Genomic DNA, 72089 nt, shown 5'->3' with positions numbered 1-72089 from the left:
ATAGGGATGCAGCACTGTGCTAGGCTCTGAGGATTCAGCCACGAACAGATGGATGAAATCTCTTTGCTCATGTTCCTCACCACCCCTCCAATTCCCACTTCTGGCTAATAGAACACTTTCTCACACTCCATCCGTGTCCCTTTTATGCTTTGTCTTGTATTTAGCATGGGTGTCTATCTCCCTCATTAAGCATTAGCTCCCTGAGGACACAGACCAGGTCTCATTCACACTGCACATTCCTTCCTTTCCTGTGCCCACCCCACTTCATCCAGAAACACAGAGCCTTTTCCACAGGAGGCCCTGTACAAACGTGTGGCAAGAAGAGAAACTGACGGGTTGGCCGGTGGTCTAAGTAGCAAAGGCCGGCCCACTGGAGACAAGCCTTGCTCATCGATGCCGGGTCCAGGGCACGCGGGAGATGATCTCTACTGCAGCAGAAAGTAACCAGGGCCTCTGTTCCCAGCCGGAGCTGCAGTTCTCAATCCAGCTGCTCATCTTTTAAATCGCACTTCTGGTCACAGCAGTTGGAAAAACAACTCCACGTGCACATATCCAGCTGACATACCTCCTAGACTGTCAAAATGGAAGGAAAGCGTACTTGCACAAGCATTTTCCATATATAGGTGAATGGATGGAAGACATGGCACAATGCTTCAAAGGCATACCACCTCTCTCTCTAAGAAGATAGCTGGCACTATTCACCATAGCCCAGACATGGAAACACCTAAATGTCCTCGACAGATGAATGGATAATGAAGATGTGGTACATATGTACAATGGAATACTACTCAGCCATAAAAAAGAAGGAAATAATGCCATTTGCAGCAACATGGATGCAACTAGAGATTATCATACTAAGGGAAGTTAAGTCAGAAAGAGAAAGACAAATACCATACGGTATTACTTATATGTGGAATCTAAAATATGACGCAAATGAACCTATCTCTAAAAGAGAAACAGACTCACAGACATAGAGAACAGACTTATGGTTGCCAAGGGGGAGGGGGGGTGTGGGAGGGATGGACTGGGAGTTTGGGGTTAGCAGATGCAAACTATTACATATAGAATGGATAAACAACAAGGTCTACTGTATAGCACAGGGAAGTATATTCAATATCCTGAGATGAACCATAATGGAAAAGAATATAAAAAAGAATGTATGCATAACTGAATCACTTTGCTGTACAGCAGAAATTAACACAACACTGTAAATCAACTATACTTCAATTAAAAAAAAAAAAAAAGAAGAAGACAGCCAGCTACCCTAGCTACCTTGGCCATCTCTTCCAGCAATCCCTGCTATGCTCACCTCCAGAGCAGCTTCTGAGCACAACCACCTACCTCCTAACTAACTCACAACACGCTGGTGCCACCACCTTTGCATCCTGGGTCCAGGTAGGAGACACAAAACACCAAAGGATGGACAAGGGCAGCCCAGTTGTCTGTGTACTTGAGTACGGTTTACATGTGCCCAGTCAAGCAACTTTAAGGATATCCTCTTCAATACAATAAATGACTCCTTTGCAATGAGAGGGTGGGATCTGCAAAGCACTGGACCACACTGCCATGATCATCTCATGGTGGAAGACCTGAAAGAGTGGCTCAACTTAAACAGAAATTTTATTTCTTTTTAAACTGGAAAACAAGGTTCCAAAATTTGCTGACTTCTTCTGTAATGAGTGCCTATCAGGAGAATGCCGATTAATGACTATTTTTTAAACAAACAAATAAATATTTAATCTGTCCCTTTAAGGTAAAGTGACATTTTAAAAATGGGTAAGAAAGCCTTTACTTTTTGAAAGAGACTTATGTCACGGAAAGAGCATTTCAAAAACCGGTATTTGGAAATCATTTCCACCATTACATGATGATATTACCAAATTTGACGGAAAGACGTTGTCTCTAAAACCTTGTACCTGTGAACACCCATAAGACAGGATACACCAACTTGTTTTCAAATCTCTCAATGAAGTGAACGAAATACAGTATTTCAGGAGTCTTAAATCCATTTAAATTATAAGTTGAACCCATAATAACATCTTTATAGAGAGGACTCTTTCAAAACACCGTGACTTGAACCAGACCTTCAAACTGCCCTATTGCAAAATATGACCCATGATATTCTGAAATAATAAAATATACTCAATTGCATGGTTCTTACTAAAAAAGAATCATTCTCAATAATACGTTTCATTTAATTCCTCAGAAACATCAATCCATCTCTTATATGTGCCAGGCGCTGTTCCATGCTCTGGAAATACAGCAGGGAACACAGACAAAAACCCCTGCCCTCATGGAGCTCACATTCCAGCGGGGAGAGAGAGAGAAAATCTATGAAGTAACAGAAGTGCACAGTTATGTTAAACGGTGATGGTGCTATGGAGAAAAAACATTGCAGGGAAGAGACGCAGGAAGTGCTAGCAAGCGTGTGTGGGTAGGCAGGGCACTGAGAAGGTGGTATCTGAGCACAGACCCAAAGGAAGCGAGAGTCAGCTACGGGGCTCCCTGGGGAAAAGTATGCCAAACAGAGGGAACAGGAGGTGTAAAGGCCCTAACACAGGAAATGCCTGGTTTATCTGAGGAACAGCATGGAGGCCAGTGTGGCTGGAGCAGAGTGAAAGAAGGGAAGAGTAGTAGGAGGGAAGGACACAGAAACCAAGTGGGGCCAGACTAGGTAGGCCTGCAATCCCAATAAGGCAGCCACTAGGCACATGAGGCTGCGGAGCACATGAAATGTAGCTGGTCCAAACTGACATGTGCTATGGGTGTGACGTAGTACAAAAAGAACAACGAAATACACATCAAAAATGAAAACAGTTTTGACATACTGGGTTAGATTATTAAAATTAATTTCACCTACTTCCTTTTCCTTTTAAATTTAGCTACCAGAAATTGTTAAATTACACATGTGGCGCTCCTGTGTAATTCATTATATTTCTATTGGACAGTGTTCATAAGCTGCAGGGTCTTTGCAGACCACTCCAACCATGGCTTTCACTGAGTGCCGAAAGAAGCCACAGCAGGGTTTTGAGCGTGGCAGGCATCCCCTTATGTCTCGTGGGATCCTTCTGACTACTGTGAGGACTACAGCCTGTAAGGGGCAAAGGAGAAGCAGGTGAGAGATGATGGTGGCTTGGACCGTGGTGATGGCAGTGGAAGCAGTTCTGACTGGTCATAGTCTACGTATATTTTGCAGGTAGAGTCAACAAGATTTTCTGATGGACTGAATGAAGGACATAAAAGAGAGAAGTGAAGCATGACCATAGGCATTTTGGATGAGTAACGGGAAGGCTGGCATTCTCATAACCAAGATGGGAGACTGCAGGAAGAATATACTTGCATGGAAAAATCAGAAGTTCAGTTTGGGGCATGTTAAGTATGAAATGTCTATTAACATTCAAGTTGAAATGTTAAGTAGGCAGATAGACACATAGGACTGTACTTCAGGACCTTGAGCTGAGCTTGAGAAAAACAATTGGGGGTCATCAGCATGTAGATTTTTTTTTAACTTTTCATTATGGAAAATTTCAAACATAAACAAAACTAGAGAGAACAGCAGAATAAACCCCCAGGTACCCACCACCCAGCTTCAACCAATATCAACTCATGGTCAGTCTTGTTTATCTCGTGGGATTACTCTGAAGTAAATTCTAGACAACATCCATACAGGTGGTACGTAAAGTCATGAGTTGGGAGAGGATCACGAAGAGAAAGAAGATGGACAGCAGGTGCCCCAGGCCTTCTAACATTTAGAAGTCAGGGAGACGAGATGCTGAGAAGGGACGGCCAATGAGACGGGTGGAAAACCAGAAATATATGCCCTGGAAGTCAAGTGAAGAAAGAGCTTCAAGAAAAAGGATATGACCAGCTGTGTCAATATTGCTGAAGCTACTTCGATGAAGACCAGGAAGGGGCCACTAGACTTAGTAACATGGAGGTCACCGCTGGCCTTGGCAAGACCGCTGCTGTCCAGAGTGGTTGGGACTAGCTTGACTGGAGGGATCTGACAGAGGAAGTGAAGGGAGCAAGGACTGGAAACTCTTTGGGGCAGAGAAACAGGCAGTAGCTAGAAGAGGTGAGGTCAAAGAAGGCCTTTTTTAAGATGAGAAAAACAGCAGCATATGGAAATGATCCAGGAGAGAGGGGGGAAATGGTGATGCAAGAAGGAGAGGGAGGTGCTGGAGCGACGTCCTGAATACGTCTCAGGGTGAAATTTAGTGCAAAGAAGAGGGGCTCCCACAGGACCGTAAGTAGTTCAGACAGAAATACAATATATCCAGCCATTTTTAACTTTCTGTGTCTTATAATGTATATAATGTATTAGCACAGCGATGCTGTATACATACAGGCGCGCACACACACGCGCAAGGAAACTTGTTCAAAAGTTTTAGCCAACACCGGTGCATAATCAAAATAATTAAAGATTACTTAATTACAAGAAAATAAAAACATAACACCAAACTCTAAACTATGTAACCTTCAGTAACAGGACATGTATATCATGGCATATTCATATATTCTGTATTATTATTTTAACTATAGAATAAAAGGCCTAGGAAAGGTGAAAGAATACTAGTCTTTGTATCTGGGAATATACTCATTTTTATTAACTAAGATTTTTTGTTAAAAGGCTCAGACACTATAATCCAGGAACTGCAATATAGCTGCATTTGAACTGGAAAAATACAATAAGAATCATGGACCACTCTCAAAATCAAGTCACAGTGTCCAAATAAGTCTGATTATTTATTCACAGAGAAATGCAAATCAGTGAAATGTCTTATTAACAAGACAGGCCTGAATTGTACCATTAGATTCCGCTACTGAGGTGGCACAGTCACCCAATACTGTACTGCTTGGCAAAAAAACAGCAGGTCGAGAAATCAGGCCTAATTAGGCAGGTAGCCTAATCATTATGGGCAAAAGCCCCAAAGCAACCGGAAGTCCACAAAGACACAGAAACATCCGACCTGCTCAAAGAACATACCAGCACCATGGCATGCGCTGAGCTCTTTAACAGTTCTGAGCACCTTCCAGATGTTTTTACTCAACCCCTGTACAATCCGCCAGTTAAGCAAGCTCTCCACGTGAACTCGCCTAGTTATAAAGGCTCAAGCCCAAGAGTGTCACATGGACACACGCAAAGTCAGTTGGTGACACTGCTAGAATCCATGGGCATGGCTATGAAACAGGGACCTGCCACAGAAACCACACTTGGCTTCTCCATCAGTACTGGGGACACCACTTATCAACCACATGAAAGGACAGCATGAGAACATGAATACCAAGCCCTAGGACGTGGCAAATGTGTCAGCACAGAAGTGATGGTCATGGTCACCCAACTTGGCTGGGATGAACATGGGGTGGGGGACAACAAGCAGACCCACAACAGCTCTCACGTGGTCAGACTGTAAGCTCCTTGAGAGCAGGGCCCAGCCTGTCTTTTCACAGCAGTATGCCCAGTGCCTGGTACAGTGCCTGACACACAGGAGGCTCCCGAGAAATATTTATTGAAGGAAGGTAAAAACTAGTTACATTAAACCACAAAGATGAGGAATAATGAAGAATGCTCAAAAATCACCAAATGGTTCAACAAAACTCAGGAAAGCTTTTGATGGCAGCTGACTGGAGATAGAGCAGGAGCAGCTAAGTAAATCTAAAAGGCAGAATTGCAAAGCATCATTCTTTTCAGAATGAGCATAATCTTTATTAACAGAGACGTTGAGATCAATCATGAACTAAATGAAACATGTGGATATTGTTTGGAGGCTGATTCAAACAAAACCAACTATTTTAAAAAAAATGGCAACAAGCAAGGGAAACGTAACTGAATGGATGATTGGTGACATTAAGAATAACGGTGCTTTTGCAGGGGGTGATACTACTACTGGGGTTATGTTTTTTAAAATGTATTACGTTTTTAGAGATTCATCATGGAATATTTATGGATGAAATATGATGTCTGGGATCTGCTGTAAAATAATCCAAGAAGGGAGTAAGGAATAAGGTCGATGAATGTACAAATGAAACAAAAGGGGCCATGTGTTGATTACAAGATAAAACTGAGTGACGGGAACACTGAAGTTTCTTATACTCTCTCTACCGTCATAGATATGTGAAAATTTCCATACTAAGAATTTTAGAAAGGAGAATAACCATAATCTCATACTTCAGTTAATTTCCTTGTGTCTGCCCCAGTGTGGGGAAATGTGGTATTCTGGGTCATACCTGGACATGGTCATTTCGGAGGAGACCTGCAGGACAGAGCTGACAGTCACTGTCATCATCTTCACCTGGGACTCACCTGCTTCAGCTCTGCTTCCACCCTGGGCCTGAGACGCCTCCAGGCTTCCTCTCATGCTGGTTTCTACTCTCCCGACTCAATCTTACCTTCCCTGCCACTGGCTGGTTCTTCTTTCTTCCCCAGCCCCTGGCTTTATCCAGTGATGTGGGGCTGGTTACCCACCTCCTTGTACCAGGTCATTCTCCTCCTTTCTCACCGTCCTAAGGCCAATGGTATCTCTCATTCCCACACGGTCAACCCGTCTACATCCTTTCTCCTTAACAGCACTCGCATAACCAGTCCGTCCAGGTATGTCCATCCTTGCCCACATTTGTCACACACGCTGCCGTGAGCTCCTCTCTTGCTCCACTTACCTCCTCAGATCCCTCCTGCACATTTCCAGGACACACACCAAACAGGGATGGGTCAGCCAATTAAACGTGTGTGTGCCTGCCATGTGCCGAGCACAGGACCCCACACCGGGGCCACAGCAGTGAACACGACACACACAGGATGTGCTCACCTGAAGCTTATGATCTAGCACAGGTTCTATTAAAATTGGTTCAACTGCCCATACACCTTCCAGACCACACTGTGAATCCTTTCTTTACCTCTGTATCCTCCAAGCTTCACACAATGCCCAACCCAGAACAGATCCTTAATAAATCTGTAGTAAATGAATGTTTCTCCAAGTCAGTGCACTTGTCTAAACATTCGTGTAAACCCGTGTAGTCTGGGGCCACCCTAAACTGAAAGGTATTTAGAAAGGATTTCTGATGAAGACCTTTTTACTTTTTTCTTTGATGAGAACAGTCAGAGGCCCGGCCTCTGGGGAAAATATGTGTAGGGGAGGTCAGAAGTAAGGCTCCTAGAGCCAGGCTTACCATTACCAGCTAAAAGCAGATCTGGGTGTGCTTAGCTTCTGTCTCCTTTGCTATTCTGGGTCGTCTGCTCCCTCCTCTCACTGCCAGCCTCCTCCCTTCCAGCTGCAATGGGAATAAACCTCAGTTACCAACCCCCTGCCCCCCTCCTGCACGGCTCTGAGCACGCGGTTTCCTCTTGCTACCAAAGTGTCTCACTTCCTACCTCAGCCCTGAGCAGAAGTGACCCAACTGCTCTGCTGCTACTGTTTTATAAAAGCAAGAACTTGAAATTCATCCTGTTCCTAGACAGGAGCTTCACCGAGACTCCAGCATGAGGCCCACGTCAAAAAAGGTGGAGACCAGGACACAAGGGGACTCTGTAAGGTTGGCTGCAAGAATCCTGAGTACTGATTCCGGCCTCAAGCCAACACAGACACACACCCCACAAACCCCAGGCTTATTCCGACAGTGGATGAGTGCCAAGTTCAGGCAGACAAACCAGGCTGGGTTGCAGGCTCTCTCTGCAGATGCATCTCCAGGGCCTTGGAACTAAAGGGCATAGTGAGGCCAGAAGTGACAAGGCAGAGGTATCAAGGGAAATATGCTGCAGGACTTGGCAGAACCAATGAGCCTCTCCTTCTCCTCACCAGACACTGGGTTTGGGTTGGTCCATTCTCCTCTGCATAGGCCTGGGAAATGAGAGGAAGGGTAGCTTGTCACACCAAGGCCACAAGCCTTCCCTGATGAGGAATGTAGGTCTCCAGGCTCAAAGAAGTATATGCATGAGGGACGGGGGGGGACAAGCACCCTCCAGGCTTCAGGAAAACAGATGAAAATGAAAGGGGTTTCCCAGATCCAGGACGACTATCTTTGGGCTGACTCTAAGAATCTACAATCTCAATTGCCACATCATCCTGTCATGGGATCACAAAGGAAGGACCAAGGCAGAATCTTCAAGAACCCTACGAATCCGGCCATAGTAAGCATCCCCAGTGGTGATCCAAGCACTTTTCTGGTGGTCTAGGACAGAGATTAGCAATTTTTTTCTTGAAGGGCAAGACAGTAAAGACTTTAGCCTTGTAGTCATACAGTCTCTGTTGCAACTACCCAACTATACCAATGTAGCATGAAAGCAGCCATAGACGTAAACAGTGGGCATGTCTGTGTTCCAATAAAACTTTATTTACAAAAGCAGGCATCAATCAGCCCATGGGCTGTAGTTTGCCAACTCCTGGCCACTGGGAAAACCAGCTCTTCTAGCATTCCCAAGCTCCCAAGAGGAACAGGGGTCACCCTCTACTTGGAGGGCTCCCGCCCACTCTGGAGACAGGGGCCTGCTCTAGGGACCAGGCCTCCATTCCTCCTACTCCCTCCCACAAGACTCCAAAGAAATCTGGGCTGCTGGTTTCAAAAGCCTCGCCTGCATCAGAAACCTGGGCAAAAGCGGAAAAAACTTTGGAAATCATATCTGAAGGCTTTAGAGCTGGAAGAAACTAGACCCTAAGGCCTGGAAAAGGAAGTGACTTGCCCAAGATCAGGTAGTTGGCAAAGGCCTCCTGACTCTGTCCAGTGCTCTTATTCCTCTAGAGTGATGACTGGAAAGGAACCAGAACAAACAGCCTTGCTGGTGGAGGCTAAGGACCTATAGCACATCCCAGGGCCTCTCAGTAATTTATAAGTGAATGGTATAGCAAAGGTCAAGGAGAGAGCTTGGAGAGGTAAGTGTATATATCTATCTTTCCAGGACATATCCTCCTGGACATAGGTACTAGCGAGAAGAAAACTTAAACAGAAACCTGAACTTCAAAATGGGGTGCGGTTTGGTAGAAGACGTGGGCGTGCATTAGCAGAAACTGGTCCAGCAGTCTAGGCGGGCGCTGGGATAGTAAACAAGTACAAGGCATACAGCCTCACCCAATTCTAGGCCGATGCCCCAGGCCCTGGGATCTCTCTCTACACTACCTTCTCAACAACCTCATACCTTCAAGGCTTCATAATACAATGTCCTCCAAACCTCTTCCCAGAACTGACTTCCATCGCAAATTTTATTTGCCTGAGCATAACCATTTCCATCCAGACACTCTGCCACTGTCTTGGGCAATGTGTCTAAAAGCAAATCAAACATGACTCCCCCAAATAAGTATGAACCCTGATTTTTCTATTTCTGTCAATCATTAAGGCTCAAAACGTCAGTGCCTTCTCTTCCCCATGTCCTGTCCCCAAGCCAAAGGGGCTCTCTGAACTACCTCTTCCTCCGCATTCTCATATGCTCCACCCTAATCCATCACCTCCAGTCTGGAATATTGCCAACCTCCTGCCTGGAGTCCCAGATTCTAGGCTTGTAACAATGCCAGCTGATCTTCCCCCATATACCCATCCTCTTCTCATCTACCATGATCTCTTCAAGGTCAAAGCCCAGTCCTACTTACTTGTGTCTTCCCAGCTCCCAGAACCTTACCTAACATGGTAGGCACCCAAAAAGTGCTGAATGAATGAGTTCTAACTTTCCTCAGGACCCACGACCACACCAGAAACCTCAGGGCCTTCCTATTTCCTACCACCACTGCAAGCCCAGACTGCCAGGTTCTGCAGGCCTTCCATCATCTCACCCACCCTTCCCACCCCAGGTCCTACCATCCCAGAAACAAGCTCCATCCAGCTAATCAATGCCTGACCCTCCTCGTGTGCCAGTCATTCCTGTATCCACATCTCTGCCCACGCTCTGCTCACCCTGCCCTGCAATGACGTCCATGCCCGTCCCCCTCCATCCAGTCCAACTCCTACGCAACTGCCAATTACTGAGCTCTGGGAGAGAAAGGGGATGCAGGAAGGCGGAAGATGACAAAAAATGGGGAAGGGGGGTGCCTGATATGAACACGCTGGGGTCTCTGATCCCTAGAGCCATCACCCTCCCAATAGGTTGCAGACAATTAGAGAAGGAAGAGGCGGGAGGAGGAGCCAGATTTTTCCACTGAACGAAAGGCATGATTTTCATCACTGCTTCTGTTGCCCTGGTAACCAGGGACAGCCCAGTGGAGAGTACAGTAAAAGAACACCATGTTTATCCTTGCTGTCTGATCCACTTCCCTGTACACCCTTCCCTGACCATCCTCTAGCCCTTAGGCCTGCTCCAAATTTCTTAGAATGCCACCGTCATCCCATCCTTCTAGACACTCTTGCCCAAAACCTCAAAGGCAGAGTTAATTTCTCACTCTCTTTATCCAACCCTATGTACCATGTATTCTTCCACTGGAACATTCTGGGGGTCATCTCACCACACCCATCTGCCACGCCAGGGGACCTCAAGAACAAAAGACTGGCCTCAGAGCACAAGAATGGCATCCACTCCACCAGAAGGTGTACTGGGCAAGAACATGAGGAAGGCTGCCCAGCCAACCCCTCTTTCTCAGCCCCAGACAGCTGGGGTAGAGTGGGCCCCTGCTCTCCCATTTCCCCCTCCTGCAGTCGGGATCAGGAGAAGGTGCCAGGTTGAAGATGACGGCGTAGAAGCGTCCACAGATCCTGACTTCCGCATGGACACAGTGTCTGTGTGACCTGAGAGTGGAGACACAGCACTCGCCCTGGGAGATTATATAAGCGTTATATAACATGGTGGCACCAATGAGCACATAGACGCAGTTGTCGAGTGCCAGGGACAGGCCGAGAGAACCAAACCCAAGGGGCCGGAGGTACAGCCCTCTCGCCACCAATGCCAAAGCAACGCCAGCCAGGCCCTGGCTGCCCCAGCCCTGTCTCTACCTGCTCCTTCCACCCCAGAGGACACAGAGGGAGACTTGCCTGGCTCTGCATTCTTCTTCCCACGCTGGGCAGCAGGGAGGGGCCGCAGCACCATCACCACCCTGGCCCAAGGCAGCCTCTGTCCAGCTGCCCTTCTCACAGGGGAGCAGCAAGGGGGCCAAGGGCAGGGGAGGGGTGTGGGCCAGCAGCCCCCTCCTCTCTGTCCTTGCACCAGAATGTGTTTGTTTGGGGAACCAGTGCTGCAGCGGCTCCAGGATTGGCTGGGCCAGCCTTCCCTCTGCTCTGTCATTTGCCGTTCCTCTAAAAAACAAAACAAACCGAAAGGGAAAGAAAAAAAAAAATTAAGCACATTTGGCAAATGCCGAATCCCACATTTTGGTCTATGGCTACGAACAAAGCTGGAAGGAGGGGGTCCTAAGGACATCACCCTCTTTCCCTACCGCTCCCCCCTCCCACCGTATCCTGGCCAACCCAGCACCTATGAACTTAGTCTGCAGGCCTGGAGACTCCCTTTCACCTCCGGACACCGCCCCTCCACCCCCCAGGCCTTCTCCCAGCCCCAATCTCTGCAACTGTCTCTGCTGCTGAAGCTTCTGCAATTCGACGGCAGCCCCCACCCCCAACCTCTGCAGAGCGCTCAATGCAAGCGGCTCCCAGATATGCACGAGAGAGCCAGGCGGCAGGCCTGGGGCAGTTCAACAAACTCCCCCACCCGCACCTCCACACCCACTTTATTAATTTGGCGGCGGGGGGGGGGCTGAACAGAGACATTGCCCAGTGGCATCTCCGGCTGCGCCTGCCTCGCCCGAGCTAAGCCTCTGGCCTTCCCGCCTCCTCCTCCACGCGCACCTCCGCGCCCCCTGAAGAAGGGGGGAGAAAGAAATACGCATTAATATCACAAGCCTCCGCGCACCACCGCTCGCCCCCTCAACCACCTGTCTCTGCGCTCTCCTCCCCCACTGCCTTCCTCAACTCTGGGCACCCCCTCTGCAGCAGAGGGGCACCACGCCCACTGCGGAGCTGAGAAACGGAAGGTGAGGAGCGGGCAGGGGCTCCTCCCGGGCCGGGCCCAGGGGGCTGCTCATCCACCTCCCCCGCCCTGCTGGCCCCGGCCCCAGAGCCCAGGGACCGGCCCGGGCTGCTCCCGGCCCGGATCCGCTCCCACCCACGCGGCGAGGGCAGCTGCGCGGGAAGGCCGCGCCGCAGCGGGGGTGGGGGACGACCCGAGCCCGGCGGGCCCGGGGCATCGTCCCCAGGGGACCCACCCCTGCATGGGGCTCTCGGAGACTTCCCGCAGGCCCGGCCGCGGCGCCCCCCCACACACACACACACCCGCCCGGGGCCCCGCTCTTACCTCCGGCGTCCGCATCCCTCCCAGGGGACCGCACAACCTCCTCGGCGCCCCCTGACCGCCCCGCGGGAGGCGCGAGATGCGCAGCCGCTGCGGACTCCGGCTCTGCCGTGGCCGCTTCCCGGGTGTGTGAGCTCAGCCCGCCCGCGCGCCCGCGCTTCCCACGCTCGGCGCCCGGCGCCGCGCCACCCAGCGGCCGCGGCCGGCACCGCACGCTGACGTCCGGGAAGATCTGCCGCAGCACCGCCGACTGGTTTGGAAATTCCCAGAATTTGACCGTGGGTTTGCAGTGGGGCGGGGGACCCCGCAGGCCGTTCTGACCTCCGGCCTTAGGGCGGAAAGGCTCCCACCCACTCCATCTCTGAAGGAGATTCCAGAGTCTTTGCATAAGTCCCTGAGTTTCCCCTCTGCTTCTCTGACCTTGCCTCCCCTATTTCTCTCAGGGCAGTGGAGACTGGTGAGGGTGGTGACTACTCATAAAATGGAGGTGGGGGGATCAGGGGTGGGCAAAGGGAGGGAAGCCCTGTGAGCTAGCATTTCAGTGTCTCCTTGGGCCTGTCTAGAGATCCGAGGTGTGCACCGGACAGTTCTTGAAAGAGATAAAAAAATAAAAAATAAAAAAAAACGACAGATGCCTCAACCCACCTGTAAATTCTAATTCGGGAGATCTGGAGTACTGTTTTTTAACATTTTCTCAGCTCTAGATCCTTCAGAGAATTGAAAGAGAGCTGGGCCCCTCTCCAGAAAAGTGCACATTCATGCATAAACATAATTTTGCACGGTCAGGGAATTCTCAGACTTCTCAAAGCTCCGTGGACCCCAGCTTAAGGACTCCCTCTCTGCCATACCCAAGATAGCAAGAGATGGAGCTGGTGATTCCCTGTGCCCGCTGCCATCTTTGCTCCTGCTGTTTCTTCCTTCAGGAATACCTACTCCTACCGCAGTCCCACATTTATGCCTATAGAAATTCCACCTCTCCTTTAAGACCAGCTTGAATACCACTTCCTCCCTGGTTTTCCCATTCAGAAGTGACCTCGTTCTTCTGAGAGCATGTTCTTTATGTCATTTATGGCTATTAACACTATTCATGTGGACCTGTAGTTATTTTTGTTGTTGGTTGTCTTATCGCTGCTTCTAGATTATAAACTCTTTTAAGAAGAGTTTCCGCTCTGCAACTACGAAGGTGGCTTACGTGGTACGCCCTTGACAAATAGCTCTTAAATAATCAAAGGGAAGCTGGGATGAGGGAACAGGAGGCCCACTGGAGACCCAGGAAGATGCATGCCTTTGCTCCAGAGGAACCGGAGCCCCTCATACTAGATGCTTCACCATCAACATACATCCACACCTTGGCACCTGGCAAGCAGAATTCTCAAGTTGGCAGGATCATTTCATCCATTTCTTCTCCTCTGGGCAAGACAAACATAATTTAGAGGTCCCTAGGTGAAATTGGGTTACAAGCTCATACAGGATACCCCTGACAAATAGCAGATATTCTACCCCAAGTGTCCCCTTGTTGAATAAGGGACATCACCACCCACCAGTTGCACATGCCAGAAACAAGCTAGTGTTATCCTTGACTCCTCCCCCTCCCTTCCTTTCCTCCATACACATTCCCCATCAATCACCATGTCCTAAATCTATTTCAGAGATCGCCCTTCTCTCCATCCCCATGGCCCCATCCCAAGCTCAGACCACCATTATTTCTTGCTTGAATTTCTGCATCTGTCTCCATCCTAGCTGGCCTACCTGCCTCCAGTCTCACCAGGCTCTGATCCAGTCTCCACATCCCAGCCAGAAGGATCTTCCAAAAATATCAACCACTTCTCTGCTGAAAATGTGTAGGCAGCTCTGCATTTACTAAGAATGAGGTCCCAACTCCTTCACCCAGCTCTCTCAGCCTCCAAGCTCTGGCCCTCAGCTTACCCTCTGGCCTCCTCTCTTGCCACTTCCCTCTCACCCTTTGTGCTTCACTTGTACCAAACAACAAGCTCTTTCCCACCGTGAGGTGAGAAACCCCTTCCCTGATTTGTGAGGCTATACCCTACTCATTCTTCTGGTTTCCCTTCTGTCTCTGTCTCCACGTATGTCACCTTGCCCTTCCCCAGCTGTTGCATTCATCACAGAGTTTGTTCCTCACTTAGATGATGTCCACTTACCCCGCCACACTAGGAGCGCTGCAGTAGTATCCTCAGTGCCAGGCACGATACCTGATAGGAACACAAATGTTTACTGCTTACCAGAGGAATGACAGCTTTGAACATGACACACACAGGGACTCTGGGACAGATACTGTGGTGCTGCAGGATCTGAAAGTCAGACGTGCTGGGGCCAGGCCCACTGCTTGTGAATAATAGTACCACTCACTGTTCTCTAGTGAATTCCAATCTTTCGGGGTCTTCGATTTCCTCAACTGAAAAATGGGGATAATAATACTCAGGGTGCTCTGAGGGTTGCCAGGGTGCTCTGAGGGTTGCCAGAGGTATATGGTATATGCGGAAGCACTTTGTAATTTTGAAGTTCTCTCTATATAATAATAGTATTAACTTCGCTTAATCTTCACAATAACATTTTGAGGAAGGTGGCTGACATTTCCTATTTTGCATATGAGGAAACTGAAGGTGGACAATGGAAGCAATTTGCCTAAGGTCACCTAGCTAGTTACCGGGGAACAGAAGCTTGTCACTGGGTTCCAAGCCCAGGCTCTGTCCATCACATTACCACTGCCCCTCCATTCCATCCCCAAGAGGGAACGTTTGTACATGTTGACATCCAGAGGCTCGTGCAGCTCACAAATGTCACCACTTACTATTTCTGAAGGGGTTTTTTTTGGGGGGGAGGGGGGATAGCAGGGTGGGGGGTGGAATGTTATGGGTTGTTGGTAGAAAGTAGATTATATAACAACAGGTGTCCGGCAGGGGAATTGGGTTCAGGAGCAGTTGACCTTGGAGCTGACCCTATACTCCCCATCTCTGCCCCTTCTCCCACCCTAGAAGGGTGGCCTCAGCTGACATTTCCCTTTTACCACATAGTCGGACCCCTGCAGGCCCCATAGTTCCCAGAAGCTGGAGATCTTCTCTTGCCTCCATATTTCCAATTCTGTCTGTCAGCATATATTTACTGAGCTCATTTAAATGTTTTGTCACTACCTGTGGAGTCCTAGCCAAATGATTTACCCTCTCTGAGCCACAGTTTCCCTATTTTGTAAAATGGGATTGCTAGTGGTCTGTTACACAGCTGTTGTGAGGATTGTAATAACAAGGTAACCTAACCGCTGCTGGTGGGCTGAAGCTGGTGAAGACTCTGTGTCTGCTCATCTTCATTCGAGGGCACCAGAGTGTGTGTTTGGTAATCAGGGTGGGGAGGACAGAGGCCAGCGGAGGGGTTGGAAAAGAGAGGAAAGGAGTATGAAGGCCACAGTCCTCCCAGGAACACGGAGAGAGCTGTGGGGCTTGGAGTCTATTTGAACTGCTCAAGAATGACTTGTGAGTTTCTGGGCCCTATGAGTTTGCATGACACAGTCAGCCACAGCGATGAGAGGCTTTTCCCAGCTCTTGGTGGGAAGGAGGCATGGACCACTGAGAGCCAGACCAGGAGGAGAAGAGCAGAGAAGCCATTCTTTGGTGACCACAGCTGTGAAGGCTCGTATAAGGCTCCTTTTTTTGGGAATTCCCAGAAATAACTCGAGGGCACTATAAGAATGTCGACGAAGTCATCAAACATGATGTTACAGACATAAAGAATGGAGGTGGTGCCTGGCACATAGTAGGGACTCCATGTGTGTAGGTTCCCTAAGAAGTACACACGTCAGCATCAGGGCATAGTCTCCGTGCTCCAGAGTCTTCTGATAACGCTGCGTTTGCCCTAAGCATGTTTGTTTCTCACTGTATCCAGTGCCCCAGGGAACACGCAGTGGATCTGCCCTTCACAGATCCGTGTGTGTGGTTATGGGGGTTTTTCTCTTTAAAGATTAAATTATTTTTTTCCCCTTTCTGTTCAACAAAGACAACAGCCTTTTGGTTTTTGATAAACGTTCCCTTCCTACTAGCAGGTGGATTTGCCCCGGGCACTAAGCGCTGTGCTTTTAAAACACACACATGCCCAGCTGTTTGAATCTGCTATGCCCTCCAGTCTTTCTTACTTCTCTTATCTCCTGCCCCCTGGGGGCTTGAGTTTTCTCTGCCTTGCAGGCTGATAACGTGTGGAAGGAGGAGAACAGTTTTAATTAACAGACTAATTAAGTGGTACAAGCCTTTAAATGCTGATTATAGGAAAGTCGTTCCCCACCCCCAAGTGATTGATTTATTTATTGCTCTTGTGCTGCATTATGGCAAAATAGTCAGCTTCTAATTATTTGTCGGTTGGTTCAACAGTTCTTTTCCTTCTCTCCCTTTTCTCATTTCCCCTTGCTAATGGTGGGCACAGGTAGAATGGGAGACCTCAAACCAGGTGATAAGCAGCTCTGAACTTATATCTATAAGTGTTGGGACGCTGGTGCCACCCTCATCTTGACAGTGAGAGCTAGAATGGGAGTGGGAGGTAGGAGGAAAAAGAAGGCAAGAAAATCCTAGCCATACTTGTAGGTTTACCTCCCCATGACCCCTCCCTCATGACCCCTCCCCCTCATAGGCCATAACTCACACACATGTCAGTTGCATTCAAAAACAGTGCAGTATGGAGTTTTAGAGAATGCTCTGAAGTCCAACTGCCTGGGTTCAAACCTTGGCTCTCCCACTGGCTGGCTATGTGGTCTAGGCAAGTCGCTTAACCTCACTGTGTCTCAGCCTCCTCGTTTATAAAGTGGGAAGATAATCGTTCCTCCCTAGGATTGTCACAAGGATTAAAGGAAACAAGCCGGGTAAAGCACTTAGCCCACTACCTAGCGCATGCTAAGCCCGCATACGTGAGCTATGATCACCACTCCTGCTGCCTGAAATTATTCAAATTACCTGCTACACAGAAGGAATTTGATGTTTGTAGAGTAAATGAATGACTATATCATAATTTTCAAATAGATTGTGAGTCCTTGAAGTTCAAAAGGGTGAAGAAAAGAGGAAATTGTCCATTAAATCGTAATAAGAAGTTACCTTTAGTTTAGAGTGCTGATCACAGGTTGGGCTCTGAGCTAATTGCTTTCTGTACGTTCTCTCATTTAATCCTTATGTAACCTGATTTTTACCAGCCTTCTTAGAACATGTTTTCTTTAAACAGCCCGAGTCCCCGTACCAAATTCTGTGGGATGTCCCTGTTCTCCCCAAGATTTCCAAGGATTCTTGGGGGATGGGCTGACATTTTCATGTTCCCTTTTTCTTATGAATTCCTGCTCCAGCTGAATTCAAGGTCATTTTCCTGCCTCGTGACAGTGCATCCTCTCGTCCTATTATTCTCATAGCAAGTTAAACTCTTTCCTTCCTTCTGTCCTTAAAGCTCCCAGAACACAAGGTCATTTTGTGTGGAAGACTTTTACTGAAGGTAAAAGGCAAGATAGGACAGTTATAGCACCACTTAGAGCAAGCAATAGCTGGGAATCACCACAGTAAAGCTCCTCACCTCCCCCGCCCACCCTGCCACCCTGCCCTCCCTCCTGGCTGTTTTGCTACCCAGAACTCTGCCTGCAGCCATTTTTCCTTCCTGAGAGCCCTCTCCTCCATTTCTCTACTGTTCCCCACCTTTCCCTGAAAATATCAGCTTTCTATAACTTTATCACATGAAGAAATTTAGCTCTTTGAACAAATGTCTCCAATCTGGGCTATTTTCAATCTGGGGTCAAAGGAGGAGCTAAGGGGATGGGTGTGTATAGAGTTGCTCAGCTGGTTTTCTCAGCCGCAAAAGTTTACCCCAGCGTTCTCCCCAACAAATGAGCCGAGCGCCTCTGAGGCGAATCCTGCCTCACTTAGAATGAAGAAATACGGCAGTAATATTTTTACATAAAAATGTTTTCTTCCTGTTAAACTTGTGGTCGTGCTATGAGGTAGATATGATTAAACCCCATTTTTTTTTTTTTCCAGATGAGAAGCCTAGGAATGAAAGAGGTTAAAAAAAAAAAAAAAAGACCACTCAAAGTCACATACCTTGGATCAGGGCTGGACTCCCAGGTCAGGCCTATCTGATTCTAAAGCCAGGGAGGTGGACCACGACACCGTGTGGTCACTTAATGGAGCTCAAGCCGGTCTGAAGTGGTTCTACTCCTAGGGCAAAGCTTTCTCAAGAAATCTTTCTGTGAGGGAGGCCCTGTGGGTCATGGGAAGGTGAATTGATTGACTGGAGGCCAAAGACATGAAAACAGATTTAGAGCTAGAAATAGCTACATATCTATAGGTTCATGTACGAGACCCAAGAGGAGTTGCTGCTATTAATCACCGCCAAATGATTACTATGATTGCTTCAATTTGTTGATGCTGCAGTTGCTGAATTTTGCTGTGCTTTATTCAACCTTGGGTAGGGGCTCTCACTCCAGGAAGATAAGGGAGATTTTCTTTTGCTTGTGGAGTGCTGACTTCATATGTAAAACATCATGTTGGTAGCCCATTCTTGTCTGAGAAGTCTGGCCAGTAGCTGAGGCTCTTACAAAGAGTTCAATAAATAGCTTTGAAATGAATGAAAGAATGGCTCTTCACTAACTTTAATTTGTCAGTTCTCTTCCCAAGGCAGAAGGGGTGAGTTAGGCAGAACCAGAGGAAGGAACATCCCTCCCAGCTCGGCAGCAGGCTGGGACACCAAAATTGTAACGTTGCAGGAACATCGCTGGAAGTGGGGTGAGGTTACAAAATGGATTGATCGGAACTCTTCCCAGAAAGAGTAATGAATGTAGTTAGAATTCTCTAACAAGCCACTGCAGTGGGGGGCGTACAGATTTTACCACATAGGAGCAATGTGACCCTGGCTTTCTCATCCCCAAAATGGGGATTTGGTGTTTATCACAAGGGATTTTCCCCCCAATTAAGTGTGATAATGGAAAAATTCTAGCTTTTATCCTTACTTATTCTTCAGTCTATTATAATCTGGTTTCTACCCTCCCACACTCCACTGACTGCTTTCACCAAGGTTACCAATCATCCCTTTGTTGAAAATTCCATTTCTCTACCACTTGGTAGCATTTGACACTGTATAACAGACCTTCCTCCATGAAATAGTCTCTTCCCTGGTTCCTTATGATGCCAGTCTCAAAGTTTTCATGTCTCCTTGACCACCCTTCTAAGCCTCCATTTGAGACATCTGTATCAGTTACCTGTTGCTACATAACAAATCACCCCCAAATTTAGCAGCTTAAAACAGCATTGATTATCTTACAGAGCTTCTTAGGGTCAGGAATTTGGGAGCAGTTTTGCTGAGTTGTTCTGGCTCAGGATTTCTCATGAGATTGCAGTCTCATTCATTCATTCTTTCATTCATGAAGATTCTCTTCCAACTTCTTCCAAGCTGCCTCCCATGGCTATGGGCAGGAAGTTTCAGTTCTTCACACACAGACCTCTGTGCAGGGCTGCTCGTGACATGGAGATGGCTTCCCCAGAGTGAGTGATCCAAGAAGAATAAGCACATGTGGCCAAGGTCTCAGGAGTGTCATACCATCACTTGTCACACAGACCAATACTAGTACAATGTCGGGGAGGACCACACACCAGTATGAAGATGAGGAGGCAGCACTGGGGGCCATCCTGGAGGCTGTCTACCATGGCAGCCCTCTTGGCTGACCCTAAAAAGTCAGTGCTCCCCAGGGTTCTATCCTCACACCCCCCTCTTCTCAGTCTCCACACACACCCTTGACACCATGGTGCTCTCCTTCAATTACTATCTAGATTTTAAAGTAACCTAAGTCTGCATCTCTAGCCAAGTTCCCTCTCAGAAACTTCAGCTTGTACACTACCTATTGGATCCCAAAGGCACTTCTGAGTCCACAGATCCATACTGAACTCATCCTTGCCCCACGAGCCTGTTTCTCCTCCTGTGTTTCCATCTTGAGGATGACAACACGGTCCACTCTGTTGCCAAAAGAGAAACAGAAAATCATTCTTCACTGCCCTTTCCCCTATCTCTCATATCCAATTGCTGCATTCTTTGTTTTTCATTATTTTCCCCATCTTTTTGCTTTGAAAAATGTCAAACCTCTAGAAAAGTTAAGAGTAAAATGATCCCCTATTTACTAGATTACTTCATATAGGTTCACAATTGTTAATATTTCATGCCACATTTGCTTTCTCTCCCCTCCTCCTCTCTCCATAGATACATATTTTTTCATAATAATATTAAGATGCTATTTGCCCTATCACTCTTATTCTCTCACAGATGTGCTGTGTGTGTGTGTGTGTGTGTGTAAAGTTTCCACGTAAATGCGGTGGATTTGAAAGTAAGTTGCAGGGAAAAGAATCTGAAAAAGAGTGTATATATGTATATGTATAACTAAATCACTTTGCTGTACAACTGAAACTAACACATCTTTATAAATCAACTATATGCCAATAAAAATTAAAAATTAAACTAAAAAAAATAAATTGTAGATAATAAAAGAAAGTTGCAGATATTATGACACTTCATCCCTAAAGAGTTCTGCGTGCATCTCCTAAGAATAAGGACATTCATTTCCCTACATAACCACGATGCCAATATTACACCTAAGATTACATCCTCCCATTCTGTCTGCAGTTTAGCCACTTTCCTTCAGGCCACATGTTTCCCTTATCTCCACTAGTGCAGTCACCTCCTAACTAGTTCCTCCTTTGATCCATGCCCCATACTTCTGCCAAAGTGACCTTTCTAAAATGCAAATCTGATTGAGTCACTTCCCTTCTTCAGACTTGTCAATAGTTCCACATTACCTTCAAAATAAAGAATAGACCTCACATGGCATATAAAGCTTTCATCATCTAGATTCATTTAGAGCAGTACTGCCCAGTAGAAATATGAGTTACATAAGTAACTTTAAATTTACATTTTAAAAGTAGCCACATTTTAAAAAGTTAAAAAAAAACAGGTGAAATGAATTTTAAAAATGCATTTTATTTAATCCAATATATTCAAAATCTTATCATAGCAACATAAACCCAATATAAAAAATTATTAATGAGATGTCTTACTTTTTTTTCTAAGTCCTCAAAATCCGGCCTCTATTTCATACCTTGATTCAGATGCTAAATTTTCAAGGGTTAAAGTGAAAAGTATTCCTACAAAAATAACAAGATTATATTTAACCAAAGAAAACTATATTGTTCCAGTCTTAAAATTTGAATTAATTAAAATTAAATAAAGTGGAAAGTTCTGTTCCTCATTCACACTGGCCACATCTCAAGTGCTCAGTAGTCACATAGGCTAGTGGCTCCTGAAAGAGTGAATTCTAAAGCAGCAGTGTGGTCCAGGATCTCCTGGGGTTCCCCAAGACATTCCCGAGGGGTAACTAAGGTCAAAATTATTTTCATAATAATATTAAATGTTATTTGCCCTCTTTCGCTTTCATTCTCCCGCAAGTGTAGTACAGTGGAGCGTTCCAGAGGCCACAAGACATGTAATATGACAACAGATTGAATAAAGAAACATATGAGAGCATCAGCAGTTTTCTATTAAGCCAGATATTGAAGAAATTTACCAAAATGTGAAACAATGCCTCACTTCTCCCTAATTGTTTTTGTTTTGGAAAATATAATTATTTTTCATTAAAATGGGTGACTTATACACTCACTTAAAGAGGTAATTATTATTTTTAAATGAGTTAATGAATAATTTGAAATGGTCTCAGTTTTACTTTCTGATACAGTAATTATTGACAGATATAATTCTCAAAATCAAAAGTCTTTGAAATTCTACATTACACCTCTCGATGGTGTAAGAGCGCTTTGAGAACAACTGGTCTTGAGCAGGCCTAACTCTCCAGCCTCATGGCTAGTGATTTCCTCTCCTCCCTCCTGTTTCTTGCACGAATGTCCAGTTCCAGACAAGATGAAGCAGACACACTTCTCCTTATTCCTCTGGCTAAATACTTCTAAAAACACTGAACATCATATATAAAATAAAAATCTGAAAGGTAAAGAGAAGAAGGTTAGGGACCTCAGGACTCAAGGAGTGACATGTCATCAAGGTAGTATCAGCAGAGACCTGGTGGGGGGATGCTGAACTTCCACTCTGGTCCAGCACTAATGAGGCACCCACCACTCCACAAGTGTCAACAGTTGAATGGGGATCCTGGACTTCTACCCCCACCTGGTGGTAACCAGGAGGTACCCCCGCCCAGTGCAGTATGAAAGGGGCCCTGCTGAAACAGATCCAGAGTTTCATAACACAATACCCGAAGTGTCCAGGACACAATTTAAAATCATCTGTAGTGCCAAGAACCAGGAAAATCTCAAATTGAATGAGAAAAAATAATTAGCAGATTCCAACACTGAGATGACAGAGATGTTGGAATTATCTGACAAGGATTTAAAAACAACCATTATAAACATGCTTCAATGAGCAATCATAATATGCTTAAAATAAAGGAACAAATAGAAAGTCTCAGTATAGAAATAAAAGATACAAAGAAGAATCATATCCTTTGCTTGGGCCTTAAAAGAACCACTCACATTTCTGGAATGACCAGTCTCACTTTGTGCCTGGGCCAAGGTGCCTACCTCTCCCTGGAACTTCCATATCTCCTCTTCTCCTTTTTAAATCCTGCTTGTCCCTCAGGGTCAGCTGAGTTGTCACCTCCTCTGGGTAGCCTTGCATGACTTCCATGCCCTTCCTCCTCAAGGCTCCCTACACCACAGCACTCACACTCAACGCTAATTATTCTGTCATCTGTCCCTCCACACCCACCCAATGTAAAGGCTTGACAGAGGGACTGTGTCTTATCCCAGGCCTGGCATAATACCTGGCTTAAAATAAGCACTCAAAAAAATTTTGTTGAATAAATGAATAAATCAATGAATAAATGGAAACTCTGCAGTGGCCCTCTCTCTTCTATTGCATAAATCTAAACTCTGTGGTCTGGCATTAAACACCTTACACAAACTGTGATACATATCTTTTTGGTACCCTCATTCCCTCCATATATCCTACTTTTCTGCCACACTGGAAAACATAGTGTTTTGAAAGTACTTTTTACATATCTGTATCCCTATCTCCACATACACATATGTATGTACTTCTGTCAGCCTCAAATATCCTCACCCATTTTTTTTTTTTTAATTTATTTTTTGGCTGCGTTGGTCTTCGTTGCTGTGCACGGGCTTTCTCTAGTTGCGGCGAGCGGGAGCTGCTCTTCGTTGTGGTGCGCGGACTTCTCATCGCGGTGGCTTCTCTTGTTGCGGAGCACGGGCTCTAGGCGCGTGGGCTTCAGTAGTTGTGGCACGTGGGCTCAGTAGTTGTGGCTTGCGGGCTTAGTTGCTCTGCAGCATGTGGGATCTTCCCAGACCAGGGCTTGAACCTGTGTCCCATGCATTGGCAGGCAGATCCTTAACCACTGCGCCACCAGGGAAGTCCTCCTCACCCATTTTTGCCATCAAATTCTTATCCATTTTTATAACCCTAGTCAGATATCACATCTCCATGACCCAGCCCCTGATCTCCCCTGCTAGAAGGGGTCCTGCCCACCTCTGGATATTCGGCACCTCATTTAGTCTCTTTTTGTGTTATTTCTCACTTTCTGCCTTGCATTTGTTTTTGTTGGTTTGTTTGTTTGTTTGTTTGAATGCACTTGTAGTATTCTCCCCAAGATTTAAAAATCTGTGGGTTTGGGACTTCCCTGGCAATCCAGTGATTAAGACTCTCCTCTTCCACTGAGGTGTGGGTTTGATCCCTGGTGGGGAACTAGGATCCCGTGTGCAGCACAGCCAAAAAAAAAAAAAATCTGTGGGTTCAAGTGAACTCATATTTTGTTCATCTTTGCCTCTGCCACTGAGCCCTTAGCACAGTCCCCTGTTATTCTCTGAGTTTCCATTTCTTTTTCTGAGATCATGGTACCTACTTCATAGGATTTAACTTAATTTTTGATACAGCATCTCAATTTTGATACAGTCAGTACTCAATAAGTGTTAGCCATTATGATGATGATGATGATGATGATGATGATGATGATGATGATAATTTGAAGGAATAAATGATGGAGCAAGTCCTATTGGCTCTACCTTGAAAACATCTTTTGTATTCCACTTCATCTCCCCACTTCCACTATTATCGCCCTGCTCCCAGCCATGACCATTCCTCTTGATACCATCACTATAGTCTACTTGGTCTCCCTGCTTCCCCTCTCTTGCCTGTCTACCTCTATTCTCTACTTAGCAGCCAGCACAATCCCTTTAAATAAATCAGACCATCTTACTTCTCTGCTCAAAATGCTCCAGTGATTTTCCCCATCTGGTAATAAAGCCCAAACTCCTGAGGCCTCAAAGGCCTGATGCGATCTGGCCTGTCACCACTCTTCCCCTCACTCCCTCTGACGCAGCCTCAGCCGCCTTCTCGTCCTCCTTCACCTACAGCTTCTTGCACTTGCCAGAGTTTGCATCACAGGCGCCTGCACTTGCCCTTCCCTCTGCATGGCCTGATCTCTCCCCCACTTCATTCTAGTGAACTGTGTTCTCAATTCTTACCTCCTGGAGGGTAACAACCACATGTAGATACCAACTGTTACTCTCAATCTATTTTATGCTTTCCATAGCTCTTAATACAACCTGAAAACATATGGATAGATTTGCTTAGATAAATGTGTTTGTTTCTCCTGCACTGGAATTGTAAGCTCCCTGAGGATTTGTTCACTGCTCTGTCCCCAGCCTCTAGAATGGTATCTGGCACATGGTAAGTGTTCAGAAGACTTGCTAAATGATTGAATGCTGGCTGTGGGCTTCTTGGGTGAGGGCTGTAGGGATAGAAGCAGCATCCCGTTGCATTAAATTGCTCAACTGCTACTGGGTTTACGTGAAGAGGAAAGGCAGGATTGCTCCACTTAGAGGAGATGATGGGGGAGGGGGTGGGGGCAGACCTTTCACAGACAGGAGCACAGTAGCATAACCCCATGGAAGTGGAATTTCCTAATCAAAAAACACTTGCCTGTTTGCTCTGTTTTCTGTAACTTTTGCTAAATACTTTATACATTTTTAATGCTAAAAAGCTGTGTCTCCTCTAGCATTCCTCACTCCGGTATGAATGTGTTTACTCCACATAGTATATCCTTCCAACCTCTGGCTGCCTAGGTCAGTAAATAAAATCAATGTACTATAATTTATAAGTAACACTGTTGAAACTCTGATCTCTATGGAGGCTGTAATCTGCCCTTCCCACCCTGTCCCCACTCCCAGCCCACCCCCGTAGCAGCATTTGTGTGTATTCGTGCCGGAAAATTAAATGTTTAAAAGGTTTAAATTTTAAAGGTGTTTGCTATATATAACTGTTCTGCATTATTATAAAGCATTTTCAGGAAAAAAAAAAGGGCCACTCTGTCACCGACCTTTTTATCCAGGCTTAGGGGACCCTCCTCTTTATCCATTAAATGAAAATCTAGCAGAAGATACATCTAGGTATGCTTTTCCATAATGAACTATGTAATAGTCCAGGGTCAATTCTCCAGGGCTGACTTCAGGCACAGCAGAGTGAACTAAGGTCACGGGACCTGCTTGGCTGCCCAGGCCTGGGAGAGCACCCATTGATGAAATGCTCCAGAGGTGAAGCCCCAGACCTATCCTGACACTGTCCTCTCCAGCTTCAGGACATCCAACTGGAGGAAGCCTGAGGTCCCAGCAGAAGAGTGGGAAAAGCTTTGGATTCAGGACACCTGAATTCTAAATGATTTGGGCCAGGGCCTTAGTTTGTCTTTAACTGTACCATAGGGAGTCGAGTTAAAAGTATCTTTCAAGTATCCTCCAGCAGCGACTGTCTGTATTTAAATGAGCTTCAGGTGTGGGACTGTCTGGATTAGGCTGCTTAAGGGCAGGGCAGTAGTGGAGAGAAACCCAACATGGAGGCAGTTGAACTGAAGCTGAGCGGTAGGAGCCCAGCATGGCCAGCAGGTGGAGCCATTGCCACACCAGGATGCTCAAACCAAAGGTGGGAAAGTTTGATTTTCTAGAAAGCAATGAGTCCTTCAGGGCAAGCTGTCCAGCATCAAAAAGAACCAGTCGCCACCCCACCCTACCCCCTAAAGACACACACACACACACACACACACACACACACACACACACACACACACACACACACACACACACACACAACCCTCGCTTCCTCCCAAAGCCTACACACTCTGACAAACTCGGGGCAATATACTATTACAGGTTGCTGGGCCTGAGGCTGAAGGCGTTTCAAAGACCCAGCTGCCTTTTCTCCTCCTCCCTTGTTTCCTGGGAGTCTGTACCCTGTACCACCAGCCTGACCTGGCCAGACTCTCCTCCCGTCCCTCTCACGGCCGGATGTGTGACCAGACAGAGGCCAACCTGACTTCTCCTTCTGATTACCATCTTCCCTTTCTCCAACCCGCAGCCATCACCTTCTAGGGAAACCTCAAGATTTCCTCCCTTTGCCTCCCCTGAGTCCTGGGGAGGAACCTCTGGTTAGAGCAGTTGGAGAAAAGAAAGGGGGAAATGGGTGTAGGGCTGCTGAGGGAAAAGGTCTGGTTTTGGCCAGATAAGAATCGAAGGATCCTTTGTTTGGCCCCAACTGCTGCCACCACTGTTGACACACTTAGGAGTGTTTCCTGAAGCTCCTGATTGTCCAACAGCTCTCCCTCCCCCACTTCCTATGGTAGGGGCTGGGGGTGGGGCGTCTGGGCTCTGGGGGTAGGGGGGCTTACAGATGGTTTTGCAGTTAGGCTGCTGTCTTAATGCAGAGGTGGAAAGCATCCCATCCAGGAGTTGGCAGCCAGATCTCTAGAGAGAAGTTCCCATACTGTCCTTCACTGTTCTGCCCCCAGCTGGGGATGGGGATAGTGTGACTATAATAGAGGGTGCACAGGCCCTGGCTCCTTCTCTTTGTTTGGCATCTTTTGCATATGGCGATCAAAATGTGCCTCTATCTCAGAAAGGTGTTCATGAAGGGTACAGCTCCTAAGTCCTCAGCACCCTCCATCCTGAAGGCCCCGCTGCATTCTGCCTGCTTTTCTTTCCACGACTAGAAACATCAGCTTCCCTGAGAGCATCCCTGTCTCCCCCCAGAGAGGGGAGTAGTTAGTAGGCTTAGACAACAAGCAGCATCCTGGTTGGTACCTGTGTCCCCTGAGCTGGTCCCACCTCTTCCCTGGCTAGCCCCTCCCTACCGGGTCCCTGCGTAATCTGGCCAGGTCTCATGGGGAGACCGCTGCTCTGGTCTTCAGGCACACTCGGCTGGGACAGAACCACAGAACAGATATGTTTCAGTATCACTTTAATTACAGTATTTACACACACCATTTTTTATTCAGGAAAAAAAAAAAATCCACCCCATCTTCCTATCTCTGGAAAGTTCTATTTCCAACCGTCATTGAAACCAGGATCCCTTTTCACCCCTCTGGAATAAAACAGAAACAAAAACAGGACCTGGGTCACTCACAGAAAAGGTGGCTGGTGGTGAGGGTCCTCTGGAGATGTGCTGGGGCCCTGACCACATGGTTTGCAGAGCAGTAAAAGGATTAAGGGTTGGGAAGGCAGAAACAGAAAGGAAGTCTGCTGGGAGGCTGAGGCCACAGCTCAACCCAGGAGTCAGGGAGAGGAGGGAGGAAGCCGTTGAGACAGAGGTTAAGGTCAGAACCTAGCCTCAGTGCAAGAGTCTTCCTCAGAAGCACACAGGTCAAGAGGCACGGCTCAGAGATCTGGTCCCACGGTCCTGTCCACTCTGAGCCACAGGGAGAAACAGCACCCCAAGCAGAAGCTCTGCGTGGCCCCGCAGAGATGAGGGCCAAGCTATGTGCCCTCACCCATTTGTGCCCATGTGTGTGCCCATTTATGAACATGTGTGTCCATGCACCCCAAACACACAGACACAGGACATTGTTCTAAAACTTGGGGGGGGGGCGGGGCCTGTGGAGCTCAGGGAACTTGGAGAGCAAGAGGGGAGCTGGTGACGGAATCCACAGTGCCTTAGAGGGGGAATGAGGGAGATGGTTTAAGACAACATGATTTTCTGTCTATATCATTACAAAGGAGCAGGTGAAAGGGGTTGCTTTTGGTTTCCCTAAAGAAGAGAAAGAAAATATAACGAAGAAAGAGTAAAAGGCAAAGTCTCCTGGGAGGAAATTACAGCCCAGAAAAGCCTGTGCTTTCCCCTGGGAGTTCCTATAATGAGGCAGAGAGGAGGGGGAGGGAAGGGGACCCTGTGTGGAAACTGCAAGACCATCAACCCCCCGAGGGAGTTTCTCTGCACCTTGGCTTTCCCTATCACGCCTTTACGCAGAGCAGCCCAGAAGCTGGGTGCAGGGAGCTGAATGTGGAAAGGGCGGGAGCTACCTGTCTCTCCCCAAGGTGGCGAGAACCCCTTGGCCTGGAACAGGGCAGGGTCCCAGGACCGGCCTCCGAGGGGGTGTGCAGTGGGAAAGGGTGGAGAGTGAGGGAGGCTCCTCCAGCAGGGAGACAGCACGTGCTCAGGTGCAGGGAGGGGCTCCTTCCCCGGACTTTGCCCAGTCCCGCCCCGCCCGCTCGCCCCCGTCACAGTTCGGTATCAGCCACCACGTGTTGTCTCGCTGAATGGCCGTTTCTGGAGGTGGCCTGGCCGGTGCCGTTCTCCTGAGCCCCTTGATTCACACTGGCCTTTCCCTGAGCCTCAGGGGAGGCCCCAGGGCCTGAGCTATAGCCCTGGCCTCCACCGTTCTCCGTGTAATAAGGGTCTTCGCCCTAGATGGTGTATAAATAAAGGAGCATTATCTCGTAAGCAGGGCAGCAGGAAGGGGGATGGGAGGAAGAGGAAGGAAGTAGGAGGGGAAGATGGAGGTTGCAGCTGCATGTGCAGACTCCTGTCTTCCTGAAGAGCGATCAGGGTTCCAGCTCCTAGAGGAGAAAGGACAGAGGAGAGGCACCACACTGTGCCACGGCAGTTCAAGAGCCAGCTCCCGCCAGAAACTAGGCAGTCCCCAGGGTGCAATAACCTCCCCAGAGGAATTAAAGGGCCAGAGGCCAAAAGTCAAACCCTGGCCTTGTCCTCTCTCATGCAGAACACGTCAAGAGTACATTTTCCTTCCATGTGTCCCCTTATGAGCCACTTGGTGCCCGTGGGCTTTTAACATGCTTGCAAATAAGTGGCTGATTTAGCAGCCTGTTCTGGTTTGTACCCAGCTAAACTATCCCAGGGAAAATAATAAATAGATGACACGAACCACCTGCTACCACAGGGACCAGGGCCCCAGTCAGTGCCCCCTCCCCAATCTGCTATATATTGTTTTGACTTGTCCATGGATACAGTAATGTGCATACACGCATATTCCCGTGTGAGGGCACAGAAGTGCCTTTTCTGGTATTTCTCCTCCCCCACCATGACATTCATGGACCTCCCCAGGAGACCTAGCTTCCCATTTTCTTTGCCCTGGACCCTAGAACTGACCAGCCTTTCTCCTGTGGGGCTCCAACTGCGGCGGTTCATCAGGAAATAGCCCGTGGTGCCCAAGACAGCCAGCAGGATCCCCGAGGTGACCAGTGCAATCAAGGTCTTTCGGGAATAGCTCTGGTGGCTCCCGACATCTTGTTCAGTGAAGCCTTGGATGCCCAGCTTGAAGAGAAGAGACAGAAAAGAGAGCCTGTCATTTGTGGAACATGGGTTCTAGACAAGGGGCCCAGTCCATGCTAGACCCTGTATGTGACTCAACAGTGAATAAACCCAAGAAGACATGGACCTCAGGGATTTTCTAAACAGGACTTAAGACTGGAATCTCTTAATTAGGCTGCACTGTAAAATTTTGTTTCAAACATAGAAGGGAAAGGACTATTGGAGAAGGGTGGAGAGGTAGGAAGGGCAGGTCTGGAGAAGATAATTACTTTCTCCCCTGCTCCAGTGAATTCCCCTGAGACCCCTCATCTCAGAGAGCTTACCTCTTTCAGGTCAGACTGGTGCTTTTTCAGAAGTTGGAGCTTGCTGGAAAGTTCTAGAATTAGAAACAGAGGTTGTTGGATCTAGAAGCTGGAACAGCTCATTCTGTACTATTCTAGAAGATGCTCTGATGGTGAGGGTATATCTCAGGAGGGTCTTTCCCAAAGTCAGCATAGCCCTGCTCCCTAGCACCTGTGCTCTCTGAGTGAAGATGCCTGATTTCTACCCAGGATTCCTCTAACCTCAGCCCCTCTCCCTCCCTAGACTTCAAGACAGATGTGCCCCTTACCTGTTCTGTTGGCCAAGACCAGCAGCAGGCAGTGAGGCCTCACCTCAGACTGGGCCAGGAGCAAGGAGCACACCCCCACCCTGGCCTCAGCCTGCTCCTTCCCACATAGGACTCGGGTCAGTTCCTCTCCATTGTCCTTCTTAAACTCCTCCTGGGACGACAGAGAAAAATGGTGAGAAGGAGATGAGGTTACTAGTATACTCTGAACTGCATCCGGAGTCTCAGGCAATAATTCTGATTAAAGTCACACTATTACCCTGAAAACAAGAAGAATCCTTTTTTTCTAAAATTCCAACTGAAGAAAGAAATCTTGCAAACTTCTTATGTGCAAAAACACAATAAGATAAAAACTCCAAAATCTTCCAGGACCAAAAGGTGATCTTAGGTGGCACTGCAAGATGCCAGAGAATGAATTTAGGAAACATCATCTTACTGAAGGATTGCCCATGTAAACATATACTATTCAAATTAAATTCAAAAGAAATTACCAATAACAGAAAATATTAATAATGCAATACTAATGAAGAGAAAATCCTCTGTTTCAAGGTTACAATAGCCCCAAATATTGAAGGAAAAGCTAAGGGAGGTGAGGAATAGAGAACAAATTTATGACTATAGACGCAATGGGATCCTGGGTCCCTTCCCTCTTACTCTCCAAGGGGTCTCACAAAGAGCACGGCTCAAACTCAAGTGGTGTTCTTGTCTAGTCTTCCATTCCCCTTTCCCATTAGAAACATGGAACCCAGTTTTACATGAGGGTGACAGATTGCTCCAGGTTGCTGACATAGGACTCAGGCACTCAGACTCAGAAGACAAACTCTGATTATTCTTCAACAGTTGAGTCCCAGCAAAGGGATGAATTGGAATCACTGACTGTGTCCCTCCAGCACCCTGTGCTCAGACCTCCAGGATTTATTCCAATAGCCTTCTAAAGGGAGTGGCCTCCCCTGCACAGAAAAGGAATTAAAACCAAGACTTTCTCCTCTGTCCAGATGGCAGATGGCAGGGGAGGAAATGCCTGAACGGCTCTGACAGCTTTCCTGTTAGGGGAAAACTGCTGGGGCGTGTGAGGGGCATCAGAACTGAGCCTCCGTGGAGAAGAAAGCTTCCTGTTTGTGGAGCAGGACTGTTCCTTAGGGCAAGGCCAGAGGGCCCTCCCAGCTTGGAAAGCAGCCTGGGTATTTTCCTACTGCTATGGCCCAAGGCAGGAAAACCCAGGCTCCTTTGCTCCTGCACAAGACAAGGTCAAGATTGGCCTCACGTCCAGCTTTCTCCTGCCAGCTGGAATTCAAGGCTTTGGGGAGGCCAGAGAGCAGGGCTACCTAACCTCCAGATCACAGAGAGAAGAATCCAACGGTAGCCTCAGAAGGTCCCCAAGAGCCAAGGTTACAGAGAAATGAATTCTCAGGCCACGGCTGCTTCCCCCTCAGGAAAAGGATAGATGATGCAGGTGTCCAAGGAAGTCCTTGGATAGAGGCTCTTCACAACAGCATTTGCTGTGGGGAGTCTGGGCACCACATTTGATGTGATCAGCAGTCTTCTTCCTCTCTGGACTCATGTCCCTTTGGAGAGCCTTGCCTTGCCTCTCCGTGAGCACCTCACCCTCCCCAGCACCGCGCCTTCTGGATGAGGAGGAGGGAAACTCCTGCCTGGATGATTCTGGGCTTCTGAAGTGTCTCTGGTTGAAACGTGTCTTGTTACTGAGAGAGGCAGAGGGACAGGGCTCCTGCATAATCTAAACAAGCCGAACAAGGCGGCACCTCCTCAGTCAGCTGAGTCCTAGGAAGCTATTCCTCAACCAGATTCAGCTGTTCTGACAGTGATCAGGATCCGAATATGAGACACTGTGTGAAACCCTCTGCGCGTGTGTCAGGTATGGGGGCGGGGGGTCGGGGGGGACAGGTGTGGCAATGAATTCCACATGGTCAGAGCTCTCACTGTATATGCATGGCCATGAAGATAAACGATGCTTCCTATGTCTCAGGCCCTACTTTAAGTTCTTTATGCATGGTGACTCATTTAGGCCTCACACAACCCTACGAGATGGATACTATTATTCTCCCCATTTTATAGATGAAGAAACTGAGGCACAAAGAGACTAAGAGGTAACAGAGCTAGTTACATGGTAAGAACCCTAAGAAAGGCACAGACAACTGCTATGGACATTCAAAGGCGGGTGAGCATACATCTGGTGTGGGGTTATCAGAAGCATCCTGAAATAGGTCTTGAAGAATGGGTAGCATGTATGCAGGAGAAGCTGGCAGGAAAGGGCCTTGGGAGTGGGGGTAGCACTACGAGGAAGCCCAGGAGTGTGTGAGCCTGCGACCTTCACAACCCTGGTTGCAATGAAGAACATGGCTTTCCCCCTTGGATTCCCATCCTTCAAGACTCAATTCCATCTCACCTCCTCAGTGAAGCCAGTCCTATCTTCCATTAGACTGGGTATCAGCCCCTGTTCTGCTGTTAACTAGATTCTTTGCAAGTCATGCAACTCATCTGAGTGTCAGGCTCCTCAGCTGAAGACTCAGTAGGGGTGGTGACTGAAGAGCTGCTGTATGAAGAGTGCCTGGCAAGGTGCTTGGAACAAAATGGGCACTGGATAAATGGCAGCTGTTACTATTACTATTAATAATAGCAATACCTCATAGACTATACTGTCCACACTTCGATGTTTAATCACATTCTGCCTTACTGCTACTGTCATTTCTCTGTGACTAGACTATAAGACTTCTTAGTGGGGGGAGTGGGTGTACATTACATAATTTTGAACCCGGACTGCACGAAGCATAACACTAAACAAACAAGAACTCAGTGAATTGTTGTTCGTCTTAACATCCCAAGTGGTTTGGCTTCTACACACGGTCCCTCCACCCCTTGTTTAGTTTCTTGGACTCAATTCAAGGGAATTGAGTGGCCAGCCTCCCTCCCACTCTGGAATCCAACAGCATCAGTGAATTGTGTTTGGGCCTGGAGAGGAGCAGGTGGATCCTGAACAAAGCACAATGCTCCTCCGGATGCTTGAAATAAACATCCTCCCCCAAGGGAGGCTGTGGGCAGACATCATGGGAGAGTGGGCAGGAGGAAGCCACAGCCTCACCATTTTGCTCATGAGAATCAGATTGGTGGACCCCTAACTACATCTGCTTGCACATGTTACTTTGTAAAAATAATAATCATAATAAAACCACCTAACCTTTCTAGAGTAGCATTCTCAAACTTTGCAAAGACTCTTAACATGTTAAAGAAGCACATTAAGTATTGGAGCTGGGAGAGAGAGGGACAGGTATTTTTCTAAATGAACGTTAAGATATTTCCCAATGTTAAGATTCTAGGCTAAATCGCCTCTCTCTCTGTCCCTCCCACCCTCTCTTTCAATAAATTTATTGACTGTGGTGTGAGTTTGACAATGCAGCTAAAACACCTATTTTCATATAGAGACTGGAGTAATTAAAGGACCTGTTACAAGTCACACAAGTGGGCAGCTGACCAAAAGTTAGGCTGTCCCAGATCTCAGGCTCTTTCCAGAAGACACACTGTCTTCATCAGTCCTCCGTCTGTAAGTTATTTTTTCTGCATGGAAACTGACCTTTAGTGTTGGGGCAGAGGGCAAGGAAGGCGAGAGCTGGAGATATTATCTGGAGGCCGGAGGCAGCCTGCCTCCAATGAAGTAAATGTGACAGAACAAGGGTGATGTGAGCTAGCGGAGAAAATACAACTTCTGCATATAAACATATGTGTTTCTGAAGAAAGGTAGTTCTGAAAAACAAACTGGAGGGCAAAGGACTTGAATAGAGATTTCTCCAAAGAAGATATACAAATGGTTAGTGAGCACATGAAAGGATGCTCAACATCATTAATGGTTAGGAAATGCCAATCAAACACACGTCATGCCCATTAAGATGGCTACTATCAAAAAAGCAGAAAATAACAAGTATTGGTGAGCATGTGGAGAAACTGGAACTCATGTGCCCTGTTGCTGGGAAAATAAAATGGTGTAGCTATTGTGGAAAACAGTATGGTGATTCCTCAATATTTTAAAAATAGAGCTACCATATGATTCAGCAATTCCATTTCTGGGTATATACCCAAAAGAAATTAAATAAGAGTGTTGAAGAGCTATTTGAACAGAGCAGCATTATTAACAATAATAATGTTATTGCTCATAGCAGCATTATTACCAATAGCCAAAAGGTGGAAGCAACCCAAGTGTCCATAGGTGAATGAATGGATAAACAAAATGGGGTATGAACATACAATGGAATATTACTCAGCCTTTAAAAAGAAGAAAATTCTGACACATGCTACCACATGGATGAACCTTGAGGACATTAGGCTAAGTGATATAAGGCAGTCACAAAAAGATAAATACTATATGATTTTACTCATATAAGGTACCTAGAGCAGTCAAATTCATAGAGACAGAAAGTAGAATCATGGTTTCCAGGGGCTGGGAGCAGGGGGGAATGGGGAGTTGTTTAATGGGTGGAGAGTTTCAGTTCTGGAAGATGAAAAGAGTTCTGAAGATTGATTGTACAACAATGTGAATGTACTTAACACTACTGAACTGTACACTTAAAATGGTAAATTTTTATATTATGTGTATTTTACCACCATTAAAACGATTCCTTGGTAGATTCCCCTGGACCAATAGCTATAGCATAAGAGAATAAAGTAATCTCACAGTTTGGAAATTATGTGGGAAACCACAACCACAAAAACTAAATTAACCTGATATTGCAGTGGAGAGAATGAAAGTCAGGTATAGGGTGGCACGTTCTGCTAATGAAGATTCTGAGATGTGTTAACAGGTGCTTGACAAGAGTGTGGGATTACCTTCCCCCCCTCTGGCTGAAATAGGTGATTTCTGCCTAGAGGTGACGGATGAGGAGCAAAAGGAGAGTAGTTGGGATAGAAATGTCTACAGAATGCATGTACAGAAGACAGGCCTAAATAATCCCCATAGCAAGAGCTAACAGGTTGGATACTCACTATGTACCAGTGCAAAATGAGTGTCTGGATAGCTGAGAACAATGCATGCATACTTCTGTTATGGGAATATACTAGATGGAAGAGCATGACAACATTACATAAGTACTCAAGGATGTGATGCTAGAGGAACCCATGTCTTTCATGATTCTCATTAGGCCTGAGTTTCCCTCGATTAGAACCAGTGTGGTAAGGCTCTCTGACACCAAAGGTACAAATGCAACCTAAGGAAAATTAGAAGACACTACACCACTTTGGAACAGATTGATTATCAGACAAGCATCCAGTAGGACTCAAGGAAAAGGAATCTGGGACACAATCAGGAGCTGTGGCCAAAAATTCTGGAACAAGGATTGCTGACTGAGGAAAATTACCTTTGGAGGCAATGCTCCTTGGGGGCTGGGGAAGAGGAACCCTCAGGAAGACAGGGGTATCAACAGTGGTGGAAGAAAAAGGAAAACAATAGCACTACACAGGTGCTGCCATAGAGTTGATTCATCATGGGCAGTGCAGAAGCCTTCTTTAGGATATTGGAGGAATTGCTATCTTTTCACATCCCTACTTGCAGATCCTCTCCAAATTGAGTAGAGTGCAGACCTTAGCTGTGGCACAGAATAGAGTAGACAGTAAAGACCTCAGAGAGAAAGAGACTGCAGCACAGAAAGAGGAGTTATTTCTGGAGTAGCACTAAGTTTCTGGCACTTGTCTTGTACAATGACCCTCGTTAAATGTGAACTTTGAAGAGCAGCGGACAGACATTTAGAATGAATCCTCTGCAGTTAGCTCTAAATCATTCGTACAAAGAATTAGCATTCTGGCACAGACCACTGTGATGCACAAGAAAATAAGTGCTCAACCAAGATGATAAAAAAAGAAAGAGAGAGAGAAGATGGTCATTTTTCTTGGCTATAATTAGCAAAGTGTTGGGCAAAAAATTTTTTTAAATGACTAGAGTTGAAAATCAGCGTCAGAAACACACAGAATGTTACTTGTACGTTGTATATTCATGCTTAACTATTTTGCAGATTGCACTTAGTTATTCCATTGTGTGAACCTATGTCTTCAAAATTTGTGTTGTTTTTTAAAATTGTAAGTTAAATAATTTTCTTAGGTATTATTTTAAAAGACCTGTGAGTCACAATGACCCAACTGATAATCATGAATACGATACCAATAGTCAGAGTGGACAAAATAAGTAACTTAATGCCCTCCGCAGACTACGGTATTTGCTCAGGCTCTTTCCAATCTATGAATGTCACACATCATATATATGGTTCCCTTAAATGGATTCCCACCTTGTAAGAAAACGTTTTTTTTTTTTTCTATGAGTAAATACCATTCTTCCTGTCATCTTATCCTTCATCCAGGAAATTGTTACTGTCAGGAAATTGGGTTTACTAAAACAAAGCAAGGAGGTCTGCTATCATCATTAAAAATTAACATCATGCTGTACAGTTTACCAATGCAATAAGACATGAAACTGAAAGAAGAGGCATAACTACTAAAAAGAAGGAGAAAAGCAACATATTATGAGAAATAACACAATAGCTTATGTTAAAAATGAAAAATAATCAGCTAAAAAGCTCCTGGAATTAATAAACAAGTTAAAGAAAATGACTAGACCCAAGATATTAAAAACTCAATGAACTTTCCAATATACCAGAAAAATCAATTGGAATATATCATGGAAAATCTATATTATAAATAAACCTTAAGAAATCCATAAAACCTAAGGAAAAAACATTTTAAAAACTAAAAAAAGAAGATACTGAACAATACCAAAGAAAACCAGAAAAAAATAGAGGGATTTTAGAGCAGTTCCAATTAAAATTTTAATGGTTTTGTGGTTTTTTTTTGAATCTTGAATAGGTGTTTCTAAAGTTTTTCTAAAAGAATAGATGAAAAATGCCTTACATTTTTATAGTGTAATAAGCAAAAACCTGCTTGGCTGGATATTAAAAGTGCTGTAATATAAAAGTATAATAATTTAAAACAGGCAAAAAAAAAAAAAAGACAAACTAAACAAATAAAATCTCTCTGAAGAATATGCCCTAGGATATATAAAAACTTAATACAAACTAAAGGAAGCATTCCAATCAATAAAGGAGAGGATCATGCAAGAAATAATGCTAGGGGAAATGGTTATATGGAGAATGCAGCATTTACAGCAAAAAAATTCTTTGTATATTAAAGAGTTATATGAAAATAATAATAAATAAATTGATATTTTAGGTGACTAGTTTATATTTCATGAAGAACTTTCTTAATATAAAAGCAAACTTAAATCTGACTATATATATATGTGTGTGTATATATATATATATATATACACACACATATATATATATAAAATGTACGATAGAGGAGGGAAAACGTAAATTTAAATAAAATTGGCTTTGCCTTCTTTGTCCACCAGATGGGGCCTCTCATTCCTTAAATCCAAAGCTCAGTATTCAAAGTAGCCTGTCCATGTTAAACTCCCCCCACCCCCTCCCAAGTCAGTTAGTTCAAGACTTGCCTTCAGGACATTCAGAAGGAATTTTGGGAAGAGAGGGGCGGGTAAGGAATTGGGGGCTTTGACTTACACAGCTGGAGGTCTCATTTAGCTCCAGGCAGATACCTTGGGTCAATTTCACTTCTTTGACTCTGGAACATTTTATTTCTCCCTGTATTAAAACAAAAACGAAGTAAATAAGCCAGCATCTTTGCCCCTCATTTCTTCCCCACCTCTTTTCTGGTTTGATTTCTGTGAGATACTTTTTAAAGAGGCTTTAAAGAAAGGAAATTTAAACATTTTGTTAGGAGACTAGAAATTTATGTCATGTTCTTCTTTTACCTCACTTCCTAACCCGTCAGATAATCAAAACTTTTGTTACTAGCCTGGGCTTGCAGGCAAGCAGCTATTTGTGACCTTGGTAAACATTAGCTTGGATGGCGCAGAAATGGAAGAGGGGAGGATCTTTTCCCCTTTGAGCTGTTTTCCCTCCAGTGAATTACACACTTGCAGGGAAACAGATCATGAGGTGGCCAGGCAGATCCTGGTGACACTCATTTTCCTCCTGGTCCCTTAGGACTTTCTATTCTGGCTCCTTTAAAAACAGAAATCAGGCAGGTCCCCCATGCCTGCCCACAGGCTCCATGCCCTCACATTTTCTACTCTTCCTGCTGAAAGCTGTTGATAGCCACAGGCCCCAAGGCTGAGAAAGGCAGGTTGAGCTCAACATCCCTGGTCTGCCTAGTTCCTCACTGCCTCTCTACTCCTGGCATACCACCAAACCCTCTTGCATACAGGAAATGGTATTTGCCTTAAACATTTTGGGAAAAGCAGCGCCATTAAGTAGAAGATGGTTTCCAAATATGTCCAAAGGCGAGTGGTACCCTAGTCAAAGATTAGACCAAGAGGTACTGGAAAGAACCACAGAGAATTAGATGGATTTCTGAGAATCCTCTTTACTCTTTACTTCCTAGAAATATAGTACCCACGGCACAGATCAGCCTTGCTACCCAACTCTACCCCTCTCCTCCCTTTTCTATCCCTTCCAGCAATATTTATGCTGCACATTTTTCATGCTAACTCCTATATGACCCAAATTCATTGGTTGGGATAAGCAGAGGTTAAGGGGAAGAGAGAGCTTGCATACATATGAAGTGAGGGGGCAATCTGTCATTTTTGGCCTGATTCACCCACCTTGATGGTACTTGGGATAGGAGAAAATGAGGTATAGGGGTTAGTAGGAGATGTCACAGGGCTGGTACTATTGTATGGGGAATCTGAAATATTTCCAGGTAACATGCTGGGCTGCAAGGTCATCTCTGAAGTTGTAAAGTTGATGGGGGTAGAAGACACTGTGGTGGCTAAAGAGGTCTGTGACTGGACAGAAGAGTTCATGGTTCCAGGGACTGGGGTGATTCCAGAGGTAGATGTGAAATTGACTGTAGGCTCTGGAATTGACCAAAACAGAAGTGTGAATATATGCACATTGGCATAAACACACACACACACATACACAAACACATCTCAGTTCATTGACATAGGCACGGACTTCAACCCAGAAAAGGGAATTTGGGGAGTTAAGAGTTACTTCATGTCTTAACCCTTACCAACTCATTTCCAGCCAGCTGTTGGAACCATAGCTATAATCATAGAATGTATTAGAGATGCCCTCAGGACTCTGAAACTGAACTGGAAACTGGTCCACCCTAGAGATGTCAAAGACCCCCAATTTGAGCCTGTACCCAGTCTGCTTCACTTAGAAGAGATCAGAGATCTCTACAGAGTCCTCATCAGATCCTTATTTTATCACTAAGCTGAACTCAAACAGTACAAGGAGCATTACAAATCAGGATCAGCAGCCAAGGTGCTGACTTGAGAAAGCTGTCACTACAGGAAGAACTGTCTAGTACTTACTTCAGGGTACCCTAAGCACGATACTCAAGCCACTATTAAAAGTGGCTTGTATGTTTCCATCTGTGGTGGGAAATAGAGGGTGGGGGTATTTGCAAATATCCTAATGCTTTACCCAAGTGCCAGCAGCATCCTTCTGGGGCCTGAGACAAACACTCTTTACCTGAGATGGCTGCTGTGCTCCCATTGCTGTCCTGAGAGACAGCGTAGAGGCTGATGTTTCCAAAAGTACTTGATACTGTGCTTTCCTGGTTGGGTATAGTTGTAGGGACAGTTGAAGATATTCCTGGGGTAGATGACTTTGTGGCAGTAGTAGTCAAGCTCTCTGTATTTGTGAACCCAGAGGCTACAGAGAAACAAAGAAGAAATATCAGAACCCAAATCATCCTGGAGCCTCATGGCATCACCTGATTCAATTTCTTGACTTTAGGTAGAATCCATCTAAAACATCCCCTGCCACCCCTGGCAACAGAGCAGAACAAGGATATCCTCCTGGACATGTGACTAATTTCTCATTAGATTTTTCCTAAGGAAAGAGAGAAGGAAAAGTTTGCATGCACCAAGCATCTAGTATAGTATTATTTATAGGAGGGAAAAGTTGCAAGCAACTAAATGAATTACAATAGGATAGATGTTATACGCACTTAACATACCATAATCATTGCAAATAAAAAAATGCAAAAACTATAGCAGCATGAGAATATGAGGCAATGCTCATAACATGCTAAGTAAAATATTAAAATTTCAAATTACACCTGAATAAATATTGCCAAGATCTAAAATGTGGGAAAAGATGTGCCTCTATTTCCTTTTTAATGTATCCTTCTCTTCAGCCAATGTATTAACTCTTGGAATAATCACCAGATTGACACTGTCTCTATGTAATCCTTTAAAAATATTCTATCATCCCTAGATTCCCCCATTCCCCAAATCCTTTCATTCTTTCCTTTTATTGAGGAACTGCAGCTAGCAACCCCAAGATTTCTTTCGGGAAGCTCCGACCTAGGAATCTAGCTGATGGACTAGAGAGCATAAGGCTTGGTTTCTCAACAAACGTCCTGGGAACAGAGAGCTTAGTCCTGGCTCTGTCAATAACTCGGTAATTTAATGTGTGTGTGTCTCAGTTTACTAATTTTTAAAGTGAGGGTCTTTCCTTACAGGGATTATTGGGAAAATCAATGAGATAACAAATGTTACGTTGCTATAGTATAACGTTCCTGGAACTAATTATTCTCTGAAAATTTTCCTGCAAGTTCTTACCCTTCCATGTTTCCTGTGGTACCCAGCAGTACCACCCTTAGACCCAGGAAGGAGAAGCTACCTGTCTGGACCCTGCACTTTAGAGCCTACACTCTGTTCCTCTTCCTGCCCTCCCTGTCCCCAAGCTACGAGGAATCCATGGGGCCAACAGAGGTGTACCCTCTCTTCTGGATCACGTGTTGGGACCAGAAGTCCTAGAACTTCTTGCCCCAATGGATCTTTGCTCACTTGAGGACCTGCATGGGCCTCTTCTCTCAGTCCATCCCTCCAAGGGTGAACTGCAGCACCAGGGTGTGTGCCTCCAAGGCCCAAGGGTGGCCAATGGGTGGCTGTTTGCAGGGAGAAGGGTTAGAGCTTAAGATCTAACCCCACCTTGTAGGTGGGGTGTCCCTTGCCTTCATGCAAGATCCCTTACAGTATGGACCAGAGCCATGAGTAAGAAGAAGAGAAGAGGGTAGGCAAGGGCCGAGGACCACCTCTTCCTGCTAAGCCACATTGTGGCATTGAACTCCGAGGCTCTGAGAGTCCTAAATTCAAATCTGGCCTTCCAGGTGGCCATGAAGGTAAGTTTTTCAAGGTAAGAGGATAGAAGATATTTTATTTACCATATGGTTGGCCTGATTTATAACTTTGAAGTATTTAAACATATAATATGTGGGCCTCCATTGTATTCTTAGCTTGAGCCCTGTAAATATTAGGGGTAGACTTGGTATTCAGAGCTCATACCCGGCAGTAGCATCCTCAAGGAAAGGCAACTGAGGGTCCCAGGCCACCCTAAAGCTTGTCTCTAACTTTTCTGATTGAAATCTAGGCCTGTATTTTACAGAAGTTTCTGGGTAATTAGCAGCGCAAAATGACACCTCTTCTTTTCCTCAGCATCAAGGTGGAAGTTAGGCATTAGTTTCAAGGCAATGAACCTGAGGCCAAAAGTTTCCCCTAAAGGTGGTGGCAAGTCTCACTCTCCCTCATCTGCCTCTCTTTCCAGCCTGCTGCAGGTAGGCTGATACTCATGGTGAGTACAAAACTCATATCTCAAAATTATAGGGCAAGTGAGCAGGAGGAACAAGTGATATTACTATCTCCGTTTTAGAGATAAGAACCTGGATCACCAGGGTTTTGGCCAAGAGGGATGGCCATCATTCATGCAGGGCAAGGAGCAATGGGGCCACTGAGGTTTAGCTGACTCTTGAGTAGAAGTAGCAAGAGGGTCAGGGGGTCCAAACTGCTAAGGATCGGATGCATCTTCCATATTTTGGAGAGAAAAGTATGGGCTCCTGTCTGGCTGGGATAGGGGGCAGTAGCGGGTGGGGAGTGGATTTATCAAAATAAAATAGATGGGGAAGCAGATCCAGTCTTCTTTTGTCCTTAAATAAGTCCCTCTCAGCAATCTCACCCTAAGGTATGAGTTCAGTGCAGGGGGCAGGTGGTGGGAACATTTGGACACTGAATTGAAGGACCATCCTCTCAAGGTACCATTCCAAGGCACCACTGGAACTCCCCCTTGACATCACTCTTCCTGCCCACCCTTTTTTCTTCTTCCCACCAATACATCAATTCTTGGGAATCCCATCTGGCCCAACCTGGCCCAGCCCTCTTCTCTCCCCAGAGAAAGCTGGGCCTGGCTGAGGTGATGTCATGCTTTTGAACCCCCTCTCCCAGGGCCTCCTTCACCCAGACAAACAGTTTTGAACTTTTCCAGATGTGAAGAGAGACCTGCTGCTAGCTCTGAGGACAGACATGCCTGTTCCAGATGAGTGAAGCAATCCTGGACCCAGGCCAGCTACTGAGCCACTAGGGTCAGGCTCCCGGCTGCGGCTGCCCCCTCCCACCCACCCCTCAGCCAAGAACTGAGGAACAGGTTGCAGGATCTGTCTGGAAATGGAAAGGGAACCCCAATCTCAGATTTATGTCCCTGAGCCCAGGGTGAGTGGGGAAGCCTCTGAGACCCTAGAGAAACAGGACAAAGAGGGAAGGCAGAAAGGCAAGGCTGAGCAATGGGGTACATGTGAGCTGGTGTAGGGCAAGGGGACACCTTGGCAGAGCCCTGGGGGCCAATCCTGACCTACACTGCAGCACAGAGGCTGTCAGTAGAGACTGGAGTCTCTTGTTTTCACAGTCTCTAGGGCTCCCTTTCTTGTGCTCCCTTGAAGAGATGGGTCTTGGAGGAATGACATTTATAAGAATCAAGACTGACCACAGATTTGTTCTTATCCTATATTCCCCCCCACACCCATGGCATTAAACCAACCAATGCTGATCTTTCTTTATCTGAGCTTCTTATCCCTGACTCTGTATGGAAGTCATAGCAGCCTACCAGCCAGATCCAAGAGACAATCGATGAAACCTCTACCCCATTCCACTGTAGACTGGAAGAACAGCCCTTACCCCCAACCCAACAGAGCACTATACTACAATTTAAATTTGAATGAAAGGCTATCTTCTGTTGTTTACTTCTCACTCCGTCTTTATTAACTGTGTCTCCCTAAGTACCCTATTTGCCCCTACCTACCCTACTTGATCTCAACCCATGAACCTGGGACAAAAGGAGACAAGGTATCAGGAAGTTAGCAAGATGAGGATTCCAAGAAGCCAAATAGAGGTCACAAAATTCATGTTGTAAAAGTCACGCATTTAACTTACAGGTACTTATTTCAGAGGCAATTATTCTCGTTTTGCACATAATTCTAACAAACTTGTTTATCTGATATCCTAGCTAAAGCTAAAAATTAGAAAGAGAAGCAAACAATAAGGAGAAGCAAATAATAAGGAGAAGCAACAGTTGAAAATGAATAAGCAGCAATAAATGAAAAACAGACATGAGTATCAAAAACCACACTAGTCTGGAACCATTTATGGTAGGAGTAAATGAAAATATACACCTTCATAGGCATTAACAATGCCACTGAGTTGCACCATAACCGAATTATTTTCATGATACATCTGAGTCTGAAGGTTAGAGCCCTTTTTTTCCTGATACACTAAGAAAGCAGAAACATATGTAATATGTTTTTAAAAGATTTCTACCTACAATTAGTAAATTAAAGATTCTTTTAGTCTTTAAAGGGGGTTTACAAATCCTCAGAGATCCAGAAAGTTCTGCTACCTAAATTACTAAATTCCTATACTTTAGGAGAAGGTTTTTCCCCCTATATTTGGTCTTGTTTTTCACAGACCCTCTGAGTTTTAGTTTTTGCTGGTGCTGTTTTCTTATCTCCTAGCCAGTCAGCACCGTTCTGCCCATCCTTTCAAATTCTAGCACCTGGCCCAAGAGGAGTTTCTTGGAGGAGATCCTGGGTATCTTAGATGCAGTACTAGGAAGAAGGAACAAGCTGGCCTCTGCTGGGAGCCCACAGCCTGTGTTGATGGTTGATGAGAAGACAGGAGAGCCTCAAAACAAAGAGCTCGGGCTCTGTAATTGGACCTTGTTGAAAGGCTCCTCTACCAAGTTCTAGCTGCATGGCCTCGGGAAGCTTCTTCACCTCTCTATACCTCACCTGTAAAATGGAGATAAAAATAGCCCCTACCTCCTTGTTGTTCGGAGGAATAAAGGAGATGGGGGGTGTAAAGCAGTTGCCTGTCTGGTAAATGCTCAAGAAACAGTGGTTATCTTTAGGACAGGTCCCTTTTTTCCTGCCTCTCAGAGACCTTAAGACACATATCTCCATGACTTATCTGGCACAAGATCATATATGCTGTTTCCTGAGTATAGGTCTTGTCACCTCGGTTACATCATAGGTTTCCTGACTGTTGGAATCATCTCTCATACTTGTCTGTATTACTCAGGACACTGAGCACAATCCTCTGAGTTCACAATAAGCACTTGGGTTGAATGGCAACTGCATCAGAAGTGTTCACACTGACCACCTCTATGTAGAACCGTGTCACTCAATGCTATATTTTAAGAGGGAATTTATTTAATTAAGGGAGTGTCCATGAGAGGACAACTAGAATTAGGAAAGTTCTAGAAACCAAGTCATATGGTTGAGGGCTTAGTGCTATTTCATCTGGATCAAGGGTTGGCAAGTATAGCTGGTGGACCAAATCCAACCCATGGGCTGTGTGTTGTTTGGCCAGTGAGCTAAGAATGGCTTCTACATGTTTAAAGTGTTGTAAAATAAAACAAAGTAGAGTATGCATCAGAGGCCACATATGGACTCCAGAGCCTAAAATATTTACTATCTGGCCCTTTACAGAAAAAATTTGCTGATTTTTGATACAGAAAGGAAGAATTTGGGGAGAGAGAATAAGTACCTTTCTTCAAGATTCATTTCACTCATTCATTCATTCTTATTTTCCCGAAGCGCCACCAAACTCAGCACTGTGCAGAGCACAAGCTAAGAGAAGATACCTTTCTACTTCTAGGTGTTGGTGTCACTAGAATTTAAATAAATCCCTGTCCTCAAGGAGCTTATAATCTAGTGGAGCAGACGAGAAAGTTTGTTAAGGATTGTCATGAAGAAAGATCAGATTAATTCTGTGAGAGTTTAAGGAATAGAATTGCAGTTAATGATTAGAAGCTATATAAAGGCTAATTTCACTGCAGTACAAAAAAAAGCTAATAATCATGGGATTTTTTTTTTTTTTTAAATAGAATGAACTACTCTGGGAGATAGTGAGCCACCCATCTTTCCTGGGAGCATTCAGGAAGCATCCCTGCTATGGGTCTCGGTGGGTTTGGGTCATGTTGGACTAGATCAAAGAACTGGGCTGATGCCTTCCTACACTGCAGAGGCTAAGCTGAGGTGTGAGCATAAAAAAGTGTCTGTGGCCTGAGTGTTCCCAGGGGACTGAGACTCCCCTTTAATATTCAAATAGCATGTCTTGGCCGCCATCCACTTCCTGTGGAACCCCAATATCTTGAGCTTTCCCTGGGGGCCTATGTTTCTCCCAGTCACCTCTTTCTCCATTTTCCTAATTGCCACCGACCCCTGTTTCACAGCTCTGTTCCTGTTTGTCCTCAGGCTGCAGGAGTTCTCGTTCTACACTACTGCACCATGGGCTTGCCAAACACCCATTCCTTTACTCCCCCCCACCCCACCCCAGAGCACCACTAACAGTGTTACAAGGCCAGTGCATGTTTACTGAAGGTTTGAGATCATGGAGGGAGATTACAGCACAGCCCAGAAGAGACAAAGGCATAATCTTGAAACCCTAGGCTAGACATTCCTATGCTTAACAGCTGGGCCACACCATAAGGAATTTTCCCAGCCAGGTCTTTTCCACCCTCCACTCACTACTGTTCCCTACTGCTCCGAGCACCTCCCCTCCTTTCTCTATGCTCTCCTGGCCTCTGGAGTCCTTTAGCCTTTTGTCTCTAGGGCCCATCAAATACAAAGTTCTACTTTATTTTATCATGCTCAGCAATTCAGCCTCCTGTCTGCCACTGCACATCAAAGGTTTGTCCAGGGGTCTAGGTTTTTTCACCCAAAGACTCATTAAGGCATTTTCTTCAATAATGGAGCTGGCTACCTAGAGATGCTGCTCTGCTAAGAAGGTATCAGTGGTGGGTTCTTTGGGGTTTTTTTCCTCTTAAACCAGGAGCAAACCTCCCAATGAAGCCAGAGGCTTTTTCCTTTGTATTCCAAAGGGAAGTGATTCATTTCAGTGGGCTCCAGAGTGTAGGTCCTAGGAAGTACACCCTGGTATACATCCCTATTCATTTGTATTGCATTCTCCCAAGATGCATGCGTCTTTCTCCTTAGCAAAGTCTAGGGCTCTTGGGACTAAAAATTGTAGATACTGTGTTTTTATTTCTTAGCTGAGGAAGGAAGAGAATGTTCTCATTAGGGAAGTCAAAGCCCAGAAAAATATGGAAATTCTGCCCTGGCGACTCCAAGCATTTTCTTTTGGAGGGTGTGTTTTGTTCTTTTTCCACACCTTCACATTTTCAGTTCCCCACACTCGGGGCCATTTAGTGACATCCAGCAAAGTCAATGGGAGAAGGAGGCCCAGGCACCCTAAGGGTGGAACTGGGTAACCATCCAGCTCTGAAAGTAAGCCCAGGCCCTCCTGCCCAGGATCTAAAGGAAATCAGGCAGTGAGACCGTAAGAAGTGGAATTTGTTGCTCCTTTTGATTTGTTTTTGTAAGACTCTGAGCCTGAGTTTATCTGTTGCAGTTTGGCACTTCTTGCTCTGAGCTTTTGGAGACAAAGACTCACAGAAGGAAGGAGATGAGAACTAGTGAATGAACAGGCCCAGGAGGTGGAGCCAAAGGGATAAGAAAAAGATGCCCAGGCTCGTTTTATCAGTCAAACAGGAATGTTGCCGAAGATTTGCATTTGCAAAGGCTATGCCAGCTGGGCTGGCCCTACAAGGGGGAGAACTGGGGACCATGGAATTAGTCAGAGGTCCCAAGGCTGCTCCTTCTTGGTCGCCATGTGGCAGAGAGTCAAAGGGTGGAGTCCTCTCCCCTCCGGAAAATATCTGATAAAATTCTTTTCCCTTTTCTTTTTTCCCCTCTTACACGTAGCCCCAGACAGGATATGGGTGTGGGGTCAGCAGACACGAAGGACCCAGAGGAAGAAGAGGAATGTGAAGGGGTGGGACTTGTTAGGGAAAGAGGAAGGACAGCCTTGGGGGGCTTGGAGGAAACAGATACCCTGGGCCTGACAAATGGGGTTCCCTGATTACCTGAAAGATTTCTCTTTCCAGCTGGTGGTGTGGCAGTGCTACCTGGTGGCCTCTCAACGCCCACCCTGACTCTGGTCACCACCCAGAGCCACCCCATCTCCAACAGAGAAAGTCCACTTTTGGTTGGCTGCTGTACCCAAGCCCAGGCCCAGTTCTCACAGGGACAGAAAAAAGACCTTCCCAGAACAAAGCTCTTTGTCAGGGTCAGTGAGGAGAAAACCAGAGAACCCTCTTCTGCCCTAAAGTTCACAGTAACAATAGCACAGAATTTCTGCAATGCTCCTTTGTTAGCATTTCAAGGTAGAGTCACTCACTCATTCCAGTCACCCCACAACATAATAGAAAATGACTCCTACTATTAAATAAAAACAAACCGTAGAAAGCTCTTGGGGAATGCATAAAGCTACACACTGGCCTTAGCAGTCTGGCAAGATTGAGCATAGGGACCCATGCCCCACCGCTCATCCCCGAAGCGGAGACACTGAAATTCTCAGCATATCTGCCCAAGGTTTTGCAGAGGTTAAATCGCTCTCCCCATCCCCACTGCTGCAGGCCAAGGCGAGACTGAGACTGGCCAGCTGAGGAAATAAGAAAAGGGTGGGCCTCACTCGGCCCAGGACCAGGTCATCATGAGCTGTGAAGCCAAAGGAGAGTGGAGCATCGGATAGGAATCTGAGCCGCTGGTCAACTCACCCCATTGTGAGGTGCAGCCAGCCCCCAGGGCAGTTCCCCATTCTAGGGCTTCAACGGACACCTTAGTGACAGTTTTTTCCCTGCCCCGAAGGGCATGTCTGGGGCTGCCAAACAGGTCAACCCAGAGCCTTACTTAGAGCTTTCTCCAGCCTGGAGTCTCTCTCCAACTGGGTGGACCCAAAGGGGGACAGCAGAGGAGACTGAGAGCAAAGAGGCCTAGCTGGCTGGCCCAGGTCCCTCTGGGGGGCCGTGGTGGGTGGCCTTTAGGATGCAATAAGAGTAGGGAATTGGGAGCCCTAGAGGCCTGGTAGCAGAATCTTGAGCCAAAGGGAGAATAACTTACAATGTTTAAATCCTTCTAAGTGCAATGAGATGAGATGGAGAGAATGTTATCCCCAAATGAAAGCAATTATGAATGAATATTTATTGAGTGCCTACTAATTTTTCTTTTTAACCAAAGTGAGAGCAAGAGCTTAAGAAGTCAGGGCGGACGTGGATAAGCAAAGGAGTGTCCACCAGTCTGCTGATCTGTCCACTAGTTTTAGAACTTGGAGAAGAAGGGCAGGGGAAGAAAACTCCAAAATGTAACAAGTTTGAGTTTGTGCCAGGGTGAGGGGCTGCATGGGGAGAGGAAGGCAGGGCACAGAACAAACTCCATCTACCCCGTGCCTTCTCTCCAGTGGAATGGAGAAGAAGGTGTCAGAAGACGGAGTGTAACTTAGCTTTCCGATCTTAAATGCAAGAATATTTTCACGGACTGTTCTTCATTCCAAACTCCCCATGTCACCTAACTCAGCCTGCCTCCTGGGCCTCTGGACCTCGGACCTGGGGCCTCATCCCAGGTTGGCTTCGCTCCGGTTCCTTGAATGTCCAATTCTGGCTCCCCCTGTCCTAGTGGTCGGTGGGCACCAACGCTCTCTTCCCAGGAACCGCTCTCTTCCCAGGAACCGGCTCAGGCCGCAGCTTTCTGAATCAACCATCAGTCACGAAACTTTCCTGCTTCTCTCCTCCCCTCTCTCCTGGTTCTGGCTCCAACTCTGCACTCTGCACCTTTGGCAACGCGAAAGGACATTGGCATCTTCAAAGAGCTTTACTTTAGAGACAACTCGAGAGAGCCTCATTGACTCTGGGAAGCCTCCGGCGCGCCCCCCGGTTTACACCTGGGCTAGTTCACGCTCACAGTGTGGTCGCCTTCCCGGCGCGTCCAACCCCCACCCATTCCCAGCGGAGGCACCAGTCCCCATGGGGCTCGGTTCAAGCGGCCCCGGTCCCACCAAGCCAGGAGCAGCCGTGGGCGTGGGGGCGTGGGGTGGGGCAGGGGTCCCTTCGCTCCGCCTAACTCGGCTCTGCGCGCTCTGCCCCCGGGAGAGCGTCGACCCTCCCCGCCACCAAGTCGGCCGGGCCGGGCGCGCGGCCCATACTCACGCAGCAAACTCAGGAAGCAGAGTGCGGTCCAGCCCCGCGGCATCCCCCGCCCCGCGCGCGCGCCCCTGCGGACGAGCATCCTTCCCGCGCCGCTCCCGAAGAGATGCACAGAGCCCGAGACTCTGCTTGGCCAGGCCCGGACGCGCAGCTCCCGCCCCTCCGCCCGAACGTGGGGTGGGCGAAACTTGCTTTTTCCCCTCCCCTCCCTTTTTAGTCCTGGCACGGCCAACCCCTCTCCTTGGCTGCCACTAACGTGAGCTTCCCGCTTGGTCCCAAAGGCGGAGGACGTTAGGAGGGAGGCTGGGGTTGCCGCTGTCGAGGCCAAAAAAGGTTTTGTGAGGGCCCCAGACGTCTTGTTCAACTTTATATAGAGGCCCCATCTTCTTAAAGCTCGACTTAACTTTAACCCCTTTGTGTCAACCTTGCCGGTGCCCAGGGCAGGGGGCAAGTTTCCTCTGATTTTTTTTTTTTCCATTTCCTTTCTTTTTTGTTTTTCTTTACGTTTTAAGCTGAGAACAATCTTGCAGATGAAATCTACCAGTAAGGACCTGAGTTTACAAGTGTGAGCATTTTGCTAATCAGGTAAAATTTACCACCTGTCAAATCTGAGGCATTTAGTGATACTCTACCAGAGACTATGCTGTGTGTTAATGATGCAGAAAGCCTGAGCAGGACATATAAATGACAGTAATTATTCACTTTCTTTTCATTATTTTTCTTACAAGATCTATTTATTTTAATTTGGAGGGTTATTTCCTGTGACTGTCCCTATTTTCCCACATAGTTTTATCCTAACTGTCACCATCATCATAAAGACAAAGGACTCGCCCTAGCACCTGGGATGCCTTCTCTCCAGTCCTAGGGCTGAGACTCTAGGGGCTTCATCCTGCTCTCTTATCAGAAAAAAAGACTTCCCCTGGCTCCACCTTCTTCTACCTAATTGATCCTGGAGCTGTGTATTCCTCGCGAGTTGTTCTGGATGTTGGTAAACTGAATTACAGAAACTTTGAACTGGGCAGTCAGCCTAGTCAAGGACTGGATTGAAGAGATGGATACTGGAAGAAAGAGGAGCCAGGAGGAGCAGATGACGGCACCGGGAGGGGGTAAGAGAAGACACAGTCTTGGAGACTATGCCCTGAGTTCCTGAGTGGGATCACATGATTACAAATACCCAGTCCAGTCTCTTCCATGATGTCTGCTCCACAGAGCCGAAAGGGAGAGAGAGGAAAGCCCAGCACTGCTCTTTTCTGATTTACTTCTCTGCAGACCCCCTAGCATTATGAAAGTAGAAGGGTGTCCAGGTCTAAAAGCAACCCGAAACTCCCATTCTGATCATGTTGCCTAACTTTCCTTTACAGAGGAAACAAAGCCTTTCATCACATGATGAAACCAAAGGCTTCTGATGCAGATTTGGTAGAACATGGTGGTATGGTATGTATCTGTTTCAAAGTGCAAATGGTGATTCAGATCTGACCACACTGTGATCTCAAGGGCCTGCAGATGGGGACAGAAAGGGTTACAATATACATTTTTAAAATCAGGCTTTTGTCCTTGGAACTCCCAATGAACAGAGAAAAAGAGTTGCCCTCCACCGACCCCCAGCTCTCTCAGCTCCGGGACCTGGATCTGCTTTACCCCCAATGAGAGGTTGTGAACAAAATGTGGGGTTGAAAACCCCGTATGAAAACCAATTTGGCCCTCTCGGCTCTTCCTTCATTCTCAGTAAATTCTTCTGGTTACTTCAAATGCCCTTTGTCTGCCCTAGCTGGAGCAAGAACTTGTCCCTAGCACCTGAATTTCTTAACTAGCTTTGGGGGCAGAGGAGACAATGATCCTATGAAACAGAGCTTCTCAAAGCATGGTCTACACAGAATCAAGGGTAAGGTCTGGGAATCTGTGCTTTTAATAGGCACTCTCTTCTATACATGCTAAAGTTGAAGAAGCCCTGGTATAGAACGAAGACAGGTTAGGTACAAAGTGGATTGCAGACTTCAGGGAGGGAAATAGGAGTGGGAGGCACTGGAGGCTGACAAATCACTTCCTCTGGGAAACCAGAGCTGTTCTTCTCTGGCCTACAAGACTATGGATGACACCAGAACCATGACACTAGGTGATAACTGACCACTCTTTCTATTTTCCAGGGCCACTGAGACTCATGACTCCAAGCACACATAACCTTGCCCCGTCTGCCCACAAACTCAGGTTCTGGCCATTGGACACACGTCTGCCCCGGGGCCCCAGCCTTACGTTTCCTCACAGGCCACATAGAGCTGAGCTAGCAAGCGGCTTCAAAGCTCTAGCCTTTTTTGGCTGCCCCTCAATTCTTCTGCTCCCCTGCTTCGTCACATGAGCTGTTGCTGAAAGAAGATGTTAACTACACCACGCAGGGACTTCCCTGGCAGTCCAGTGGTTAAGACTTCGCCTTCCAACGCAGGGGGTGTGGGTTCGATCCCTGGTTGGGGAGCTAAGATCCCACATACCTCGTGGCCAAAAACCCAAAACATAAAAAAGAAGCAATATGGTAACAAATTCAATGAAGACTTAAAAAAAGATGGTCCACATCAAAAAACAAAAAACTTTTGGAAAAAAAAAAAAAAACCTACACCGCACATTGTGTCAGATGCAGCAGAAATCTATAGAGTGAGAGGCTCTGTTGGGCCCTGATAGACTTCTAGGTCATGGCCACCCTTACCATTGAACATCCCCCACCCCAGCCCCAAAACACACACATGTCGTATCAATCCATTTAAAATAGACCCTCATCCCATGTTAAATATAACTCCTTTGATGTAAAAAGAATAAGGGAAATTATTTAAAATTTTTTTGAGTTTTATGATATATTCTTCATTTTGTTCTTGTGATTCAAGCTTTATTACATTTATATACTGATATAAGTGCTAAAGAGTTGAATTGCGGTTTACAAGTTGGCTAAGTTTACCTTTTAGAGGCATTTAATAAAACATTTGTTCATTTTGATTTTCCATTTTCATATTTTGGAACCAAGATTTTTTTCCCACATTGCTAACTTGTCTTGGGTCTTTGAAAGCTTTCAGGGTTTGGAGCCCAGTTTGGCAAAGAGAGATGCTTGGTGGTGGAGGTGTACAGATATTAGAGGGAGGCGATGAGAACCTGAGGTCAGAAGTGAGCCCTTTCTGTCCTCTACCCACCTGCCAGTCTCTCTCCAGTGCTTCCTCTTGGCAGAACATAACCAGAAACCAGCTGACAAGGGAGCCTGGGAAATGTGGCATATAGATTCCCAGCCCTAGTGTCTTGTGGGAAATTGGCTCCATGCAGTGGAAACCTCCAGTGTGCTCTAGGCAGGCTACAGAGGCCACAGACCAAGAAGTCTCAGACCAAATTATGGTGATCAAATCACAAAGGTTACTGAATCTATTTAAAACATACAGCTAGAACCAAGAGGAAAGAGTTGGGGTAAGTTAACTCACTTGGGATGGGTACAAGCAGGGTGAAAGGACCACACACTCTCTGAATCTTGTGTTTTGCTCCAGTAGTGCAGTTTTGAGGACCAGCACTGAGGTTAAAGGATCAGTAGGTGGAAGATGCTTGGAACCAACATATATTTGCTCTACTGGGAGATGCAAGGCCAAGTTGGTCTGGTGGCAGGTTTATGCACACAGCTCATAAGTGTTCTTCTGGGCAGCCATCCCTTTTGTCAGCGTTTATGGGGCAGAGCATACAGGGGGCAGAATGATGTCTACCAATAGGTAGACAACTTAGGGATGACCTGGCTGTCAGCCCGAGGAGGCATGCTCTCTACACTTGGTGACTCATGACTTGATCTTTCTATTCCTTTCTACCTGTAAGTAACACTTTTGTTTGGTCCCTTCTTTTTATAATATATTCAATTTATTCTATTTCTGCGTGTCTCACAGATTACAAATTTGCTCCTATTTTTAGCACATGTGACTTCTGCCTATGTCTCACAAATCACTTGCTTACTTATCACCTATAATTAGTACATCTGATGAAATTCACCCATCCGGTCTGCTTTCCTTGTCCTCTGTAGCAGAACTGGATATTCTGACATAATAGAGCAAACACACATTATACCCTGCATTATAGAGAAGAGTATAGAAGTGTGGGGTTGGGACTGAGAGATGCAGGGTGAATAACTGTCACTAATCCAGTTTCATGTATTTTTTTATACAGAGAAACACTTGCCCAGCTCTATTTACTGCATAGTCTATCCTTTCCTTACTCATCTGGAATGCCATTTCTGCTATGTGTCAACACTTCATATATATGTGCCTGTTTCTGGGCTCCCTATTCATTGGTCACCATATGTATCCCAGGGCCTTTAGCATTGCCTCATTTACTGCAGCTTCAAATAAGTCCTGATATGGTTAGGTCAAGTGAAAACTCAAATTTTTCTCAGAAAAGTGGCCTGGCTATTCTCGGCTCTTTACTCTTCTATATAGATTAGAATTTGCTTATCAGATTCCTCCCCAAAATAACCTTTTGGATTTTGATTAAAATTTCCCTGTAGATTAATTTGGAGAGAATGGAATCTTTCATTCAGTGAAGTTGGCATAGCTCTCCATTGTTTGGTTCTTCTTTAAAGTTTATGATCTTCCCTGTAGTGGTTTTAATTCATCTTTTGTTAGATTTATTCCTAGGTAATTGACGTCCTCTAATACTGTTGTAAATAGTGTCTTCTATTTAATTATTTTTGTTGCTGGTGTGTGAAATGACAGTTCATTGTTTTATATTAATCCTCTATTGAGCTACCTTGTTAAATTCTATTATTTTTAAGTATTTGTAGATTCTTTGGGGTTTTCTATGTAAATGATCATATCAACTACAAATAGTGATAATTTTATTTTTTCTTCTCCCTTTGAATTCCTTTTTTTTTTTAAGTTAATGTACTGGCAAGAACATCTGCTACAAGAATGAAAGATGGGTGATCTTATACATTCTTGCCTCATTTCAGATTTTAAAGGGTAATGTTCTAATGTTTCCCCACTGAGGACTACATTTGCTTAATTTTTTTATATGTGCTATTTATATCATGCTAAAGAAATTCCCTTCTATTCCTAATTTATTAAAAGAGTTCTTTTTTAAATAATGAATGTATGATGTTTTAAAAATATCTACATCTATTGAAGAGAAGTATAGTTTTTCCTCTTTTAATATGGGAGTTTAGTGAATTACATTTATAGACTTTCTAACATTAAACCAACTTTGCATTAAACCCAACTTTGTCATGGCTTATTATCATTTTTATACACTGTAGAATTTAATTTGCTAATGCAGTCTTCTATTTATGGCTTTTGTTTCTATATTCATAAATGAAATGGGTTTGTATTTCTTTCTTCATCATTGTGTCATTGTCTGATTTTGGTATTGGGGTTATGAAGTCCTTAAAAAGTGAGTTGGAGAATATTTTCTTTTTTTATAGTCCCAGGAAGAGTTTTTGTAAGATTGGGATTATCACTTTTTTAAAGATTTGTTAGAACTTTCCTATGAAATCACTTGGGCCTGATATTTAGTGTGGGACCATTGAAAAATGCTATTTCCATTTTTTCTAATTGTTATAAGAGTTCTCAGTTTTAAAACATTTCCTCTTGAGTAAACTGTTATTTTCCTAGGAATTTATTTATTTACTAAAGTTTTCAAATTATTATTGATAAAATTCCTTTTATCTTGTTAATCTATACTTTAATATTTAGAGTGTATCTTCATTTTCATTCATATCATCACTTGTTTGTGAATAATTTGTTACAAAAATTTAAATTACAAAAGTTTTCAAATTGCGCAAATATATATATATATATATATATATATATATATATATTTCAAGTGGGGTTGGAGAGTATTCTTATGTTGGGATAACATCTCTCTCTTGCACTTGAGTAGGTGGGGCTGTTCCTTAGAGGGGAGTGAGCGTGGGCTGATCAACCAGTGCAGGCGCCCAAGATAATCTGTTGGCATCTTTCATAGGCCCCTTGGGATATCATTAAAGGCAAAAATGTAATGATGTTCAGTAAAGAGGCATAAAATGCAGTCCTTCATTTCTCCTTCCCTTCGATGTTGGCTCAGGGCTGCCATCCCAGTTTTGCTTCCTAAGAGACAGGCTTCTCAGTAAGAGAGAAGGACATGGTGTTTCATCTAGACTTGCACATAATCCACAGCTTTTCTGTGCATTGCTATAGCTATTAAGAGCTGGTGATGTGACATGTAAGTGAGGAAAAAGCACATCACGGTGTGATGCTATTTTGTTGTGGGAAGGAAAAAAGGTCAGGGTGTGAGGGGTAACAAGCATCACATACATACTCAATGATCATCTCTGGGTGGTAGAGTTAGAGGCAAATGTCACTTCATCTTTTTCACTTCTGTGTGCAGCATGGACCTTATTTTATTTTACAATACCTGTGCATTACTTTTACAAACAAAAATAACAAATAAAGCTATTCTCATTGTGAAAAGGAAAAAGCTGCAGCGATTATTAATTATTATAGTTCTTTTCTTAAGATTTGTTAGGACCTGGGTCGTCTGAGGGAGCAGCCACATGATAGCTGAAAACAGCTTAGCTAAAAGAGTGGATATGTCAGCGATGAGGGCAACTTGGGTAAAGAATTTTTAAGCCCTGGGAAGCAGCTTTCTGAGAATGGGTCAGAAATCCATGGTCTGTGAATGTGAGTGTGTCTGTACTTCTGATATTGCCTCTGCTTATTTCCCTTCTGTCTCTTCTAGACTTTCAATAAATCTTCCTGCAAGTGCAGGCGTATCTCAGCTTCACTCATGAGTGCTACCAGACAACATTTATATTTCCATTAAAGCCAGAGTACCAAAGCGGGTCCAGGCTACCCTGGGGGTTGGGGTGTAATGGATTCAAGGAAATTCCAACATGAAGGATTTATTTGGAGTAACAAAAGTGGAGCTACTTGGCAAACTGTGCTTCCTCATTTGGAAATTCTCTCTCTGGTGCTACCTAAAGGTAGGAGCAGGGAAGAAATTTCCTTCACTAGAGGGTCCAAGAATTGCCTCAAGGGGCTGGAATCATCTTGCACCCGATACTGCATCTAGTTCATGGGCCAACAGGCTGTAAAATCCAGGAACCTATCAGTCTTTGTCTTTGGAAACCCAAATGGACAGTTTTAATGACATACATTTGATGGAGGCCAAAACAGAGAGGGTGGTTATTTTTAACCTGGGGCAGGAAAATGTGGCTGGAAAGGAAACATCTGTCCCAAACTATTGACTGTTGCACTTTATATAGAGGTCTTTTCTGTCTTGAAATCATCACATAAATTAAGGTGGTTGGTCAGGGTCTGACTCTGGGAACATTCCTCCCTTCCCCCTTTTCCCACTGCTTATCTTCTGAGTGAGGCTTATGCCTCGAAGAGACCACCTTGGAGGCATAGGGTGGGGGAATGGGTCAAGGACTGCCCAATTCCTGTGAATTTTTTGGACCCCTCCTAGTCTGACATCTTCATCCAAGATGGCCTACCCTTTAGGGTACAAATTTTACAGACTCCCCAGTTGGGGGGGTCACTGGAGGTCTCGCGCTGGGAGAATCAGACCTCTGAGTGCCAGAACACTTTCCTTGGCAGTTCTGACTTCTGGTCTCTGAGCAGGGAAGTCGTTCTTTCTTCCAGGGCAGCAAAATCATTCCCTTTCCTTCAAGACATGGCAGCCTCCTGTGTGTCTGGCTGGGGAGGGAAAGGGGCAAGTGTGCCCACAAAGTTGCAGGGACATATTTTCGTCTCAGCAGAAGAATTTTCCATCATTTCTGAGCACACAGAGCAAGGCTGAATGTACCCACAGAGCCTCAGGGTGGATTATGTGATGGGGGGCAGAGGGGCAACATGTAGTGCTCTGGTCGAGCGCTGCAAGGACCAGCAGCGCTGTTTACACAGACCGTGGGGACATAAGTTGCTCCTCCAGGAGCGGCTGGCAGTGGAGAAGGGGAGGAGCAAGACCAAGTGTGTAGTTGGTTGAGGGGTTCCCAGCCTTTGGTCTTGGAAAACTAACCAGAATAGTGCTGCTGTGTTCTTTTCTTCTCTCCTTTCTCTGTCTCTGTCTCTCTCTCTCTCTCAATTCCTTCCTGTTTTCAGCCAAAGACTGGACCTGGAGAGAAACAACTGTGTTTTCCAGATCGAGTAGACACTTGCCAGGAGAAATGACAAGGGAAGAACAAGAATAAAAGAGCCTACATGAATCCACTCCTTCCCTCTGCTGGTGCAGTCCCAGCAGAGCAGTGTCAGAGCAGCAGGGCTTGGAGGGTGTGAAACAAGATTGCCAAATTGCATGAGTCTCTAAAAAGATCCATATGTCTGGGCTGCACCAAGCTTCTGAGCTCAGGGAGGGGCCGATAACATCATCTCCTGGATGGGTGTACAGTTCTCTTCCTTTGGGGAGGATTGGATGTCAGCTTGACTAGATGTTGTTAGACTCGTCATGACCCAGGTTGGGAACTCGGGGTGCAAGTGTTTGGGGTGAGGAGGAAGGGAGAGGGACAGAGAGTAGAATAAATAGGAAAGGTAAAGTTTCTAAGCTAGAGTCTGTGAAACATTTAGTAGGGAAAGAGTTTGGAAACCCCAGCATATTGATTTTTCTTTAAAATTTTTTCTCATGCCTGGAGAGTTTTGGGGGAGCCACTGTGCAGATGGATGTCAGGCCATTTGCCTGCTTTGTGGGAAGTCTAGACGCTTATTCCCATAACTCACCCACCAGAGCCAAGGAAGAGTCACTCTCTTCCTCCTCACGTCTTTAACCTCCAAACTATAGCTTCCTTTGGGGTAAGGGGTAGCAGATGGCACACAGCTGTGGGACACATCTGGTCTTGCAGGGATCAGAGGAAGGCACAAAGGCCAGTTGGAATCCCAGTGGCTACCCTGGAGGCATGGCTCCAAACATTTGGGGTGGTACCCCGACACTCTACCCAGATCCCATCTTGGGCAGACTTCATGTTTTTCCTTAGACCTCCACGCCTATTCTCCACTCTGGCTTCAACTGCATCAGACAGAGATGATTTTGTGAGAGTGGCCAGGCAGCTGCTTCCCAGATGTGTGTTTTCTCCAGAGATGACCATATCCAAACAGAAGAACTTTGAGAAGATTCATTGGGGACAGTAAGGATGGGGCCTGGGAGATTCCTCTGAGCATGTGTTGGCCTAGGAGAGCTAGCCCAGCAACAGTCTGAAGACCCCAGAGTGAAGCCAGAGGATTAGAACTGGAGAAAGGGTGGGAAGGTCCTGAAGTGCTGGTGATCTTACCCTAATTTTCTTCAGTTTACTGAGGGCTTGTGAAAATGTTGTCACAGAGAGCCCACGTATTCTGACTGGCATCTGGAAACCTTAGCCCAATCTCATAGCTCCTACAGCCTATGACCCCACCCGACACTGGTTAGGTGTTCAGACCCTAAACATCCAGGTGGACCTGAACGAATCCCTGTCCCTCTGTGGGGCTCAGTCCTGGCATCTGTAGAGTGATAGGGTTCAGTGAAGGAACCGAGGCACCTCCTGGCTCTAACTGTACCCAGAAGCTTCCCTCTAAGAGGGAGGCTGAGCCATGCCTGCCGCTGAGGGGACTGAGGGGGTGGCCTGTGTCTGAGCCGTAAGCTGCTGCCGGGTAGGGGGAGCGTGGGGGTCATTTCCTTGTGTGAGGGGCAGCCAAGAGAGAGAGGGGAAGCAGCCAGAGTGGGTGGCCAATTCCTGTCTCTGACCCTTGGGGCAGTGCCTGAAGCTCCTGCCAGGCTCCCACACCTTGGCTAAGAATAGTCCAGCTCCTTCCTGCTGGCCTTCAGGCCTCCGGAGCCCAGAGGAAAGAGAGCTGGACTATATAACCTCAGGCTGGGCTGTCCCTTCCGGCGATTCTCTCTGGAGATCAAAGGGCCGCTGGGATTGCAGTTCTAGTTTCTGACACTACTACCTAATAATAGTGCTCTGGTGTGTGGGGACCAGACACCAGGCCACCGCTGAAGGCTGGTGGGAAGCAGGAGGTCTGGAACCTGAAAACTAACAATTCTAGGTGCAAAGGGTTGGAAGGATGTGCGCTTGGGGGCACAGAAGGTTATCAGGGGTCTTCAAGGTAAACTAAGGTTACAGTAGAGAGTGTCTTAAGTGTCTTAGAGTGACTAAGACCCTGAGGGAAAAGGCCCCCTGGTTCTGAGTGACGAAGACCAAGGTGGGCCCCGGGCACCCGCGTGGATACCCAACTCCAAAGCTGGCTGAAGCAGTTGACCTGAAGACCACACTTTGAGAAACAACCAATGACCGATGGCTTACCAGTCCAGAAAGCAGTTCCCTGCATGATGGGCTGGCCCTGTTCTGGCTCCTGAAGTAACTTCAGGACCATCACTAGGTCCCAATGACTAGGGGGACCATATAATTTATCATCCAAACATGAGTGTTTTTGACAGTGAAAGAAGATGTTGTTAATAACTACGCCAGGAGAGCAAGCATAATGGAAACTGTCCCTCAAAAAGCAGACATCTGGTTGCTCTAACCACCAGACATTGCTGTGTCTCCATGCTCTTCTCTCTCTAGATTTCTCAGTAAGAAGAGTTGAGATGTAATACATAAAAGAGAACTTTAGAAACTGAGGGGCCACAGAAATCTGGGGATTATGATCAAGCTTCTCTGTGTTTCACAGGTCCTGTCCTTCATAAATCATGTGGAGGTTAATTATAGCCACAGAGAAGCTGGGCTCCGAAGCTGGGAAAGAAAGGAGAACTTTCTCAGGAAGTCCATTTCTTGGCTGGGGTGGGGGGCTGCCTGGATGGAGAGATAAGCTTCACCGACAAGCCAAGAGCCGCAGCTTTGTGCTTTGGTTTTCTGCAGCTGAAACTCTGGGCTTGTAGCAAACCCCAGAAAAAAACCCTGCATCTTCTTTTACTGCAAAATAACCTCAGCTCCCAGTTAAGTGTCCATAATCTATACAACTCACTTGAACAGACAGGTCCATTTGTTGATTCATTAATGAGCATGTAAGGAACAAGTCATATGTTACATGCCAGCTTCTGTGTTAGTTTCTAGAGATGTAAAAACAGAGCAATAGTCCCACCTCTTAAGGAACTCTCAATCTAGCAGGGGAAACAGAGGGCCAAATAATTTGCAGAGTGATGGAGTAATACTGCTTTGGTAGAGAAACCTGTCCCAAGAGCCTCTTTCTCAGAATCACTGAAGACTTTCACAACCTCCCTTTAAACAGATAGCAAAATCCTTGCTAATACGATGATGAAATTTACTGAGGGGCATTTTGGAGCATTTGTTAGGAGCGCAGGTTTTGGAGCCAGTCAAACCTGGATTTGGATTCTGCCTCTGCTAACTCACAAATTATGCACTCTTCAGCAAGTTTCTCCAGGCAGATAGTAGCAGTGCCTACTTCATCAAACGGTAGGTCTAAAACTTTAACGTGTACACGAATCACCTGGGGGACATGTTAAAATGCACATTCACATTCAAGAGGTCCGGGCTGGGGCCCGAGATTCTGCATTTTTAATAAGCTCCCAGGTGATGTAGATGCTGCTGATCTGAGAACCACACTCTGAGTGGCAAGGGCATAGAATGCTAAAAGATCAAGTAAGTGCAGAGCACAGTGCTGACAAATGGTAAGTGCTCAAGAAATGTGCCCTATTACTATTCAAGTGAAATACTAAAATGTTCTTTGATCTTCATTTAGATATCTCCCCATATATGACACATTATCATAATCTAAAAGAAAATTTCTCAAGTCAGGGAAACACTCCCTGTTCTATCTCTTGGGTACCACATGAGGCCAGTCCTTTACACAGTCTATGCCAATGGGAAAATTCCAGAAGAGAGGAATGGAAGATTTAGAATTTGTTTCTAATATCATCCCCAAATCCTCCTGATGTGAAGGGTGATGGGAAATCTTGTGGAGCTGTCACATCTCTCCTGCAGAATGGATCTAACTATGGATACTGCACAGGTATCACTCTCAGACCCAATACTAACAGTAAAGAGAGAAACAAGCATGCAGATATCAAATCATGATTAAAGTCTAGAAATTTTTATAAACTTTGGTGGTTTTAAGATATGGCCCCAAATTTGTTGACACTCCTACCATTGAGAGCAGGCTCTATGTCCCCTCCCGTTAAAGCTGAGCTAGCTTGTGACTCCTTCCACCAGTAGAGGATGATGGAACGGCTGCTGTGTGACTTCTGAGACTGGATCAGAAAGGGCCCTGCAGCTTCCTCCTGTTTCTCTGGGATGCTTGCTCTCCTGACATGCTCCCTCTCTTGGAAGCCAGCTGCCACAAGCCACAAGGAGAGGCCCGATCTAGGCTCTCTGGTTGACAGCCTCAGTGGAGCCCCGCCTGTCAGTCAGGCACCAGATCTATAAACGAAGGGGTGTCCAGACACTCCAGTCTTCCCAACTGAGGCCCCAGGCCTGGTGGAGCAGAGACAAGACCTTTGGGCTGAGCCCTGACCCACAGAATTCACGAATATAATTAAATACTTGTTTTATGCCAACGCGTTCTGGGGCAATAAATAATTTCAACTATATATATATATATATTTTTTTTTTTTAATTAATTTATTTTTTTGGCTGTGTTGGGTCTTCATTGCTGCACGTGGGCTTTCTCCAGTTGTGGCGAGCGGGGGCTACTCTCTGTTGCGGCGCGCGGGCTTCTCATTGCAGTGGCTTCTCTTTGTTGTGGAGCACAGGCCCTAGGTGCACGGGCTTCAGTAGTTGTGACTCACGGTCTCAGTAGTTGTGGCTCGTGGGCTCTAGAGGGCAGGCTCAGTAATTGTGGCACACGGGCTTTGTGGCTCCGCGGCATGTGGGATCTTCCTGGACCAGGGCGCGAACCTGTGTCCCCTGCATTGGCAGGCGGATTCTTAACCAGTGCACCACCAAGGAAGCCCTTAAACAATATTTTTATTTAGAATAAGAAAATATAGATAAGGTGTTTAAAAAAATGAAAGTTTATCTTCAACCCTTATTTACAGGTAGTAAATATTGTTTTCTATAAAGTTAATAATTCACTTGGTTTTAAAAAGTAAACATCAAGGGCTTCCCTGGTGGCGCAGTGGTTGAGAATCCTCCTGCCAAGGCAGGGGACACGGGTTCGCGCCCTGGTCTGGGAAGATCCCACATGCCGCGGAGCAACTAGGCCCATGAGCCACGATTACTGAGCTTGCGCGTCTGGAGCCTGTGCTCCACAACAAGAGAGGCCGCGATAGTGAGAGGCCCGCGCACCGCGATGAAAAGTGGCCCCCGCTTGCCGCAACTAGAGAAAGCCCTCGCATAGAAACGAAGACCCAACACAGCCAAAAATAAATAAATAAATAAAGTAAATAATTAATTAAAAAAAAAGTAAACATCAAATCTCTAACAAATTAAATTTAAATCCCATGATTAACTATTATGTCACTAGACAAGGAAGAGTAAATAGTGAAAAAAAAAAATCAAGCTTTGGAATCTGGATTTGAATTCCAAATTAAAAACTTGTCAGTTGTGTGGAAGACAGATAGGTTTACTTTTCTATGTCTCATATTAATAATATATTAAATATTTATATCACTTAATAATATAGTAAATGGGACAATAATAAAATGAGAAGCTAAGCAATCTGTGGTGGGGAAGACAGGAAGGTTTCTGATGAAAGTGCCCCCTAAATTAATCCTTAAAATGAGTAAGAATAACTCGGTTAGATAGTCTCAGACTTTAGAATTTCAAAAATTTCTGAAAAATTTTGGGGTAGATTTAGGGGGCAAAACACTTCAAAAAAAGCAATTTTCTAAAATGTGTGTGAAAATTCGAAGAGCCAGTAATAGCCAAGCCAGTCTTAAAGAGAAATAAAGCTAGAGACCTTATGTTAGTCTAGATCAAGATGAATTATAAAGATACAGTAATTAAGACAGTGTGGTTTTGGAACAAGGATAGACAAACTGATGAACGGAACAGATAGAGAGTTCAGAAATACTCCCACACGCATTTGGTCTCCTGATTTATAACAAAGGTGACAACTCAGAGGTTGTGAAGAATATAGCAGCAGAATAGAGAGGTGTGAGAACCAGGAAAGTAGAGCATCACAGAACCAAGGGACGAAAGAGCTTCAGGGAGGAGGAAGAGATCAGCAACGTCAAGGACAGCAGAGGTCTATTAAACTGGAAGGTTATTTTGAATTTGACTTTTAAGCAATTGTTGAGACCAGAGTGTGAGCTCTTCTGCCAAAGTGGACAGGAACCGGATTGCAGTGGTTTGCAGAGTGAGGGGAAGTGATGGGTTAAAGAAAGGAAGTACAGGCTGCTCTTCCAAGAACACTGGTAAGAGGGGAGGCAAGGAATTCACAGCAGGTAACCGTGATAGGAATTCATTTTTTTAATTTATTAAGGATAGCGGAGGCTTGAGTATGTTTATAAGCTAAGGAGATGGTGAAAGTTGAGAGGAAAAATTAAAACATACATCCCATTGAAGATATATTACATTGATAGAGGAAATTCAGTGTATTTCTGGGGAGAAAAGAAGATTAAGAGTTGAGAATAACACATGGATAAACTACATTTTATGAGTCTTTAAATGCCTCCAGAAACTATTACATTAACATTTCAGTTTAAAATAGGCCAATTCTTGGACATCCTCAGTTATATCTCAAAGGCCTTTTAGCTGCTTAAAAATATATTTTGAAATATTTCAGGCATAAAAAAGGCTATAAAGAGTAATGTAAGGAACTTGTGAGCCTCCACTCACCCTAGGAAATAGAACATTATCAATACAATTGAAGACCCCCTTTTGTACCATTTGTGTGTATGTGTATGTGTGAATGTAACTGTGAGTTTTAATACATTGCTGGCTTCTGTTTGCTAGCATTTTGCCTTGAATTTTGCACCTCTGTTTAGCAATAGGTTAATATGTTATTATTCTTTTTCTTACTGTCCTGGTATACTTTTGCTTTAAAGTTGTATTAAAAATATATAATAAGTTGGTTAGTATTGCTGCCTCTTTGTTTATTATCTGGAAGTGTTTGTATAAAATTAGAATTTTTTGCTTCTTAACTGTTCTATAGAACTCACCACTAAAATGTCTGAGTCTTGTGAGTGATACTGAGTAAGTGCGGGGGTCAATTTTTAATGATTCATTCAATTTACTTAATAGTTACAGTCGTGTGCCGATTTCCTATTTCTTCTTGAGTCAGTTTTGGTATGTAATATTTTCCTTTTCAACTGTTTTTAAACTTAAAGGGATATAATTGTTCTTATTATTCTCTTAATATTTTAAATTATCTCATATCTATAGTTATGAATGATTTTTAAATCCTAATATTATTTTCCTTCTTTCTTTTTTAAAAAATAAATCTAGTCAGTTTTAAGATGTTCAAAAATACCCACTTTTGGCTTTGTGTGCAATCTGTTGTTTTTCTGTAATTTTTTAAGACTCTTAGCTCATTAATTTCCATTCTTTCTTATTTTCTAAATAAACATAAAAATCTGTAAAATTCTCACTAATAACAACTTTGCTCCTTACATATATCTTTATATATACTATTTTATTGTCCTTTGAATTTATGCATTTTCCAATTTCTACCTTGGTTTGTTTTTTGATCCATGGGATTTTCAGAAGTTTGTTTTAGAATTTTTCAAACATATTGGGTTTGTTATGTTATTTTAAAAATAATACACGTAATTCCATTTCAGTCAGAAAACATAGTGTCAATGATATGACAGCTTTCCCACTTATAGAGACTTGCTTACCAGCCTAATGATACAAATTTAATTTTCATAAGTGTTCCATGTGTGCTTGAGCACAATGTGTATTTGCCAAGGGTTGGATTCAGAGTTCTATATACAGCCTTTGGAATAAGTGTGTTAATTATGTCATTCAATTCTTTTATTTCTAGCTAATTTTCTTACTGCTTGATTATTTTTGGAGGGAATTGTACTAAAATTTTCCACTGGGTAGGTGAATTTTGCTCTTTTTGTAGTTCTATCAGTTTTTGCTTTATATATTTGAAATTATATTATTAGATATAGAAAAGAATAGAATATTTATATTTTCATGGTGAATGAAACGTTTAATCTATTTAATCTTTAGTAATGCTTTTTGTATTGAAGTGTGTTTTGCCTGATATTAATGTAGCTACATGAGCTTTCTCTTTGTATTAATATTTGCCTGAAAGATTTTTCTTCATCTTTTTACTTTTGACAGTTCTCTGTCTTTACTTTAAGATGTGCCTTCTGTAAACAGTATAAAGTTGAATTTTCTTAAGTCCATTTTAATAACCTCTGCCCTTTAGCTGGTAAGTTTTCAGTCCACTTACATTTATTATGATTTATTTCTATCATCTTATTTTATGTTTTCTATTTGTACTACTTTTTTTTTTTTTTTCTCATTCTTTTAGATTGGTCGTTTTTCTTAATTCAATTTTTTTTTTTTTCTTGTACTAATCCTAAACTTGAATCTGCTCCTGTCTGGACTGGCTGCCCCCAGTGCCTGAAGCACAGCTCTCCTACTAGGCTCTCCCTTCACCGTCACCCCAGGGATTCTCTTGTCCTCTCCTGTGCTGGATTCCCTGTTTCCTGTGCCCCATCTCCCTCTTTCTTAGTTTACTCCCTCATTTGTAACAGGCACATCCTTCACCAGCTTTCTGAGAATCGACATACTAGAGGCAAACTTTTTCATACCTTATATGTTTGAAATTATCATTATTCCACTCTCACACTTGGTTTAGCTACAAATAGAATTATTGACTGTAAACTGGTTTCCTTTATAATTTTGAAGGCACTGCTCCATTGTCATTTAGCTCCCAGCGTTGCAGTTAAGAAATTCAAAGCTATTCCAATTCCTGATCTTCGGATGTGACATGTTTTCTCCCTGGAAACTTGTAGGATATTTTCTTCGTTCCTTAGTACTCTGAGAAGCCTTAATGTACCTTTTGTGGGCTATGTTCAGCTATAATGCTGGGTTCTCAATAAGTCCTTTCTCTCTGGAAACATGTAACATCCATTTGGGGAAAATATCTTGAATTATTTTGTTCTTTCGATGTTGGAATTTGAAACAGGTCCTCTGGCTTTATCCTTTCAATAATATTTTCCATCTCGTGTTTTTAATCTATTCTGGGTGATTTTCAACTCTTTTATTACATTTTTAATTTCTACTAGAATTTTTTTTTTATTTCCAGAGTACTTTTTAATTTGTTTTCTAAATGTTGTTTCTTTTTTTCTTTTTTCTTTTTGTTTTTTGGCATTTTATTTTTGTTTTATGGGCATAATGTCTTCTCTTATTTCTCTGAGGATATAGGGGATTGTTCCTTTTTTATTTTTTAAAATTTTCTTCTTCCTGCATGGTCTCCATTTCCTCCAAGTTGCTTTTATTTTTTTCTTCCTGTTTGTTTATTTGCTTTTTTGTTTTGGTTTATGTAATTCATGACAGAGGCTTTCTTTGCTATCTAATATGAGTGGGGCACCAGCAAGCTGATTGTAAGCTGTGAGAGAGAGGGTTTGGTTTGTCAACTGTGGTCTCTACTGTGGGAGTGTTCTGGCTGGGATGTATCTTTGGAGAACCCAAAAGATACTGGCATCAGTAGCTTCAGACCTTCCCTCTTGTGTTTGCCAGAGGCCCCAGAAGATTTTCCATTCTCCTGCCTAGAGTGTTTAATCCTAGCTACCTGCAACCTGGGAACTAGTGGGAGAAGTGAGCTGGGTGAGCATTCCAGCATTCAGTTCGTGCCCTTATTTTCAGAATGATTCACTTGTCCTGAACAAGGGCTGGTGTCTGACAGTCTAGAGACTCTTTGTTTTATATCCTTCAGTCACCAAATCTCCAGGCATCTTGCTGTGGTTTAGAAGGGACAGTCTCTCATGGTATGGTAGGATGGGACAAGGGGGGCAGGATAAAAATTTGGGAATCTTCAAATTTGGGGTTGCTTCTGTCAACCAAATTGATCTTCAACCAATCATTTCATTTTTAAAAACTCTATTTTATGTATAGTAGTTTGTATTTGTTAATCCCATACCCCTAATTTGTCCCTCTTCCCTCCCTCCCTCTCCCCTTTGGTAACCATAAGTTTGTTTTCTGTGTCTGTGAGTCTGTTTCTGATTTGTATATACATTCATTTGTACTATTTTTTAGAGTCCATATATGAGCAATATCATATAGTATTTGTCTTTCACTGACTTATTTCACTAAGCATAATATTTTCTAGGTCCATCCACATTGCTGAAATGGCAATATTTCATTCTTTTTTATGGCTGAGTAATATTCCATTGTGTATATATACATATAACACATCTTCTTAATCCAGTCATCTGTTGATGGGCACTTGGGCTGCTTCCATGTCTCGGCTACAGTAAAGAGTGCTGCTATGAACAATGGGGTGCATGTATCTTTTGAATTAGAGTTTTTGCTTTTTGTAAATATATATGCAGGAGTGGGATTGCTGGATTGTATGTTAGTTCTATTTTTTTTTTTTAACGAAACCTCCATACTGTTTTCCATAGTGGCTACATCAATTTGCATTCCCATTAGCAGTGTACAAGAGTTCCTTTTTCTCCACATCCTCTCCAACATTTGTTATTTGTAGACTTTTTGATGATAGCCATTCTGACAGATGTGAGGTGATACCTCACTGTGGTTTTGATTTGTGTTTCTCTAATGATTAACGATGTTGAATATCTTTTCATGTGCCTGTCAACCATCTGTATGTCTTCTTTGGAAAAAATGTCTATCTATTCAAGTCTTCTGCCCTTTTTTGATTGGATTGCTTGCTTTTTTGATGTTGAGTTGTATGAGCTGTTTATATATTTTGGATGTCAACCCCTTGTTGGTCACATCATTTGGAAGTATTTTCTCCCAGTCTGTAGGTTGTCTTTTTGTTCTGTTGATGGTTTTCTTTGCTGTACAAAAGTTTTTAAGTTTAATTAGGTCCCACTTGTTTATTTTTGCTTTTATTTCTTTTGCCTTGGGAGACTGACCTAAGAAAATATTATTACAATTTATGTCAAAGAGTGTTTCACCTATGTTTTATGGTGTCATGTCTTGTCTTACAATTAGGTTTTTACACAATTTTGAGTTTATTTTTGTATATGGTGTGAGGGAATGTTCTAATTTCATTGTTTTATGTGTAGCTGTTCAGCTTTCCCATTTGTTGAAGAGACTGTCTTTTCTCCTTTGTATATTCTTGCCTCCTTTGTTGTAGATTAATTGACTATAGGTGCGTGGGTTTATTTCTGGGCTGTCTATTCTGTTCCATTGATCTATGAGTTTGTTTTTGTGCCAGTACCACACTATTTTGATTACTGTAGCTTTGTAGTATAGTCTGAAGTCTGGGAGGGTTATACCTCCAGCTTTGTTCTTTTTTCTCAGGATTGCTTTGGCAATTTGGGGTCTTTTGTGTTTCCAGATAAATTTTAAGATTTTTGCTCCAGTTCTGAGAAAAATATCCTGGGTATTTTGATAGGGATTGCATTAAATCTGTAGATTGCTTTGGGTAGTATGACCATTTTAATAATATTGATTCTTTCAATCCAAGAGCATGGGATAGCTTTCCATTTCTTTGAATCATCTTCAGTTTCCTTTATTAATGTTTTATGATTTTCAGCGTATACATATTTACCTCACTGGTTAAGTTTATTCCTAGGTATTTTCAATCATTTCATTTTTAACCTCTACTTTACCCTGCACTTCCTAGAGATTTTGCACACCAATTCTGAGCTTTTGGAGGCTTTTTGAAGTAAAAATTCTGTTGTTTCTCAGTTTTCCTTAAGACTGGTTTAGGACTCAGTCTTCTAAGGATCTCCTAGTCAATTACCACTTTTCCATATGTTTTCAAACTTCCAATATTTTACCATTACTGATTCTTTCCTTCACTCATTGCTTTTGTAGTTTGTTCATTAAAAATTCTCTTTGTTCTAATTTTAGTTGGGCTTCAGAAAGGTTACCAGTAAATGATGTATTCATCCTCCATATACACCCAGGAGTAGAGTACATTTTTTCTGATTCTCCTTCACCAAGAAAATAGCCTTTATGTTTCCACCAATAGTGCTTTCCAGGGGTCTCATTTCCAGTCCCACATTGAGGGGAGACTTGGCAATGTGGTGGGAACTTGATGATTGGAAAGAAACATTTCAATCCAACATGAAAAGAAATGGGAAGTTGATGTTTCCTCAACCAGAAGCTATTATGATTAAATAGTGTTTTGCTAGAAAATTCTGAGAGCTTTGTGCTGACCACTGGAACGGGGAGGGATAGGGATAACTAGAGATAAAGAAACTAGCTAGGAACAGCCACAGTGGTCCATGGACCAGCTATGGCTTCCACACTCAATTTTTTTTTCTTTTAGGGAAAGAAGAGTTTATAAAGATATAAAAAATTTCAAATGTATTTTAAAAAAATTTTATTTAGGATTCCAACTGTATTTCAACATCACAGGACTGCTTTGAAGTTCTGTTTGGAAATTATCTAGAGTCATATATTTGCCAAATATCTCTAAGTAACATAAAAATATTAAGTTCTTTGTAGTTTAAAAGACCTTTCTAGATAAGAAAACTCTAAAACAGATTTGTTCATAACACTATCTAATTCTGTTTTCACTCAGTGACCGCAGGCATCCTGTGTTAAAAACCCAATTTATTCCTGAAAGTATTTTGGATATTGAAATTTCAAATAGCTTGAGCCCATATTTTATGATTTTTAAGTGAGAAAAATTTAAAAAAGCATTTCCTAAAACCCCAACCAATTTCCCCCATTTATCCCTAAAACCCTCTTAGAAATCTATATAATAATCCATGGAGGATTTCTGAAATATAAAGATAAAAGATTTAAAACAACAATTGCATTTAATGAACTCATTAGTGAGTATAGACTAATGCTCTGCAACAATGTTGTTCAATAGCCAATAGGTATTACGTTGTCCTTTCTACATGCTTATGTTTTCTATTCATTCTTTTTCTCTCAAAATGCTTTTTCACTCTCAACTCTCTTTTTAGTGATTGGGTTTTTCTAGGCCTCTTTGGTTCATGTACTTGGTTCACAGGCTTTTCCACTTTCTTAGAAGGCATTTTCACTTAACAATGTGGGGAAGATGATGGCGATAACACACAAGTTTAAACAATGCAATCATCTGTGCAAGCAAGAGAGAAATGTCTTGCAGGGGAAACAGCTAAGATAGACTGCAGGGCATCCTGAGTCCTCTTGCCCAGACTTGTGTTCAAATGATGAGTTTTTACTGGCCCCAGCATGCAAATACTTTATAGAAGGTTTTCAATTAGAGTAATGTATGTAGGGTAAAAATGGTTCCAAGTCATTACAGGGAATATTTGGAGAGTGAGAATTCAGGTAATAAATGCAATATCTGTATTATGTCCTGTGTACCCACTGTCTTTTCTAAAAAAAAATCCTAACAGTAAAAAGGTTTTTATAATTAAGAAAACAAATTCAAACACAATACAAAAATACGCAAAAATAAAACCAATTGTATTTATTTAATTTTTCATGGTTTGCATTCTGTCTTCTGATTAGACAACAAACCTCTTTGTGGAAATGACCTCATTTTATAATTCAATCCAACAAATGATGTTGGCTACCTACATGGTGGCAGGCACTGCGCTAGGCAGAGAACTGAGTATGACACAGACGGAGCACCATGGCTGAGTGTGTAAACTTGCTCAGAAAGTGTTTGTTTCCTCCCAGTTTCCATGTGCATATTCTATGTATCTGGCACCAGGTAAATGGGTTATTTCTCCATAGCACCCTCCCTCCCCAAACAAACAAAACCTTTTCCTAACCATGCCAAAGTGGCAAACAATCTGATCATTTTTACTGATATTCCTCCAAAATGTGATTATTAAAATAAGAGCATGAATTATTAGGTCATGACTAAAATCACTAATCATTGTGTATGATTCTTGTATATTTTAGAGAAAAATAGAAAGAAATAAAAAATACACAAGGGCAAATTAAATATCCTTCTCCTATTAAACTTCAATTTTAGTCCTAATCACTTATTCACCTAACCCCACTTTTCTTATTTTGCAAAAACAACCTTTTACTTTCTTAGATGAAGTTTCCAGTGTTAAAAAGGGTCTGAGAAGCTCAGTTTCTCCCTTTCTCTGCTTCAGGGCTTCTGACAGATCTGGGGTCAAAAAGCCTGTAGCTATTTACTCACATTTATTAGGGTAAGGGCATTCTATTTCACTCCTTGGGTCTCTGAATAGACTGACGTATTTTAACTGGCCAGATAGACTTCCAGAGGAAATCTGGCTTTAAGCT

At 44.5% G+C, this 72089-nt stretch overlaps 1 protein-coding gene across 2 annotated transcripts; it reads right to left on the bottom strand.

The window, feature by feature from the left end:
* Positions 1-27557: 27557 nt before the first annotated feature.
* Positions 27558-50042, bottom strand: CD34 (CD34 molecule). Of its 2 annotated transcripts, none has more exons than XM_068541517.1 (8): positions 49892-50042; positions 40046-40228; positions 39166-39419; positions 38063-38143; positions 30492-30642; positions 30205-30257; positions 29720-29884; positions 27558-29016 (listed from the first exon to the last, which is right to left on the bottom strand). In XM_068541517.1, the coding sequence occupies exons 1-8, from the start codon at positions 49968-49970 to the stop codon at positions 28831-28833; spliced, it is 1152 nt and encodes a 383-aa protein (XP_068397618.1). In that variant the 5' UTR covers positions 49971-50042; the 3' UTR covers positions 27558-28830. The 2 variants fall into 2 exon arrangements, with proteins under 2 accessions (XP_068397618.1, XP_068397619.1); XM_068541518.1 differs by having other exon boundaries at positions 28909-29169; positions 49892-50041.
* Positions 50043-72089: the final 22047 nt, after the last annotated feature.

The sequence above is a fragment of the Eschrichtius robustus genome, chromosome 3, assembly GCF_028021215.1.
Source record: "Eschrichtius robustus isolate mEscRob2 chromosome 3, mEscRob2.pri, whole genome shotgun sequence".
Lineage (NCBI taxonomy): Eukaryota > Metazoa > Chordata > Mammalia > Artiodactyla > Eschrichtiidae > Eschrichtius > Eschrichtius robustus.
The sequence above is the reverse complement of the archived record's forward strand: the minus strand, read 5'-3'. Positions and strand labels throughout refer to the sequence as shown.

Bases quoted from the DNA above. Each gene is read 5' to 3' on its own strand.
- CD34 (XM_068541517.1), bottom strand. From the start codon at position 49,970: ATGCTCGTCCGCAGGGGCGCGCGCGCGGGGCGGGGGATGCCGCGGGGC. The intron at 39,420-40,045 runs GTAAAGAGTGTT...GGTCAATTCCAG, and splicing joins GAGCACAGCAGCCATCTCAG to AGCCTACAGTCAATTTCACA. The intron at 29,885-30,204 runs GTAAGCTCTCTG...CTTCTCTTCAAG, and splicing joins ACCAGTCTGACCTGAAAGAG to CTGGGCATCCAAGGCTTCAC.